The sequence below is a fragment of the Ylistrum balloti genome, unplaced genomic scaffold, assembly GCF_031769215.1.
Source record: "Ylistrum balloti isolate Yb309-2 unplaced genomic scaffold, AGI_CSIRO_Ybal_v1 Utg371310, whole genome shotgun sequence".
NCBI classification, from domain to species: Eukaryota; Metazoa; Mollusca; class Bivalvia; order Pectinida; family Pectinidae; genus Ylistrum; species Ylistrum balloti.
In genome coordinates, this window is record NW_026782700.1 from 494,274 (window position 1) to 550,047 (window position 55,774).

General features: G+C 36.0%; 4 protein-coding genes across 4 annotated transcripts; all 4 read right to left on the bottom strand.

Moving 5' to 3' along the window:
* Positions 1–23,817: 23,817 nt before the first annotated feature.
* Positions 23,818–25,713, bottom strand: LOC132561938 (uncharacterized). Its single transcript, XM_060226655.1, has 4 exons — positions 25,270–25,713; positions 24,673–24,709; positions 24,424–24,552; positions 23,818–24,230 (listed from the first exon to the last, which is right to left on the bottom strand). Exons 1-4 carry the CDS (start codon positions 25,711–25,713, stop codon positions 23,818–23,820), a joined length of 1,023 nt encoding a protein of 340 aa, XP_060082638.1.
* Positions 25,714–37,121: 11,408 nt separating this feature from the next.
* On the bottom strand, positions 37,122–39,270 carry LOC132561933 (uncharacterized). Its single transcript, XM_060226650.1, has 4 exons — positions 38,803–39,270; positions 38,518–38,554; positions 38,207–38,320; positions 37,122–37,537 (listed from the first exon to the last, which is right to left on the bottom strand). Exons 1-4 carry the CDS (start codon positions 39,268–39,270, stop codon positions 37,122–37,124), a joined length of 1,035 nt encoding a protein of 344 aa, XP_060082633.1.
* A 5,518-nt stretch (positions 39,271–44,788) lies between these two features.
* Positions 44,789–47,779, bottom strand: LOC132561934 (uncharacterized). The gene is made up of 4 exons (XM_060226651.1): positions 47,312–47,779; positions 47,024–47,060; positions 46,713–46,826; positions 44,789–45,204 (listed from the first exon to the last, which is right to left on the bottom strand). Exons 1-4 carry the CDS (start codon positions 47,777–47,779, stop codon positions 44,789–44,791), a joined length of 1,035 nt encoding a protein of 344 aa, XP_060082634.1.
* A 5,484-nt stretch (positions 47,780–53,263) lies between these two features.
* Positions 53,264–54,425, bottom strand: LOC132561940 (tumor necrosis factor ligand superfamily member 6-like). The gene is made up of 2 exons (XM_060226656.1): positions 54,368–54,425; positions 53,264–53,679 (listed from the first exon to the last, which is right to left on the bottom strand). The coding sequence occupies exons 1-2, from the start codon at positions 54,423–54,425 to the stop codon at positions 53,264–53,266; spliced, it is 474 nt and encodes a 157-aa protein (XP_060082639.1).
* Positions 54,426–55,774: the final 1,349 nt, after the last annotated feature.

The following is a 55,774-nucleotide window of genomic DNA, read 5'->3' on the forward strand; positions in this document are numbered from 1 at the left end:
TGTCCTGGAAGTGATCATGATGCGAAGATTACATGATTGGTCCCTCCTGGCTCGAGAAAGATGACAACGTCGTTGTTGATTGAGGGTCTAGGCAAGTTTTTTTTTCGTATTTGAAACCGCGTGGATTGGCAACAAAAATGCCGTCTTATCTAAAACCTGTACAGATTCAACATGACGACCTACAAGCTAACCTTGATAAATCCATCACTAAATCCTATCATAGACGATTTGAACAACGGCTGTTTTTTCGAAACATAACTTGCCTGTAACTATTTCATTGATGTCATCGAGGCACTCGTTAGAATAGCAACAGCCTGTCTCAGTGGAATCCTAGGACCCATATATGTTAGAACACAAGAGCGAGACGCAACGGAAAGGGCGCTAACTGCCGAAATGAAAGCGTAGTGTTCACATCGACTTAGTTCAGCATGTTAAAAATGAGCCAGGTCTTATCAGAAAGGCCAAATCACTATTTGTTAACTAGATGATACTGCGGATAATTCTGACTTTTCAAAGTTAGACATTGAATACCTTCAGACAATATCCGTTAGCTGGCTACATACGTGAGCGACTCACTGATGATGGTGACTACGAGATCTGGATATATTGTCACTCACAAGACATTATAAAATATCAGATCCACTGGAGGTATATGATCAGTGTAAATTACAATGTTTGTATCAAGAATAACAGCTCAGACCCATTAACCCCGTAAAGGATTATTGATACCAGTGTCCTACTAGACAGAAAACCATGAGGTATGTGTCCACGTAGTCAGTATTCTGTACTTTTCAGGATACTACATGTATTTGGAAATTAGTAAGCCTTTGTATCCAAAAGTCAAAACAGTTTTACACAAAAATGATGCAGATTTCACTACCAAATGTCATTTTCAAGGCATTAGGTATGGTTGACGTTGACAATTAGAAGTACATTACTGTACGATGTAGACCAACACTGACATGACCAATCAGATTCTAGGACGAAGAAACCGTATTGGATTCCAGATTAGGTGGTTTAATTTGTAAGCCAACTTAAATTTATCGTTTAGCAATCTTGTTAGAATATTGATTCAGGAGTTATAAGGACGTTGATTTTTTACGGTTATCAGGGAACGGCCATTGTGAAAGTTAAAATTTCACTTTAGTGGGTATTTAGTGTAGATGACAGTCCCTTTGTGCCAATAAAATCAAATGTGAACATTTTATTTCAGTTCAATTGACGATACTTCGAAAACAGGTATTCTCATTTGTTCGTGTTTCCTTAAAAACATGGCAATATTGTCAATCAGTTGTGAATACTTTGTATAAAACTCCTTATTACTATTTTGGGCATTTATGTTTGGAGATGTCTTTAGCACATAATTACAAATGGACTCCAATTGGAAGTTGTATTATTGACAATCAGAAAATTTCGCTTAATGTAAAAAGAATATATTCTTTCTCTAAATTCTATCACATTTTATCTCCAGTTTCCAATGCATTCAAAACTGTGGCTTTCTGTTTTCTATATATGATATCTAACATGTTATTATCAGAATGTTTATGTTTAGATTTAGGTTTAGAAAGGATATTGTACCATTTCGCACCAAAACCATACTTTTCTCAAGTTTTGTACAGAAAGGGCGCTATATTCTTGTGTAAATGTATGTACATATTTAGACTTACATGCCTAATTGTAAGCGTAAGACTACAGAGGCTATTTATAGCACATACAAGCTGTTGTATTTACTTCTTAGGCTATTTCACACTCCGCCTTTTCGCCTTAATTGGTTCTGTTTTTTATCAAACAATACGTATATGCCTGCATGTACAAATGATATATTTTTAACCTATTCTGGCCCAGAATAAGATTTTGGAATAGCTTTTTATGCCTTCCCTGTCATATCATTCAGAAAGCTGGATCACAGCTTTAAGTATGCTTAGAAAACAGTTCCTTATAACCATATCATGCTTGATAACTTATTTTGTTTGGAAAAGGAAAACAAGTAATTAATATTTTGTAAAGGACAAAACAAAGTGATCTGTATGTTCAATGTCATTACATGTTATTTATCGGGTTCGTATAATCGCTAGACAGCGCCGATATTTGTATAAACCTTGATGACTGATTAAGAATACCTTAATTCTTTCGGAAAATTTGAATTTATTCAATTGTTTTTGTTATATATCTAAATAGGATTTTGATCGTTTTTGGCGTCTTGTCTTTCTTCAGTAGCTCGTCAGGATATTTCTAACAAATCTGGACGAAACAGCTGTATGATACAGATGAATACAATATGTGGCTCCTGTGTATGTAATTGTTAACTTACGTTGAAACGTGTGTTTGTCTCTTGTACACGAATCCTTTCCACGGTTTTACGATTTTATGTTTAAATTGCATCTCTGATTTCGTTTATTGTCTTTTCTTTGCGTGTATTTTTCTATCAATATCGAATTAAAGGCAAAATTTTTGATTGGTTTAAAATCCTAATTCCGTTGTAAAATCCTTTCCGTTTTCGCATTACCTTCATAAAATGACAGGAAAACCTACGGCAAAGATTTGATTTGGAGGAAAATAGTAAAGAACATCTCTCTTATGACCTATAATCAATGCCATCAAACTATTCCATTTCAGATTTGACTCGGATATAGAAGGATGATTTAATAAAAAAATCCACAGGGCCCCCGTGTGTGACCTACATGTATATCCCGTCTTAATTCAGTACGAGATGTCAGTATTTCTGACAGGAGGCGTACAATACGTTTCCAATTTCTGTTTGTGTCAGTAATAGACTGTGAGACTGGTGTGAAAATCGGCACGCTTGCCTTTAGTATGGATGTAACAGTTGGACCTTTACAAAAAGCAAGAGTGGTCTTTTTTCTCTCTCTCCCTATCTCTTCTGTTCGTCGGTTCAGTTGGTACATCACGTTAAAAGTACAATATAATGTGGCAATGTACAAAGTGAGAGAAACCTAACAATTTTCCAGTAAAACAGTTTAATGATGAAATGGCTGTGACAGCTTGTAAAAGAAATACACACAGATGGCGCCTACCTTACTTGATTGGGCGATACGGAAAGGCAATACACAAATCCTGATATAGCTGTGGTTTAATGTATCTTTTAAAATGCCACATCATTTGATGTAAAGAAATAAATATCGTGAGACATGATGGCCATTTGAAGTCTGGGGCGTTATGAAATTCCAGATCTTGGTAACAGCATATAATATCACTCGTTTTGTTTAGAACATTGTTTATCTTGAATGTAATACACGTTCAACTTTATAATTCCTTTTGAAATAATTAGACTTTACAATCACTTTATTTTACTGCCGAACCCCATTATGACGCCATTTTTGTAACATATATATATTCATGATAGAACGTTTAGCTCTCCTCGAGTTTATCTTTCTGTTTATGTGGCAACACATTAGATAGGGCTCGTAATTCACATCTAAAGCAAACGATTTAAAATGGACATTGTAGATAATGTGACATACTTGCAATATAATGTGTGTTATTGGCACTCTGAAGTACATTTACTTGAACTAAATAAGTAATTTGTCAAAAAAGAAAAAATACCAAAGAGTTATTCATAGTCTCCATAACCAATTCTCCGACCTGGTGCGTTGTTTTTGTATAAAGGCAAATCTTATTCTTAGTTAAATATTAGCGGTCTGGAATAGGTAGCACTCTCCTTATTAAGTGAATTCTAATAACAAAGCAAGTAGTGAGTGGAAAAAATCGATGATAAAATATAGATAAAATGATAAGAAAAAAAAATCGAAAAAGAAAAACAACAAAATAACTTAATATCACAAAATGGAACCGACGTGTACAGCCGAACCTCGAAAAAATCAAAGTCAACATCACACACTGGAACAAGCGTATACTGCCGAAACTCGAAAAAAAAAAGAAACTTAATATCACACAACGGAACCACCATGCATACTACCGAGACTCGAGAAAATCAAACTTCACGTCACACAACGGAACCACCATGCATACTACCGAGACTCGAGAAAATCAAACTTCACGTCACACAGTGGGACCACCAGACATGGTAATGACCCTCGAGATAAAAATCAAACTTAATATCACACAACGGAACCACCATGCATACTACCGAGACTCGAGAAAATCAAACTTCACGTCACACAGTGGGACCACCAGACATGGTAATGACCCTCGAGATAAAAATCAAACTTAATATCACACAACGGAACCACCATGCATACTACCGAGACTCGAGAAAATCAAACTTCACGTCACACAGTGGGACCACCAGAGATGGTAATGACCCTCAAGATAAAAATCAAACTTGATATCATACAACGGAACCACCATGCATACTACCGAGACTCGAGAAAATCAAACTTCACGTCACACAGTGGGACCACCAGACATGGTAATGAACCTCGAGATAAAAATCAAACTTAATATCACACAACGGAACCACCATGCATACTACCGAGACTCGAGAAAATCAAACTTCACGTCACACAGTGGGACCACCAGAGATGGTAATGACCCTCGAGATAAAAATCAAACTTAATATCATACAATGTGACCACCAGACATGGTAATGACCCTCGAGATAAAAATCAAACTTAATATCACACAACGGGACCACCAGACATGGTAATGAACTTCGAGATAAAAATCAAACTTAATATCACACAATGGGACCACCAGAGATGGAAATGAACCTCGAGATAAAAATCAAACTTAATATCACACAACGGGACCACCAGACATGGTAATGAACTTCGAGATAAAAATCAAACTTAATATCACACAATGGGACCACCAGAGATGGAAATGAACCACAATGGGACCACCAGAGATGGTAATGACCCTCGAGATAAAAATCAAACTTAATATCACACAACGGGACCACCAGACATGGTAATGAACTTCGAGATAAAAATCAAACTTAATAACACACAATGGGACCACCATGCATACTACCGAGACTCGAGAAAATCAAACTTAACGTCACACAACGGGACCACCAGAGATGGTAATGAACCTCGAGATAAAAATCAAATTTAATATCACACAATGGGACCACCAGAGATGGTAATGGACCTCGAGATAAAAATCAAACTTAACGTCACACAACGGAACCACCAGAGATGGTGTTGAACCTCGAGATAAAAATCAAATTTAATGTCACACAACGGGACCACCAGACATGGTAATGAACCTCGAGATAAAAATCAAACTTAATATCACACAATGGGACCACCAGAGATGGTAATGACCCTCGAGATAAAAATCAAACTTAATATCACACAACGGGACCACCAGACATGGTAATGAACTTCGAGATAAAAATCAAACTTAATATCACACAATGGGACCACCAGAGATGGAAATGAACCTCGAGATAATAATCAATCTTAACGTCACACAACGGAACCACCAGAGATGGTGTTGAACCTCGAGATAAAAATCAAATTTAATGTCACACAACGGGACCACCAGACATGGTAATGAACCTCGAGATAAAAATCAAACTTAATATCACACAATGGGACCACCAGACATGGTAATGAACCTCGAGATAAAAATCAAACTTAACGTCACACAACGGAACCACCAAAGATGGTAATGAACCTCGAGATAAAAAATCAAACTTGATATCACACAACGGAACCACCAGATTATAAACTTATATCGACTTAGTGCTTCACACAAACAAATTGTCCTTTAGTAAAATATTCTTGGTTATCGACAAAAAAAATATGTATATATATTTATTTATATGTTTGTCACTGGCAATTAATAGCGTATGATAAAGATTCTACCACTAGTAATTGGTTTTCACTATGTTATATGTATGACAATTATAACAGTATGGTGAAGTGTTAAGCTGTATCATTTTTATCAAAGTAGGCATGGAAATATTCCCGACAGTATTCACAAACAGTTGGGCGGAAAACGTCAAATATATGCCGTACATTTCGCGACTGGTGCGTAATTCAATTGACATTGTAGTAACATGTGTTTAATTAAATTGGCAAATGAACTTAAACTGAATAATTCTTCATTTACATTTTTGATGTGGAAGATTTACGAAAAGTAATGCTTGTCACAGGTTGCTACTGATAGAATCCTTTCAGCACGCTAATGGTCTAGACAAAGTGAAAATGAGGTGAGCAAACTCAAGAGTAGTCATGGCAACAGTGTTGTGTAATCTACAAAATAATTTTGTTTGAAGTTCAAAATAAAACCATTCTAAGAGAAATATATCGCTGCCAGTAAATAGTCTTTTATGAAATTTAACGTACATGTAATTGATTGAGGAGTTCCTGTGTGTGATCTGAGATATGCCCGAAGACTACGCGTTAAAAATTGTTATTTTGTTGAGTCCCTTTATTTGGCGATATTTAATAAACTAGAAATAGATTGTCGCATGCTTCCATCACAAACTATAAATAGGAATGACAAACGATTTTGTACTTTAATCTTTACATGGAATATCCGCTGGGATTAATGTCGGAAACAAAGCGTTGGGTAATGTTGATATAGTTGGTATGATATCAATTCATTACAAAGGTTTGGTTGTCTGATGTAACTAATCTACCTTCCGTTTTCTCTTCTTTTCTTTTTTTTTCTTTTAGTTTGCAAATGCACGACATTACATCATGGTACAAAACAAACAATGAAAACACCGAAACGCTCATGATATTAAACATTTGTTCAAAAAGAAATGTTTGGGTATCTTATAGTCAAATTTTTACAATATTAATTAAACTGTTTAGTGTTTCAGTGCAGCGGATTTTGGTTTAAACTATCTCATAACTAGCAACACTCTACTTACGTTTTCATATCGATCCCGCCAAGTTGGTATCTCTTTGATAAGAAAAAATCGCAGACACCAGTGTAAAGGGAGACAACACCCGGTAGAGAGATTGTCATATAGTTCTAGTATTACTCTTACCGTTGATGATATTATATATCTACCTTTGCACAACCTATGAAGGTCAGTAAAAATTATGTTATTTTCAATAACAGACATTGATGATATGGCTTAGGATTATTAAACAATTTGAAATTCGTACGAGAACAGAAAAAAGGAACGACGTATTTTGGTACGTCGTTGTTGTATCGGTTACCAAGGACAACAGCAGGAAATTACACGAGAAAAATAACTGCTTCTGTCCCTGTATAAGTGCATAAGATTATTTCATGTGGGTTGGTTGTCATATCCTTTCTTACATTCATTTGTGTGTAACATACACTGGTAAGACATTTTGAAACATACAAGACAATGTACAATTTATATGGTTTCACTCCAATCAAAGTAAAAAGAAAAACACATGCCTGCTTAAATCTTCAATCTTTATTGATTATTTTTTGTTTCTTAAGCTAGAATATTTATACCGAATGATACAATATACATTTTTGTTCATGTGACGTAAAACAAACATTACAACATAATTTATCTCCGACAAACATAAACCTACTCACAGTAGGATTAGAAATAGAGAAAAAAAATATATAATTTATCTCCGACAAACATAAACCTACTCACAGGAGGATGAGAAATAGAGAAAAAATGTATAATTTATCTCCGACAAACATAAACCTACTCACAGGAGGATGAGAAATAGAGAAAAAAATGTATAATTCATCTCCGGCAAACATAAACCTACTCACAGGAGGATGAGAAATAGAGAAAAAAAATGTATAATTTATCTCCGACACACATAGATATAATCACAAGATGAGAAATAGAGAAAAAATGTATAATTTATCTCCGACAAACATAAACCTACTCACAGGAGGATGAGAAATGGAGAAAAATGTATAATTCATCTCCGACAAACATAAACCTACTCACAGGAGGATGAAAAATGGAGAAAAATGTATAATTTATCTCCGACAAACATAAACCTACTCACAGGAGGATGAGAAATGGAGAAAAATGTATAATTCATCTCCGACAAACATAAACCTACTCACAGGAGGATGAGAAATGGAGAAAAATGTATAATTTATCTCCGGCAAACATAAACCTACTCACAGGAGGATGAGAAATAGAGAAAAAAATGTATAATATATCTCCGACAAACATAGATATAATCACAAGATGAGAAATAGAGAAAAAAATGTATAATTGATCTCCGGCAAACATAAATATACTCACAGGAGGATGAGAAATGGAGAAAAATGTATAATTTATCTCCGGCAAACATAAACCTACTCACAGGAGGATGAGAAATGGAGAAAAATGTATAATTTATCTCCGACAAACATAAACCTACTCACAGGAGGATGAGAAATGGAGAAAAATGTATAATTTATCTCCGGCAAACATAAACCTACTCACAGGAGGATGAGAAATAGAGAAAAAAATGTATAATATATCTCCGACAAACATAGATATAATCACAAGATGAGAAATAGAGAAAAAAATGTATAATTGATCTCCGGCAAACATAAATATACTCACAGGAGGATGAGAAATGGAGAAAAATGTATAATTCATCTCCGACAAACATAAACCTACTCACAGGAGGATGAGAAATGGAGAAAAATGTATAATTTATCTCCGGCAAACATAAACCTACTCACAGGAGGATGAGAAATGGAGAAAAATGTATAATTTATCTCCGGCAAACATAAACCTACTCACAGGAGGATGAGAAATAGAGAAAAAAATGTATAATATATCTCCGACAAACATAGATATAATCACAAGATGAGAAATAGAGAAAAAAATGTATAATTGATCTCCGACAAACATAAACCTACTCACAGGAGGATGAGAAATGGAGAAAAATGTATAATTCATCTCCGACAAACATAAACCTACTCACAGGAGGATGAGAAATAGAGAAAAAAATGTATAATTTATCTCCGGCAAACATAAACCTACTCACAGGAGGATGAGAAATAGAGAAAAAAATGTATAATATATCTCCGACAAACATAAATATACTCACAGGAGGATGGGAAATAGAGAAAAAAATGTATAATTGATCTCCGACAAACATAAACCTACTCACAGGAGGATGGGAAATAGAGAAAAAAATGTATAATTCATCTCCGGCAAACATAAATATACTCACAGGAGGATGAGAAATGGAGAAAAAAATGTATAATATATCTCCGACAAACATAGATATAATCACAAGATGAGAAATAGAGAAAAAAATGTATAATTGATCTCCGACAAACATAAACCTACTCACAGGAGGATGAGAAATGGAGAAAAATGTATAATTTATCTCCGACAAACATAAGTATACCCATCGGAGAAAGAGAAACGGAGAAAAAAATGTATAATTTACCTCCGACAAACATAGCTATATACTCACAGGATGAGAAATGTAGACAAATGAAGACGGAGATAATGACAGGAATTCTATCTCGGTGAATTGACCCTTCCCCCTCCTCAATACCTCCTAAACCACGCCCTCTATGATGAGAACCAACACTATGTGGATGTGACGTTTAGCTATTATCTGATTTTACGAAACTAACTTCCGTCATTGCTACACTTACCGGAAGCAATCGTTTCGAGAAAACTATTAAATAAGACGATGGAAACAGTGTTTCTTACTGTTCAGAAACATATACATTTATTGTTCAGAAATAGACAAAGGGAATATAGATACAGTGCAAGCTATGTGTACTTTACTGATCATCACAGAACAAGAATACGACATTCAAACAGTATATAATCCTGTATTTTATGATTTTGTGGCTAACTTTCATGACTTTATGACTATAATTGCCTAATTGTGTGAGCAGAGTACACTTGTATGTTTCAATGAGAGTGCCAACATGCAGTATTATTAAATTGTTTCCGACAAAAGTGGGCTGTTACAATACAAATAACAGCACCCAAACCTTAAAAGACATCTATTGATCACAATAACATAATGCTAACCTTGTATAGACTTTGACTCTCATCAAATTACTCTTCACACTGAAGGGATAATATTCATACCGGTTGCTATTTATAAAACACTTTTCTATATTTAGAAATAGAATATTGATGTCTTCAATTAATATGATCTTTAGTACACAGCTGGACGAAGCATTACAGATGCGATAGGAGCGGCTTAATGCTCCAAACCGATAATGTGCAAATGTACAACGATGTTGTTAAGAACGACCAGCGAAGGCCCAATAGTGCTGAATATTGACAACGACAGTACTGGATGGTGACAACGACAAACCAGTAACCAGTAGGGTTATAAGTACAGGATGATGACAAAGACAATCCAGTAACCAGTAAGGTTATCAGTACAGGATGATGACAAAGACATACCAGTAACCAGTAGGGTTATTAGTACTTGTTGATGGCAACAACATACCAGTAACCAGTAGGATTATTAGGACTAGGTGATGACAACGACATACCATTAACCAGTAGGGTTATTAGGACTAGGTGATGGCAACGACATATCAGTAACCAGTAGGGTTATTAGGACTAGGTGATGGCAACGACATACCATTAACCAGTAGGGTTATTAAGACTAGGTGATGGCAACGACATATCAGTAACCAGTAGGGTTATTAGGACTAGGTGATGGCAACGACAGATCAGTAACCAGTAGGGTTATTAGTACTGGGTGATGGCAACAACATACCAGTAACCAGTAGGGTTATCAGGACTAGGTGATGAAAAGACATACCAGTAACCAGTAGGGTTATTAGTACTGAGTGATGGCAACGACAGACCAGTAACCAGTAGGGTTATTAGGACTAGATGATGACAACGACATACCAGTAATCAGTAGGGTTATTAGTACTGGGTGATGGCAACGACATACCAGTAACCAGTAGGGTTATTAGGATTAGGTGATGGCAACGACATATCAGTAACCAGTAGGGTTATTAGGACTAGGTGATGGCAACGACAGACCAGTAACCAGAAGGGTTATTAGGACTAGATGATGACAACGACATATCAGTAACCAGTAGGGTTATTAGGACTAGATGATGACAACGACATATCAGTAACCAGTAGGGTTATTAGGACTAGGTGATGGCAACGACATACCATTAACCAGTAGGGTTATTAAGACTAGGTGATGGCAACGACAGATCAGTAACCAGTAGGGTTATTAGTACTGGGTGATGACAACGACATACCAGTAATCAGTAGGGTTATTAGTACTGGGTGATGGCAACGACATACCAGTAACCAGTAGGGTTATTAGGACTAGGTGATGGCAACGACATATCAGTAACCAGTAGGGTTATTAGGACTAGGTGATGGCAACGACATATCAGTAACCAGTAGGGTTATTAGGACTAGGTGATGACAACATAAACCAGTAAACGATAGGATTATTACTTATGTAGTACAGGGTGGTTACAACGATAGACCAGTAAACATTAGGTTTATTACATATGTGGTACAGGGTGTTGACTACAGATCAGTAACCAGTGGGGTTATTAGGACTGGTAGATGACAACGACAGACCAGAAAGCAGAAGGGTTATTACATATGTAATACAAGGTGATGACACCGACAGAACAGTAAACAGTAGGGTTGTTGCATATGTAGTACAGGGTGATGACAACGACAGAACAGTAAACAGTAGGGTTATTACATTTGTAGTGCAGGATGACGACGACAGAACAGTAAACCAGTAGGGTTATTGTATATGTATTACAAGGTGGTTACAACGGCAGACAGTAAACAGTAGGGTTATTACATATGTAGCTCAGGGTGGTTACAACGGCAGACCTGTAAACAGGAGGGTTACTACATATATAGTGCATGGTGATTCAACGGCAGACACTTACTAGTAGGGTTATTACATTTGTATTACAAGGTGATGACAACGACAGAACAGTAAACAGTAGGGTTATTGCAGATGTAGTACAGGGTGATGACAACGACAGAACAATAAACAGTAGGGTTATTACATATTTGGTACAGGGTGATTACGACGACAGAACAGTAAACAGTTGGGTTATTGCATATGTAGTGCAGAGTGGTTACAACGGCAGACAGTAACAGTTGGGTTAATAAATATGTAGTACAGGGTGGTGACAACAAACAGTAAACAGTAGGGTTATTACATATGTAGTACAGGGTGATGACAACGACAGAACAGTAAACAGTAGGGTTATTGCATATGTAGTACAGGGTGGTTACACCGGCAGACAGTAACCAGTAGGGTTATGACATATGTAGCATAGGGTGATGTCAACGACAGAACAGTAAACAGTAGGGTTATTGCATATGTAATACAAGGTGATGACAACGGCAGACAGTAAGCAGTAGGGTTATTACATATGAAGTACAGGGTAGTGACAACAAACAGTAAACAGTAGGGTTATTACATATGTAGTGCAGGGTGATGACGACGACAAAACAGTAACCAGTTGAGTTATTACATATGTAGTACAGGGTTTTGATAACGATAGACCAGTAAACAGTAGGGTTATTACATATGTGGTACAGGGTGGTGACAACAGATCAGTAACCAGTAGGGTTATTAGGACTGGTAGATGACAACGACAGACCAGAAACCAGAAGGGTTATTACATATGTAGCTCAGGGTGGTTACAACGGCAGACCAGTAAACAGTAGGGTTTTTACATATATAGTGCATGGTGGTTACAACGGCAGACACTAACCAGTAGGGTTATTACATATGTAATACAAGGTGATGACAACGACAGAACAGTAAACAGTAGGGTTATTGCAGATGTAGTACAGGGTGATGACAACGACAGAACAGTAAATAGTAGGGTTATTACATATTTGGTAAAGGGTGATTACGACGACAGACAGTAACAGTTGGGTTATTAAATATGTAGTACAGGGTGGTGACAACAAACAGTAAACAGTAGGGTTATTACATATGTAGTACAGGGTGATGAAAACGACAGAACAGTAACCAGTTGGGTTATTACATATGTAGTACAGGGTGGTGACAACAAACAGTAAACAATAGGGTTATTATATATTTGGTACAAGGTGATGACGACGGTAAACCAGTAAACAGTAGAGTTATTATATATTTGGTACAGGGTGATGACGACGACAGACCAGTAACAAGTTGGGTTATTACATATGTGGTACAGGGTGATGACGACGATAGACTAGTTTAGCCTTGGTACTGGTACTGAGAAAGGAAAATATGTCCGATATTTGCTGTCGTTCTCTTCATCTCCATAATCGTGTTGCTGTGAAGTGCAATATTATTTTTATACGTGGTTCTTATCTCGTCATGTTGGCTTTCGCCGATCAAGACAGCCATGACGTCACTTATACGTCCGCGTGCGAGTCAGATATATCGATTTACCTCTGTTTGACCCTGATGGTCATATTATGGTATAATTGCCTCGTGTAGCTATTTATAACTGGCATCTGCTATACATAGCAACTGCTGTTCAAAAATACAAACGCTATCACAGCGAAAAGAGGAGGGGGCACATGGCACATTATTTCCTTTTTGTGATGTTGAAGTAGATCTCAATTTTAAAGCGGCTACCAGATGATACAGAAATACAGTTTAAGTAGCTGAAACGAAGGATATAGACTTCATTTTGCACAATAGAGTATATTCCAAGTGTGTCAGTGTGTACAGGATGGTATGACTGGATGATATAATTCGTTTGTACAAGAAAGTTGGGACTCATATAGTCCTCTTATATCTTATACCCGTCCCTTACATAAAAATCAGAAAACTGCAGAGTCGCACAAAATTGGATATGATAATAGGTTAATATAGTATTTCAAATTTAACACTGAAGACTGATGTTTTATTGCGATAAGACCGAACAAACTGTTAGCCTATATCAATCAAAAAGGTAAAAAAAAAAAAAACGGCCCGTTAAAATTAGGAAATATATTCCAGCTTGCTATTTCAGGATATTCCGTATGCGTTGACCTACATTGAAATTATGTCAGTTTTAAACAATACTGGTGTAAAGCCACCCTCATATTGAAATAGTGTTAGACAAATTAGATTGAGAAATTCTAGAATCTAATTCTGTAGATGTTTGGGGAAAAAACAAGACGAGTTCATCCAGCTTCTTAATCAGATCTAGCAATTGCATTGCATGATTATATATATATATATAGTGGATAAGTAAAAAAGACAAAGCAAAAAGCCTTGTGATCTTGTATCGCGCACCTGTCGTTTTCTCAACAAAATACTCTGCTGAAAAATCATATTTATACTCATGTTATGTTTTCCTAAATTTTCCTTCGTTCGAACATATTAAAAGTTCAATATCAAAACCTTGTTCATGATAGGTGTTCAGAGGTCAGAGGTTACGATCCTAGTGACGTTGGAATTAAGTCAATATTTTCTATAAAATTGACAGTCTGTCGATCTAGCATGGTACTATCTTAATATCATGAAAACGGCACTCTTGTTTACTCTTGTCGAGACGAATTAACAGCGTGATACATTTGACTCCAATGGCGTTGAAATGATTCGCTCTCATCAAATCGCTTATGAGAGCTTTCTATCAAATATCATTACCCTGGGTACACTACGTACATGTATATCTGTATATCGAAGGTGACGTCTTCGGATTTTATCCATAGGACTTGGGGGATTACTCAAAGAATTTCACTGTAACTTATTCCATATGTGTTGATTCCAGCATAGTATTGGCTGTATATCATACCATGGCGGATTTGGTGATTCGGAAGTTTAAATTACTTTAACTTAATTGCGCTTTCTTCTTGTCTGCTGTTAGCATAGTATATAGATAATAGGCCTACTGTTTACTGCATGAAGTACCAGAAATGATATTTGTTACCAATTATTGTAAACAAAATCCGAGAGAACTTGGTGATTATGTGACTGTACGGTACGGATATCACAACCACTCATCAGGTATGAGTTTTACTCTAAAATCTGATACAGATGTAACTTTTGTTGAAACATTTATTTATCAAATTTAGGTGTATGCAAATCCTTTTTAAAAATATATAAACGCTGTTATAGATTAACACTTTGCAATAAATTCTAAATTTTTACTTTTTTTTCCCCAACCTCACAAACAGATCCACATTGTAGGATTAGCAAAATTGACCTGCTTCAGGGTGATTAACTCACCCGATCTCGTCAGGTCAACCTGAAGGTGGCAATATTATTACCTGCTTAAATCACGAAAAATACTATAATCACATGATATTTCTTCATATTTGAGTGGTTTTATTTTAAAATTAGCAATCATTTTTTTAATCTACTAGAGTCAAACAGACATAACGTAGAACATCATCAAAATATACAGACGTAAGAACTGAGAGTAGATCTGATTAAGTCTTTTTTCCTTGGTGATACTTTAACGTACTTTTCCTAAGTTCTTAAAAAGAGTAATGGAAGTCTATATTTAACCATATACTATCTTATTTCTTAATGAAATATTACGTTACAAAGTCCTCATTTTAAATGATGCCAATTCGTAGTGTTAATTGATGCCTACCTTTAAATAAAAGACTTCTGCAAATTAATTACGCTGATATATTGTCACTCTGTTTAACACAAGTTTCATTGATAAAACAAAAAAAAATTATCATCATATCTAGATTTACATTATTGCATGCATGCTGGTGATTTTTTGTTTGGCGTAATGTTTAAGAGCAATATCTATGCTAAATTTAATGAAATGCTTAAGCGCCACCTCCTGAATATCCTGTATAATCCTACTGATATTCACAATAACCAGGAATATCAAATATTTTAATACCAATACATACGGGATCTTTTTTCTTGTGGTTGTATAAGGGGAAGCAACCTCTATTCCGATAAATCAAACTCCGCGCGGTTCATTTAAGTTCTCTCCAACGGATCGTCCGACAGGTGGCGCGCCTTTATTGGCAACAGGTGCAGCACGTGCAGATTGATACAGCAAGTATATACAGGGATTGTTTCTGATTTTAGTAATTCTATATTAGGAAATTCTGTACCAGATCACTCCATGTGTTAACTAGCCATTAAGAAGGACCATCAGCCTTGTCGTAATATGCAATATGTAATTTGATTATTGAATGAAGAATAAAACGACGTTACTCGTTCGTCCTTAGACAGGTGCGTTGTGAACAGCCAATAAGTGCTTGTGTTGTTGCAACCTGGTGGTGGGTTATTGGCGAAAGGAACTGAATTCAGTTGTTGTCCTGAACTAGGTCACAACTACTTTCGGGACTCAAGAAACACACAATACATTGTGATAATGTAATTTACAATGTAATAACGCTATACTAAAATATCTTGAATCTTATTTATCATTAATAGAATAAGTGGATTTAACAAAATACTTGCTATAATACACGATAAATCGATAATACTGACATTCAAAAAATTTTATTTCGACCTTGAATTATATAGTTTCGTCTTTGATTCCATATCACTTTTATTACAAATAAACGTATTAAGAAAAAATTCATCAATAAACACAACAGCCATCTTATATTTTAATATCTAATACACATGTAAATGGATTCTTGAAAAAAGTAACTTGAATGTTTATCTTATGAATACATTAGATTTATTTAAACATTACCCATTTATTACTATTTCGTAAAATCCTCCATTATATTGGCTGTGAAAAACGCTGGAGCCGAAAATACTTTGATATATGTATATAGACGATAAAATTATCTTATGTTGCAGCTTTTAATGGTAAACCTAGATCCTATCTGCTAGACATGGACTGGCAGATTCCAACGATGCAGAAAGTGAAAGTAATATTCTGTAGAAAATATGGTGGACATATTTTACCACAGGTTGTACATTAGGGGTCAAACCTATTTATTTCTCAAAATGGGCTGTAACAGACATTTTTGTTTATTGTTTGTATCACTTAAACGTATTGAAAGAAATTCTCTAGTACTTGTACTTGTTTAAATGGCCTATGGAAATTTATAATGTTTTATATGCAATAACATACAAAGAACTCAAATGGTTTGCAAATATCAATAATAAATCATGAAACCCTATCATACGTGCTTATTTGAACCCCAAATTAATCAGAATTTGTTGGCCGTGGAGCTCAAAAGTTACCCGAGTACATTGTATAGTGAGCTTTGTACTCTTGAGCTACACCGTCTTGCTTAATTCGCATGGTGCAATATTTTCCCATTTAAATAACTTAGCATGGGGTTATTGGTTGGTGTTTATAACCATGTTATCGATTTATTATTTTTTCTTGTCGTCATTGTTAGCCTGACGACGAACTAATCTCACTTACTTGTTCTCTACCTTGGACTCAAGGTAAAACAGTTTGTGACAAGGTAATGTTTGCACGCACGCAGAATACAGTGTCTATTAACATATACTTAACCGACTTCACATACCAGGAAGTGATCAAATGCTGTTTCTTTTGAAATGCACTATATTACGTAGGTTTCTTCAAATAAACTTCAGAGTTTTTATGTTGACTGTATTCAAGTGCCTGACACACACATACAAATTTTCACACCTTGTATCCTGGTACACCTTTCTATGCTACATAAAGATGTGAAATTTCATATCTTTATTTATTATGTAAAAGTGTACCACAGTACCGAAAAGAAAAACAAATAGGAAAAGTTCTATTTTTTATCAAGCCATCGAATCAGTATGTACACAAAATGAATAAGATCCCTGTGAATCTTAAATGATGTCTTTTTCTTCATTATCGGTCCTGGTTATATACCTGACTTCATAATGCGAAAAAGAAAGTCCTGTGGGTTTTTTTTTTTTTTTTTTTAATAAAGGAATGATATTTTCCCCCAATAAACATGTCAAAGTAATACCGATGGAGATGTTGTAACACGTGTACACATATCTATATAATGACAATTAATTCGCAGTTTCCAAAACTGTTGAACATTTTACAACGCGATCACCAGTATAACATATGTGTATTTCAATCACCATTTTGTCTGTTGGCGTTATTTTTCTGTTGTTGATTCACTACGTCATGTGATTAACTTTACTGAGAGAAGAACATTAATTACAAATATAATCTAAATCTATGCAGAAGGGGAACATTGTAGTCAAAAACACTCTTATAGCTGTAAAGTCGTTAACACAGGTGAGTTAGATATGTTTAAAGCGCTAATTTGACATTCGGGAAGCTCCTGTGACAAAACTGTCATTGTTGTAAACAACAAGGTAACTAACACCAGATTTTCGATATTAAATGTCCCTCTGGCGACGTGAAGGCTATCAACTGAATAGTCTTAAAATACATCAAGGTTATGTACGAACCTGAATGTAGGACGACTGCTAAAACGTAAACAAGTCTTAGATAAATTTACTTTTCGTTTAAATGTAAAGGCCATTCGACTATTCGTTTCGATTTCTGGACGAATTTCAAACCAATAATCACGACGATCATATAATTAGTGTGATTTCTACCTTGGCTTGTTAAACAAAGGTATTCAAACGTAAGGCATTATTATGGTTGGTTTGTGATATGTTCTACAATGTTTTGTCTAATAGATACATTGTACAGAGGGACGGTTCTCAATGACTTTCACTTCAAACTTTCAGTATTATTTTTAACTGCATTCGGGTGATGTTTTGTAACGACAAAATTTCAAGATTTCAAGAGATTCCACGAGAAAAATTCACATGACGGAAAACAGCCAAATAAAGTCCTTATCTGTAATTTTCTGATTCATCTGATATAGCATTAAAACATTCAAATCTGCATTGAAAGGAAGGTTTTTTAAAATGACGCAAACTCGAACTGTTTTTGACCCCATCCATCATCCCCTGGGGTGAGCCAGGATCAATATGGACATACCATCAAGCTGTCATCCTTCGTTCCTAATTCTAAACAGGTTTGAAATATTTCTAATGAAAATCAAACAAATTGTGCTAAAACATCTACTGCTCTTATATGAACTACAATAAATTTTACTCCTTACCCATGGGGATATGCGAGACCCTGGGGTCATGAAAGTTTTGTAAAGCACATTAAGGCGTTTCCATCCATGAAGAGCATTGGATTCTACCATATTTGGATGTTGAGAAGAACTGTTTCGTAATTGAGTCAATTTGACCCCATTTTGGCCCCCCTCCTTGAGGCCCCTGAGGCGTGGGGACCGTATAATTGTTTTGGTCTATCTTAGCTTCCTTAACATTTTATTTCAATCAATTCGGGTTTTTTGAGAAGTCGAAAATGTTAAAAGTTTACGTATACACGACGTAAGGCACCGGACAAAAGGCGATCGCAATAGGTCACCATGAGACTTTGTCTCAAGTGAGTTAAAACGAGATAATCAAACCAGCACCATGTGCATTTCAATATATTATATAAAGAAGTGAATTGTATGTTTGTTTACTCTGACCACATACATGTCCTTCATTTTATCTTTAACAACACGAAACTATCCAATGAATATCAAATAGATTATATATCTAAAATATAGCGACCACACAAATCGCAATCTATAGATAATATCAATGATCATGTTATCAAAAATGTAAGTAGTGATATGAATATATAGGACACTGATTACGATGATACCTTTTCATTCAATCTAATCAACATGGTCCTATTTTTAGAAATCGAGTGGACATAACCTAACATACATGTAAACAGAAGTAGGTACATACATTCACCCCTGTATCAACGCCATGAAGTGCTTGTCATTGCTAATGATATATCGTGCAAATAGAATCTGATACCAGTGTATTATTTGTACTTTCAGGTATAGATATATATATATATATATAAACAACACGATGCGAACACATGGGTGTTTGCTTTGGTTTATCAAATAACCCAAGTAACATGATTGTACTCAGCGTCCTCCCTTCATACAGCATTTACAAAAAAAAAAAAAAATCATGTATGATCAGCTGTGTCATACTGATACAGAACGCATGTAGTTGGCCAATGTATAGTTCTAAAGTATATATGTTTGAAAAATATCACTAAAGAAAGTCTATTTGGCGTTTTATTTCTATTATCTAATGTAAAACAACAAGAAAATACATTGTACAAGGATGTGAACATCCGAATTCAGTTCAATAACACTAAGGCAAAAGACGAGGAAGAAATAGATGGAGACAACAGAAAAAAGCGCAAAGAAAATAAGATAGGGTTATCCGGAAAAGTAAGCACCTTCTCCTTCATCGATATTTCCTGCTATGTAAATATTGGTCAATCTAAGTAAGTCATGTCTTGTTCTCAAATGAGGTTAAAGTAAAAAAAACACCAGAACAACTCCGCAAATCAACCAACGTCAAACATGTTTCACTTCATATCACACAGAGAAATAGAATATTTCTCAATGAGATCACTTTAACGACCGTAAAATTTCTCCATGGTTTTTATACATCTGTATCTTTTGAAACGAAGTGTTATGAGTTTGTCAGTTGACATTTCACGAAAACAAATCGAATCAATTACACCATGTCAACCCTATACATATATGTGTAGGATGGGGATGCAGGGTTACTGCTATACAGAAAAGGAAAATTAAAAATAGGAGAATTGAACTCATCACCTTTATCATAAAACGTGACGGAAACCTTTCCATATTGATTTCATTGTAGGAAGAGATTGAGATAAACAACGATGAAGAAAGTCTGCCGTGTCCTTGATTTCCTATTCAGGTGAATATATGACATGGACACTGACAGTAGAGTTTTGATGAATTCAGTTGATTGTTTTGACATGTTGCTATTTTCTTGTTGTTGTTTTTACCGGGCAGCAAATTGTTCTGTACATTATATTATAAAGATACTCATAAACACTGCGAAATATTTGGCATATTGTGTAAAAACAGACAGCAAAATGATTTGTACATTTTAAATTATGTTACTAGTCAAAACGAAGACCCCAAGCTATTTATTATGAGTTGTACTAATTGTCAATTGTTCTATGTGCTTTCAGGGTATTATAAAGAAAATAAAAGTATCATCAAAATTGCGACATATTTGGCATATTTTGTAAAAACGAATTATATTGTGGGATAAAAAAGAGCGCTGCCTCAGAAAAAAGAGTTACTGAATGAATGACATGCTAACACCGCTATGCATGATGAGCATAGTTCTCAAAACGGAAAGAGTGCCATCTTCGGTCCAATATTGTTTCACATACATGTACATATTAAAAAGAATAGCCCTTTTAATGGAATGAAATTGATAATGAGACTGCTTTAAATCCAGGCTGTTCAGAAGAGGACTAAAGTCTTCCATCATGAAGTTCACGGGAAAAATGTATTTTTTGTAGGAAATTAAGACAAAGTATGCTTATTAGGACGAGCGTTTATTTGTTAGGATCAGTGTCAAGTATGTGATATCACTTTGATAAATCTAGATCCACTTACAGAAGCTGGAGACGCTTACCCTTCAGGAAGACCTGTAAAATTAATTCGGCCTCTCAATCATAAAAGAACTAGCACTTGAAATTCAAAATGAAATCAAAACGCATGTCTGTATACCTTCATCCTGGTGTTGTTCGTCACTGATTAAGACGAAAATATGTTATTGTGCCTGCAATCCAATAACTCGATCATGTCCTGCCCTGTCCCCAATATCACGATTTCTTGTGTAAGATGTCTTACAATCACAACACATTGTTGCGAGAGATGCAGGTTAATGAAGATAATGGGAAAGTTCTATGGTTGTCATAATAATTCTATTGAGAAACATACTATTCGGTATGGAACGGGATGTGTTTGATACTCTTTTGTATGCTTTACTTGGCGGTTATCGTGGACGAAGCAGAAGACGCATATGAGTCCGGAGCACTTGGTCTTATTCTTCTTGTTACTTTTCATGAATTACCACGTTAATCGTTCTTTCGTTCTAAATTTGCCAGAGCTGCGTCGAACACGTTTTTGAATTAAGATTATGTTAACAAGTAGGTATTTTGTTAGTAATTTTTCGTGCTTTGTTTTAATATCTACCCGTGCATTTTTCACGGAAGCGAGACAATCCTGGCCTTTTGTCGACGATGGGATTTGGGTTAATTTATAGTTTTGCCTTTAGATCCGTTGACTGTTGAGTTGATCGCAATTTGATGATATAAAGTGTGTAGTACAAGAAATATAATACACTTTTAACATACTGTCTATATAAATATTAATTAATATACCCAACGAACTTATAATTTATACTATTTTTGGGTGTTGCTTAGTACGAATACAATGATAGGTCTATTTCTTCACCTGATCCCCGGCTTACTTAACAAATAGAATACCTATATCATTTGCACTTTATTACTTCAATAAAAAAAGTCCATTTAAACTTGAAAGGTCTTTCTGTCTATGTGCATTTGAATGATTTAAGTACCGAAAACAAACTTTTGAATCACGTAAAGCCTGCACATGAATATCACTTTGACATGGCAGGGACAATAATAACGGGTATGTGAGCTTATAACAGAAATTTGTAGCTCATATAAGGCTATGATTTGATTAGTTAAAACTAAAAATAATGATTATTGAAACAAATGGTAAATACAGATGTAAAAAATATTCATATTATCATTGAAATTTCTGATTTTTTATATCACTGATCAACTTAGTTAAATACAGAACATATGAAGTATAAATTTGTTTTGTAAAATAGCATTCAATTAAGCTATGAATACAGGTTGAACATTTTAAAAATATAATTCAATGGCTATTGATAGCGTTCTATCAGTCGTATTAGGTTCAATTAGTATGTATGAACACTGTCTGTTAGCGAGGGCAGTGAGACTCATAAGATGCACACTTAGGTGTTATTATATGCTCAAATGTTATCATGATATGTGATAACATTTGATGTACGTAGCATATTGACAACGAGAGAGAAGAAAAAAAAACAAACGCTGGTTGATGCCGATATTTGACAATCAATGAAGGTACTGGTGTTTCGATTAGCTCGAACTAAGAATGTGAAAAAGTAATGATAGAATAATGTGTTTTCAACAATTCTTCAATTCTTCTTTGCACATTATGATCTTACTGCTGACAATTAACTAAAATATTGACAGTTTTAATGTTCTTAAACAATGCATCAGACAAAAAGATTGTAAACATAACATCAGGAGTGCTTTATCCCGACAACAAGCTATGGATGTTGGTTTTTTTTTTTCTTTTTTATAATGTATGAGACTTAAGCTATTTTTTACATTTACAATTTAGTTTTGTTTGGTCCTTCTTTTAAGCACTATTGCGTATAGTTTAAGGAATGTGTCTCTAAGAAACGGATAACACAACAATAAATCGATATTAAAATATCAATTTTCGAACACAAAATATTTTAATGTTTTATTAAAGAAAAAGTATATATATAAATCAACACTGAGATCATTCTGGGAAAAAAAGAAAAAGAAAAATTATTTTGCATTGACAGAGTTAATCGGTCTGGGTTTTTCATCTGTAGTATTTCCAAAGTCTTTCGCTATCGTATAACATAGATGTACTATATATCACATATATTTATATCATATAAATGCAACTTATCCGATAGGAATCTATTGATCATATGAGACAAACAAGTCAAGAAACAAAGGAAGACAAAGAACGTTCGTCGTGAAGAATATAGTACCTAGGATTAATCTTCCTCGTCTATTTAGCACAATCAACTGACCTTAAATGTCAGAAGATGACAGGCAATGCTAATATCTTTATTCCCTATCCATGATTCCATAAGGTGCCGATTGATTAATATCAAACTAAAACAAATAATACTTTAACAGGGTGTAATTCGCCAAGGAGAACAGCCAATTAAATACTAACCATTCCTTTGCCCACAGCACTGCAGTGATAATGTCCACCTGTTGGATGAAATTTATTGTATCTGTTCGCACATCTTGTTCACTTATTCAAAAGGCAATATTTTTAAAAAAAAGTAAATAAAAGGTTATCGATCACTGACACACCTATATTTTCAATTGTCAATTTAATTTGACAATGCCGAAGAAGCTTGCCTTTGGATCACGTGATACAAACGAAGTATTAGAGACTTGGACGTACACCTGATCACCTTTTTCAAATATCAGTGCTGCAGACGTGTAGCTCGTGAGGTCACCAAATTCCCAGGATGGTTGAATCTTCTCGGCGTTGACACTTCTTAACAAGAGTTGTGTCCCGCCATTAGGATAGATGACGTTGAAGCGATACACGTAATGATACAGAACGGGGATATTACCGTGTATAAAATCACCAGTATCACGTACAGAAAAACAAATCTGACTGTAAATCAAGTATAGACCTTTCTGAGGAATCACCAGTTTGTCTTTGATAAGTCTTAAACCTTCGACGTGGGCGGATGGGTCCCGTGTCTGCCAATTCCGAATAGGTTGTTGTCCTTTTGAAAAATCATTTAACACATTAGTTATACACACCAATCATAAAAATGACAAATTGCTATATAGTTAATATAAACAGTTTTCTTTAAAATGATAAGCAAGTTATTTTTCCATTAATTGAAAAATACACCAATGTTCATGTAGGTTTGTTAATATTTACTAATACCACTGGGTTACAATACCATAACATACCGTTCCGAGTTGTTTTCAGACGTTGTAAACCAACAAGCAGATGGGCAGATACGCCGCCAGAGGTCGCCATGTTAGCAGATGAAGGAGTCGTGTGATTGCAGCATTCGGATTGGTTGGATTTTTTATCATCTGTATACAGTAATTAGTATAAGTTTATACCGTATTGAATTAAATGTACATTGTTTCAAGAAAGGCATTCGTATTCTCACTGTGCTTTTCACATTTAACGATTATTTCAATCAAACTTACCGGCGATGTCAGAAATCATTTTCTGTCTTTGATACATCTGCAATTGATTTACAAACCTATTAAGTAAGTTTGGACACAAATGTTGCACAAAATGAATGACATGGTATTGGAAATAAAGTATGCAGTTCTCTATATACCATCTTGAATCGGTTTAATCTGACTTTAAAACGGTTAATGTCCGTTCCTTCTGATTATTGGAGATGCCTGATCTACAGTCCTGCATTTCCTGTGACATTTTAAAATACTCTTAAAAGAATTAAAATCAATTCTTTTTGGAGACTCCATATGACACATATAGAAGCATGTTTTAAAGCTGCATGATGCATGCTGGATATAGATATAGTGCACAATCACAATGTCTGATTAGTTCTTAATTCATTTGCTCTCGTTATTGCTAGAAACGATAACAAGAAAATGCCTTAATATGGCATTATGCTGCACATCACATCTCAATGATATTTTAGTGAAAAAATTAATGCAGATTTTCAACAGAAAATGCAATGTGTGAACCCAACTGAGAGTAAAGAAAGAGAAAAACAAGACTAATGAAAAGTATGGGAATGTTTTGATATTCTATAATGTGAATATTATCTTTACCATTTCCACGATTATTCGAATTTGTTTTGGCGATGATGCACAGCAGATGTCTCCTTTTCTGTCAAGCTCAAGGAGATTAGGGTCGTCATCATCTAGTGGACCAGTTTTTAGTTCATTACATTGCTGACAAATAGTCTCTTTGACTTCGTTTTTCTTTCCGAATCTTTCAATCTTTCCATCGATATCTGCTACTTCTGAGAAGAGAAATGCAACGCATGCCGATAGTACAATGCAGATAGCTATACATGTGATAACCATATATAAAATCACGTGATCAATCCTACAACAGCATGTTCGACCATTTTTCCTGCTAACTTGAGGAAGGAGTTCCGTCTCCGAACTCTCACTTATGGACCTAACAGCATGGTGTGTCGAATGCTGAACTGATGCATAGCTGTGTTGAACACTTTTCTGTTCGGAATCCATCGGACTGTTTCTATACATCTCTTGCCTCTTTACTCTGGAAAGAAATCGCAGTCATTGCAGTAGACAATACGTTTTCTGTTGTACTTTCGATACGGATTTTACACATGTTGTGATTTAGTCCATGGTTGTTTATATTGAGGAAGTAAATATTTGGATATATTTTTGTAACGAGTATTTATATTACTGCAATGACATCGGTTTTATTTAATCTAGTATTACAAAAGTTTTTGTTCTAAAATTGCACATGGTATATACATGTAGTAGACACTATTATAAACGTCGATACACATACCTCAATACATCGTCTACCTAACTCCTATGTTCCGGTGTAGGTACTACGATACGAGATGTTTACAGTCAGCTGTTCGGGTAGGACGTTTAAGTTTGTTATGGTGTGTATCGGCCTTTATACCCGGCTTTTATAATACAACCGGCAACCCGCCGACTAACCTATAAATACAACGTTGTCGGTTTACCTATCTGTATTTACTTACCTAGAGTATTTTTCTGTTCTACAACTTTACTTCACAACAATGCATACAAGTCACTACTGTTGGTTCTTATGGAAATGCGCAAGAGGTCGCACTTTAAGCAGAAACTGAAATACCAGAGGAAACTCACTTAGACGTGCAGGTACCTTTGTACCTTATACATGTACGTCCTATCATGGTTCGCTAAAATGATCGGGAGTGTGTTACAATTATGCAAGTGCTCATCTTTAACTCATAGCACAGGTAAATCATGCGTTCAACTAAGTTGAGTTTGAGTGACTGTTTTATCTATTTAGAATTACTTTCCCATGTGAGATCAACGAGATCAAGATGGAAAACAAGGGAACCACCCAGCTCCATGTCACAAGATATTTCCCATTGATATTGTGATGGTGATCATTGTCATCCTCAATATGCTTCTGTCTAAACTCCATGTTGTAAATAGGAAGCAAGATTGTTTCTATATGTAAAATGGAAAATTCAAAATTGGGAAATCGAAGATGTTTTGCTTATCATACTGCCAAAAGAGGTTCAGTTGCTTCTTTCATTTGTCGGAAAAGATCGAGACAAAAAAAAAACTGGTGACCAGTAGAAAAGTCAGTCGTGGCTTTATTTTCAGTTTCGATGGGAACAGATATGCAATGGACGTGATAAAGATATTTTTCCATATTTAAAGAGAGTTTATCATTAAAATGTAAATCTGAAATTGAGAAGGAATTTGGCTTTGTTGTGAATTGTATCAATAAGCACTAAGATAGATTCAGTTTCGACAAAAAACACAAAACAAAATAAAAACAAACCAATTGCAGATAGAGAACAGAAATCAAAAATAAAAAGTAAAGTAATCTGATGAAAAGTAGGGATGGTGATATATCCAAATATCACGCCTGGTCTTATAAACAAAGTACCGATAAAAACTTTTATGATTGAAATGTTTAATAATTCGAAAATAATTAAGCAAACATCATAGGGAGAGAGTTTCCACTGAATCACGAGAAGAACAACAATCAGACCAGGATTGCAATATAAAACACAAGTGATAGGCAATGATCAGCCACTTTTGACGAGCGAAACCCTCACAAAAGATATTTTAACAAATCTTTGTCTAACTTTGTCATCACTATAAACGTTCATATGATTTGTAAACCTTCATCTTATGAATACCCTAAGTATCACTGGAGCAATACGTTCAGAAGAGATTAAGGAGGAAACAACAGAAGCAATTTGACAGGTAAGGTAAAGCAATCTGAGAAGCATTAAAATGATAGCAAGGCAACGTAAAATGTCCAAAGAGTCTCTTAGGAGGACGGTCCTAAATATTTCTCTTTCTCCTAGACTACACTGAATTGTTGGAGAAATACTAGATCCAGACATAAGCACGTTTATCGCACAGCTGTAGGAGTCGATTATGTTTCGGAGTATTACGTAAGTGATTTCATCATAAGACAATTAATTAAGGTTTTCGTCTTGTAGCACAGAAAGTATGTATTGCAGTTGTAGTATGTAGTGTGTGCGGAGAAAATATTGGTGCCAGGGAGGAAGTCCATTATGTACCTACAATATATAGTATATATCTGTATGTGTTACAGGTTTGCTCCATTTCTCCAGTACCGAGAAGAATGTATTTCATAACTTGTCTGCTTTGTCTTTTTAGTTATCACCATCTGGATCTGGTCCTGTGTTTTCAAACTGCATTATGTGGCGACATTTTCAATTCTTCTGATATCAAATACATCTCTAGGTTCATTTCGTCAGGATCTGATAGTCCCAAGAGAGTCTCCGTTCTGATGATCTGGGGTTCTATTTTCAACAAGCAATTAAAAAACAAATTGAGTGTTTAGGACGGTATATTGCACAAAAAAATATACAAACATAATTAAACAAACCCGGGTATCATGAAACAGCATCGATCACAAAGTGAAATGGCGGTGCTAACATCAACACCAAGAAAATAGGCATAGATGCGTATGTACAATGCATTACAATTGTATGAGTTTTATTTGGTAAAATAGGTTAGGTTAAAAGACAACTATAAAATTTTGATGAAATCTTCACACAAAAGCTTGAGTAGATATCAAAATATTTTAAATGTTTTATATTGCAGCATATAAAAAGTCACCGTTTAAAATTTTCCTGAATAGCCAGAAAGAAGGCGACAATTTGATTAATTTTTAAAAAAATGAGAAAATACCAACATTGCAGAATAATCACAATCCAAACTCAAATTCCACAAAAAACTAGGGCGAAATATGAACAAAAGGAAGATTTTCACGGATACTCCTGCAAAATTACAAGGAGAATAAGGCCAGGTGTTCCGATAGAGTAAGCGTTTTCTGTTTCATCGGCGACACACACCATGTAAACCTTGGTCAATCCAAGTATGCAATGTCACATTCTCAAATGAGAACAAGGTATAACACAACAGAACCAACAGGCAAACTAACGAGCATCAAATACGTCCAGCTACATTTCACACAAAGACATGGAATACTAAACACATATGTCAGTGATAAATGGCCACTTCTTTGTATCTTCATGTAAAGATATAGGAAGTAATATGAGAGATCTGATTTTAATAATACTGAAAGAGTTTTGATATGTTGGTAAAATAGCTGATCACTAAAATTAGATCGACCTCCTAGTTTCCAAATTGGTCACATGCCAGCTTAAGTTACTTAAGATTTATTGTACAAACAATAGTGTATTGATCTCTTTAATTGATTGATTTGATATAAGAAAACCTGGGGGAAGATAATAACTGCACGTAGTGACAAATTCCTTTTGTGACATTAGGTATATATGCTAGTATATCATACCCAATGTTTATAACAGTATCATTCTGTTTATATAATCACGTATTTATAATTCCTAAAACATGGCATTCAAATTCCTATTCCCATCGACGTCTTAAACCTAGAAAATTAAAAATTGTTGGTCACATTGTCATCTTGACACGAAAGTTCGAAATGATATGTAAAAGAATTTAAACGATTGGCATTGCAGCATTCGAGAGTCACTTTTTTAATTTCCGAAAAGTCGGAGAAAGGATCAGTTTAATTGGTTAATGATAAATCGCATACGTTAGCGATAAATGGTCAATAGCAATGCAATTCTAACGGCACTTTGTTAGATGTTAAGTTACATGGTAGTAAGTGATAGAGATGATTTTAATTGGGTTGGCAGAGCTTTAATATTGAGGACATGTGGGTGAAATAAAGGTGACCGCTGAAGTGATATTTACCTCCTGGTTTCGAAATATTTCTCGTGGCAGCTTAAGTTACGTAAGGTTTATTGTACAACATGACGAATCAAAAATGTATTGAACGCTTTAAGTGATTGATTTCATATCAGTAAACCTAGGGGAGAGAATAACTGCACGTAGTACAGACTCGTTTTGTGACATTATGTATATATGCCAGACACTTTGTCATATCCAGCCATGTCTTACACCTAGATAATTCATAGCTATTGGACACTTTGTCATATCCAGTCATGTCTTAAACCGAGAAAACGCATAGTTGTTGGACACGTTGTCATATCCAGCCTTGTCTTAAACTGAGAAAACGCATAGTTGTTGGATAATTTGTCATATCCAGTCATGTCTAAATTCTTGTTGAATCCAGCAAATTTATTTGCAATGGCGACAAAAACATTTTGACATATTGGATACGGTGGGCCTGTCACCTTTTCGGTGGTAATATTTTTTTTCATACACGAGTTTTTCTCGTACTTATTATATCATTCCACATTCGGTGGGAGACTGTTACCCGACTTGTTTTGTTAAATATTATTAATTCTTTGTAGAATTTAAATCATCTATCAGATTATGATATTCCATATAAAATGTGAACAGTAAACTTCGTTCAGGTGTCATTATTAAATTACACTTAATTCAACGTGAAGGAACAAACCCAATTTATAGCATTTATCTATCCTGAATGACAGTTCTACTGCCAATGAATACCAACCAACACTATATCTAAAATGTACCAAGTGATAAAGGAGTATTTGTTGTTAAATTACTAATAGAAATAAAAACAAAACAAAAATCATATAATATATTTGATATGATACAAAAATGGTCGCTATCTGTTAATAATATCATCTGTTGATAATATCTAAATACGGCTATGTACGATGGCCGAAAACGGCCTGACAAAACACATTTTGTGTCAAAAAAATCTACTACTATAGTAATTAATATATTTGTACACAGAATGGGTACGTTCACATTTCGTGTCAAAGATGTGTAGTTAGTACGTACATATTTTGTTAACGAAAGCATGCTACTAGTTACACTGTTTTGTCAGTCCGTTTTCGGCCATCTTAGTTATCTCATGGGATTTCCATATGCGATATTGTGTTTACTTAACACCTGTCTGCGATAAAAGATTGAGCCAGATAATATTTCCACTTAACTACTGCATTATCAGTTATCATAATACCTAGACGGGATGATATGTGTGGTCACGAATCATATCAAGGACATGACCATTACTGTATATTGTTACGATAAGCTTATCATCTTGCAAACCACGTAACACAAATACAAATAAGTTTGACCCCAGCTGTACCAGGTAGATCAGTAATTCGACTAATTCAGTGAAATTGGCGGGAATTCCTTCTCAGTTATCAAGCTATTAAGTCTCTTTTTTCATATTTATTGCAGAAACAATAAAAACAAAGCACATAATCTAAGTCAAGTTATCATTTCAGATTTAATGAAGTTTGAATTATGTAAGCGTTACCAGTTTCCCCGATTTCTCGATTTGTTCTTGTTAGTACACGGAAGACTGGATACAGAGGGTACCATGTTAGTGCATGCTTGTAACGGAACGATATGACGTATGTAGAAAGTCGGATCAACTAAAACATAGCAAAGCGGAAAATACCTATCGAACGTAAATGGAAACTGTTGACGATTATCACGTGGCCTGGGTAAATCATGATTACCAGACAAAATAAACACAAGTGTATCAAACAGCAGGAACATTTTCCTCGAGTTCTTTAAAAAGAGGCAGAACTATTTAAACATGGACAGAGCTTTGAGAGACTTCACAAAGCTTTATCATAATGTTGGGTAACAGAAAATAGATTTGGGCTGTACATAGGTGGAATATCCAAAGCTATACCGTAGCGTAGGTCAACAGAAAAATGTACATTGTATCTAGAAAAACCAAGAAAGAATCCCCCAAGTTGTGTCATACATGGATTTGGCATGAAGTATAGCGTGGTGAAAAGCATTTTTAGTTTAAAATAAGGAAATCCACATAATGATTTCATAAGAACGGGGAAATTACATATATGTTGATGTAAGTCGAGATATTCTCCCCATATCATAAAATTTACTGGGGAAATCCCTACATTAATGACTGCACGATAACGATAGATAAGATATACGTAAACTTGTGCTATATAGATAACATTGTTTACATAATAAATCACAGTTCACATGTGGTTACATGGGCAATGCGTGTTTGTATCAGACCGTACACACGTAGTTCGTATTTTGCATGGTACTTATCAGTCTGGCCTCTAAACTTACGTTTGAAACTGTTATTATTACTAATTTTTCAAATCCCTGTCACTGAAGTATATAAGAAAGAATATAAGACTATAAGTCCCACGGTAGTGTCTGAATGGCGCATGAATATCACCATTCACGTTTCATGACGTCACTGTTTGCATGTAAATCATTACGCAACATAATATAGATCGTGAAAAAATCAATGATATTTATTAATTATTCATCTAGAATATAGTGTTTCTGATATTATATATCAATAGATCGATCAACATATGCTATATATACCACATTCATATATAAACAGTTGTTTTTCTCCCTGTCACTTCAAAGCGTACGTTACAGGTCGTGATCAGTGTAGCCGACCGCGACCGGTGCACATGGCGGGGAATTTCGAGTCTTTCATCGCCAGGTAGATGCGTGACATATTCACACTAGCGAGACAACAAGTTGAAGTTTGGTCCGAAGAATTATTCGTCACTATCGCTGTCGTAAATAACGCGAGGCCGTCGACGTGTCAAATTTATTTCAGGAGCCTGTGGCACGGTAGTGGTGGGAAACATGTGTGTTCCGTTACATCTTTTTAGAATTTTTGTTGCAGGAGTAGTTATCTCCCTTTTATTGGGGACTTATCTCCCCTGGATAGAAATCTTTCTTTTCGCTACTAATGAACCGCCATGACGGCGTTCCATCGTTTGCCGCCTACAAAAAAAATGTCATAAATTGTGGAAGAGCCATAATTGTAAGTGTCCAGACATTGCCAAAATAAGGCATTTCATGTAGCTATTCAGATTGTCAGGTTACGCTAGGTATCTATACTGATATTTGTATTATACGAATCGAGTCAGTGAAAAGCACATGGTTGTCCGAGTTGGCCATTTCGTCCCACCCAAGAGTAGTGTGATAATTTGGTCCGTATTTTTTGGTTATGAGTTTGCAATTTTATTAATTAATTCTATAAAATAGAATTATTTCAATGTTTTGCTTAGCTCTATAAGTATAATAATTAAGCTCAGAAATAAGAGTTAAGATACCCATGATAGTTTATGTATTGTTATATATAGATTCCGTCCTATGTCTCATTTTACAATTCGAGTTATCTCCCTTGGACTGTATAAACTAGAACTCCTGTACATTGTCACCTCTGTAAGTCGTTGTAACTTCAAGTTTCCTTCTTTAATAGTTGCAGAGGTCGGCCTTACTTGTAATTTCCAGTATTTTTTGGAATATTTTCGGTCTGTTCAGAAGTTTTCAAGTATTTATACTAGTCATATAGTAACAGATATCAACAAACAACTGTAATAATGTATGTCATTACATATGTAGTTAAATTCTATGTACAGTCTCAGTTCAATGTCTATTTCTTGTCATATTTTCTGTAATTTCATAATGTAACAATGTTGTATTTTGTATGTTTCAGTCTTCACGTTTACATGGAATAAAATCAATCAACCAACACGTACATCTTTGTGTCGTACAGTTACAATGTGGTTGTGGATTTGAATGTTAAAGTTTCCTCCACTAATTGTGGATCCATAGTATATGGACCGTGTAACATCAGTTGGATCAGAACACATGGATATGCTGTTGTGTTGTTGTGTTTGGGAATTATTATTCTTTTGCGAAGAGGTTAGTGTTTTGAAATCTCTCAGCCATTTTGATTTTTGAGCAGACGATCGCGGGATTTGTCTCCCTTTGTACAAAAGAAAAATAGTCCCTCGAGCGAGGTCACCGAGTGCAGTCATGTGGGATTATAAGACTCTTTTCTATATGGGTTTCCTCCTGTCTGTGTGGCGCGAAATGTGTGACGTAAGTGACGTCATCTCACAAGCAAACCAAGAATTCCATTCATAAATGTGTAAGATTTGTAAGATTACTATTGACAGTGAAGTAGTATTAATAACTTGACCAACATGTTCAAAGATGTAAAAAATGTTTATGATACATTATAAATTGAGCAATAGTACATATTAAAAAGAAAAGTGTTGTTTTATTGCGTGTTTTAAGGCACTATATTTGAACGCGTACGCATGTCTCTGGGTGACATATTTGACAGGGTATTTGACCCAGCCCGCTTGAACAGTTAAACACTGACGTTGGATGTTTACATTCAAAGTCCACATTATGTTTTCGACCGCAAACGTAGTTTGCAAAATTCGGAGATGGAGAATCTATTTCAGCATTTTTTAAAATGTATATGGCCCAAGGAAAAAAAAATAGAAATCTGCAAAATGGCGGCGTCCAGTGATGGCTACCGCGAGGTGAGTGCAAATATTTAATAATATGAGATTAGAAATGAGAGAAAAAAAACTCTATTCTATATGGGTATGTAGGATAGGGATATTCCACCCATCACTGGACGCCGCCATTTTGCAGATTTCTATTTTTTTGTTCAGTCTATAAGTTAATAAAGTTTGCAGGAGGACATTGTAGATACAATAAATCTTCATTTCTCATGTTATTACAGGATACGATGTTATATTAACGTTCATATGCGAAAGCTACTTGTAATGAAATAAGGTTTGGTTATGTAATAATGATAGTAATCAACAAAAGGATAATTCATTATAATATATTTTGCTATTGATATAAAGGGAAGAGAAAATCAATATCTACAACGTACGTAGATCTCTAGGTAACTACATCGTAAGTACGGGTGTATACAGACACAGCGGGAATAAGATTTGTTTATTATAATGCAAATTAGATTGTGAGTGCGTTTATGGTGGGAGATAAATGTATCCCACAGATAAAGAATGTAAGATGTGAAAATACCTAATCATTATTAAATTTATTTCTTCATGGTGTTGTTTTATCTTAATATACATTCTCCAAAAGGTATCTACATTTTTATCTACCTTATTTAGGTCACATGTATTCGTCGATATTGTTTTATATAATACGACTCGTAAGTGACCCCATATCATTGTTAATGTTTCATAATTTCATATGCTGATTCTATGTTGTCACTTGCTATTCAATCTACCTTTTCCAGTGATTTTTTGTTCAGTATAATTATATTTCATGATATGAAGATATCAGGGTACCATAGTAGACGTCTTCGCGCGTTTTAGACCAAAAATATTCATCAAATGAAATCCAATTACAGATCTGGTACATTTAATGTCCTCGGCGTTTGATGATGTTAGGATGGTACTAAGATCTGTCCTTGATATCTAGTTGTCTTTTCAGTCTTTATTTAAATAAATGTTAGTAGGCGTTCCTTAAAACTGCAACATTTTCCCGAAGAGAGTTCATGCTGAAAAGCATAATGAATTTGGATAGCACAGTTCAACATTACATATATACCCCTCTAGTGTGTCCCCTGAGGTCTAAACGTCATGGACTATGACTAAAACCCTTTATATTGATCACTACTAAAACACAACTAAAAGATGATGAACCATGATGTTCTGTGACTATGAAGACTTTTTAAACGATTTTACAAAAAACCTGAATCTCAAATAAACACGCGTTTGGTGCATTTGACAACTACGATAGCAGAGCTACCACTGGCTTTTGAGTGTCAATTCCAACATCGCGTTCCCAGCGATTTTGAGGTCATGAAAACACAGCATCTACCATGTAGTTTATTGTGTCTAAACTGCAGTAAGACTTGAGTTAATTCATTAACCAATTTCTGAGAGACAGATACACGTTGTCATCACTCATGGTCATCAGGTGTGTCCTCGGGGTCATCAAGTGTGTCATCGGGGTCATCAAGTGTATCCTCGTGATCGTTAGATATGCCTAAAGAACGATAAGGGATCGATTGTGCCCAGACAATGCCAACGGGTAAGAACAAATGTGAATTTGTTTTGGTCCGATATGTTATGTACCGTACCATTACGGAGGATAGAACAGATACCTATGTATAACCATGAGTGTACGGGTCATATGAAATAGTCACTGCCTAAAAACGAGCAATGCGAGCAAAAAGATGCACATTTTAAACGACGAATTGATGAATTCACTAAAGCTTTTTTGTTTGTATGTTTTTTTTAAATTTTATCAATTTTCCTTAAATTGTGCGAGATTTTAACAAGACACACAGCGACTTATTCACATATAGCAATGTTTGACGTCATCAAGTTCTTTTCCTTATAGACACCGTTGCATCATCATCACAGCCACCATCCTCATTATCATCACAAGGTTGGTCGGATGGCGCATTGGTTACATACTATCTTTTACTTGGATTGTTTGAATGGATATGGGTTTTCTGTTAGTACCTTCGATATTAAGAACACCCGCATGCCTATGAAGTGTGAGTAGTATTACTTATAAGATATCATGCCACGCACCTTTTCAGTTTCACTCGTGGAGCGATAAGCTTCACAGCCGATGGGAACCAAGAATGTACAAAGTTGGTTATATTGTGATGCGGGCAAACTCTATCCTAAGGAATAACTCTCCCACCGTCCACCCTTTGGTGTGTTTATTATATTTGTTTCTTGAAGTCGCCTATGTGGGTGTAGATTCATTTGCATACAAGGTGCTTGTAATTATAACTGTGGGAGTTATCGTCCTTAGTATGAGCTGACGTGACGTGAGTTAGGAGCTGGAAGAAATCCTAGAAGGTCCAGTATGTAAACCGAATACCACCATTCTCTATGTTTGGTGTCAGAGTTCGGCGAAACTGACTTGTATGTTTATATTTTTCTTTTTTTTTTCAGGTGTGTTGTGCTCGTGCACGTGGTCGCTATTTTGGCAGCTCGTGGGAACACGTGAACAATACAACGTGCTAGTAAATAAGTATGACTAATTTTGTGATACCAGAAAATTCAGTTATTTACATACTTTTTGTCGATCAAAAAGTCTTTCGCTATCAGTCTTACCGACCCTCTATACCACCGACAGACAGACAGACAGACAGAGAGAGAGACAGAGAGAGAGAGAGAGAGAGAGAGAGAGAGAGAGAGAGAGAGAGAGAGAGAGAGAGAGAGAGAGAGAGAGAGAAACAAACACACTAAGTTTATAAGTTCATATAGCAAATCACATTATTATTTTCTTGTTTTTTATTTAAGATTGCTTTGAGTTTTGCTCAGTTCCAATAGACACACTCATTTAAAGGCATAGGTGTATAAAACATTATTTTATTACATACTGTACATACACACACTCACAGTCATCCTCCCATATATATTGTACATATCACAGTTAAAGATTTCGTAATGTTTATCTGTACATGAGGAAATACGTAATATACGAAGCTGCCTTTCAAAATTTGTATGCATACATCTACACTTATTTATGTCATTCACTAGAGCCTCTTCTGGTAACTTCTGGTTACTATATCTGAGAAGTTCCGAATACACACTTGGTCGAGCTGCTAAATCTACATGCATCGCTGCAACCATGATTCAAACACAGATCGTCTGCGTGAAACGCTTGTGACGTCACCAGATTACTTACGCTATCTGTACTACGCCTAGGAAACTTGCCTTTTCTGCTCGCGACACCATAGATAGGTTAGACACTTTGACGTAAATTTCGTCACCAACCGTCAGACGAAGTGTCGCTGACGTGTAACTCGTGTGGTCACTGTGTGACGCCACGGGGTCAAGGTTCAATGTTCTGACACTCTTCATGAGAAGCTGATTGCCTGAGTTAGGGTAGATGACGTTGTATCGGTACACATAGTGGTACAACACACTACTGGATTTGGGGGCGTTCGCACTGATGTACTTAGAGAAATAAATCTGGCTGTACACGACATACAGTCCTGTTGTGTTGATAACAAGTCGGTCCTTTGTCAAACTGATTCCCTCCATGTGAGATGTAGGATCGTCGGATCGCCAGTTCCGAACAGGTTCGTCCCCGATACCTATAAGATGATAAAATTCAAATTATACTGTTTTATTTTCTGTATGGTTTCCTTTCTTAAACAGACAGATACAATATGTACACTGTTTTAAGTGAGTAATGTTTTAGCATTGTTCTGCTGTTTTATAAACCACAGGAATGATATATACTATTACTAGAGATGTTTTCCCCTACGGAATTTACATCAATATATATTTGTATTTGTGTCAAACTTTTCTTATAAAATGAAATAGAGTATGAACAAACAATTTACAAAATACGGATGTAAAATGATTCTTCAACGCTATAAAATATTGCTAATTGTTTCAACTAGGATTCAAATTCCTCAAGAAATGAAGCCAGTGGAGTGTTGACAATTTTCTAAATGGAGCATGAACACCAAAACAAACAAATTCTAGACTGAATTTTAAAACGACACCAAAGCAACTTAAATTAGTCAACAGATGATGAATGCTGTTCAAACTTGACAGTTGGAATTTACCCAGATTTTTCCGTTTTTGGGGATGCAGGCTTTCTGCTCTCATGACGTCTTTTCTACTCGTCTGGTATACTTTCATATATACTTATACAAAGGTACATCTGATATAAGTTTTGTTTAAATGTTAACGTAAGTTATGTTAACATGTGTAAGTACTGACCCTTACAGAACTAATAGTTCAACTTGACTTACCGTTGTTTGGACCTGTGTTTTGTATGCCTATATGAAGATGTGCGGATGATCTTCCGGTCAAAAAGCCTGTGTTAGGTAATGTCCGATTACAAGATGTTTGGGCGGCGTTGGTCTCTGTAAGATAGATCAGTGAGGTTTGAAAGCAAAATGACAGGACCAAGAACGTGTAAACCAGCTAACAAATTACCTTTATTTCATTGTTTTAGCGCAAGAGAATAAATTTAGTTACTAGAAAAAAACATTTATTGGGGAGCATTATCAGTGTTTGTGTACATCATCGTGATGTACATGCTGCATAAAATTTGCCTTACCTTCAATGCATGTAATCTTGTTCTTTTTCTTGAAAAGCTAAAACGAAATATCAATGGGTAATCAGAGAGATTATTTCGTGTGAAACGTATACTTAGGTTAATTGTACAATAATATAATATACAATGTCGTTACACATACATGACAATTAAATTGTTCGTGGTTATCGAATGAGACAGAATAGTGTAGAACGTAATCATATTGGTCTGATTTCTCTAAACTTAACTTTCATCAGTATGACTGCTTCTTTAGAAGGTCTATGTTTGATTAATATCTATAAGTCTTACCAAGTCAAACATGATCTTAGACTGCCTGGCATCGTTCGCGCAGCACACCCTATCACCGTTAAAATCTGACTTCACGTCCAGTTCTCTTGTAGCCTCATTTTCTTCGTCAAATGGGGACAAGGTCAGTTCGTCGCAAAGCAGACAGATCTTCCTGTCAAACAAATTGTTTGTTTCTTTCTGAAGTTGTGCTCGAACTTGTTCCAGATTGAAGAACAAAACTGCAACGCATGCGCTAAGGACGACGCAGAAGAGTGAAAGAATAATGGCAACGATGATTAAGATGCAAGAATACCGATCGGAAGATTTCTTTGCGGTAAGAGGGCGAAAGTCACAACCAGCACTACAGGGAAGAATGCTGGTACGTGAATCAGTTGTGGAGATACTCGCCGACCGCTCGCTGTTCTGGTATTTGGCGTTCGACAAATCGCAAGGAATGTCGTAATGGCTGTATGATGGATTGGAAGACATCTTTCTACCAAACAGGCAGTCTGAAACAACAAATACTATTATTAGGAAACGAGAGAAGTACATGATAGGAAGAAGATAATGAAAACAAATTTACATTGAAATGTATTTTATAACAAATATATTTTGATAGATAAAAAGTACTAAGAAAAGTAAAATGCATAAGCAAGGAAGAAATTAGGGAAAACAACCACAAAATTGAAAAGGATATGCATTATCATGATAAACGATATTGATCTACCTTGTGATTTTGAAACATACAGCATATTTGTCTGTCTGTGTCCGTCTGTCTGTGTGTCTGTCTGTCTGTATCTTTATCTGTTCGTCTGTATTCTTCAGTATGCGTGTTATTTATATTTCTGTGTTGATGTTCGACGTAAAAGGTTGGACCTGCCACGCATTCCACTTAAAAGTTGTATTTCACCGTTCACCAACCGTCACAGAATAATTAAACATTGATTTCAGTTTTAAACAGACTGCCATCTGTTTCATCAGAAAATTAAATTTCCACATTCATTTGATATCAATATCGATAACATTACATATATTGATTCTATGCGCTCAGCTTCATGTTGTACCTGTGCAATACTAAAACACAGACTTTAATATCATTGACATTAAATTTGTTGCTAACATATCTTTCAGATATAACGAGGTACGCTGACATAGTCATTTGACACAAAATAATACAAGCAGAACCTGTGGTAATAAGTCGAAAGGATTTTGTTTATCTGTTTTTGTTTTTTTTTTTTTTTTTTTTTTTTTTTTTTATTTTATTTTGTTTTTTTTTTTTTTTTTTTTTGTGTTTTTTTTTTGTTTTTTTAGAAACGACAACAATAAGAGCACATGTACTTAATGATAAAAACGCTTTTTGTCCTCTATTCCATATGCCAACATGACCCAGAATGTCTTCTACTGATCAAGGAAGTGTATATTTAGGCCACAGAGGCGTATACATACAAAGGTCCTTTTATTATAGTGTACACTAAATCTGACGAGAATAGCATTAGTATTGCATGATATAGATATACATATGAAAAAAAAAAGAAAAGGAACAACTTTTTCCAAAAAATCATCTAGTAAGATAATCGCAAGTTGATACGAAATATATATACAGAATCAGACTGAATATTTGTTTCCTTGCTGATAATATACTTAACATGCAGAGGATATACATTTGACCTTAAATCAAAAAGATTTCCGTATATCCTGATTTCATTTATAGGTATCTTGTTCCGTTGAACGATATCTATATTTTACTTACATGTGTAAATATACAATGTATATCGCCAAATCAATAAAGATATCCCTACATAAATCAAGGATATCTCTGTTTTATTTTTATAAATTATTAATTAACCAGGTACTACATATCATTAAATAATGGACTTATGAAATAAATTATTTATGTACTCTTTTTGTTAGAATTCAGAAATAAGATTATATATAATAAACATGGTCCTAATAACTCAGATCAGTTCAGGTAAGGCTTAAATCGACATGTACATATTGATTTAAAAAAAAAACCCAAATAAGTAGTGTTTGAATCGATACTTCAGGAGTCACTGTCGCTCTCTGAACAAACGATAGTGAGTGTAATACCTTGAATATTGAGGACGTGTCTCAATGCCTATCAATAAAACTATGAATGATGTATTACTACAAATATTCCCTATGCTTATTTGTGAAGTGACTAATTATTGAAAAAGAAAAGATATCTTTTTATTCTATGGACTTTCAAATTTCGAATTATCGGATGCCTCGGTTCCAATCAGATTTAAGTATAATTCGAACTTATACTGTATTTCACGGAGAAGTTTATATTTCGTATACAGTCCGCTCTTACCATGGTACTCACCTCTGCTTTATCGGAGTTCTCTTCTGGCCAAGCCAATACCGGTTAAAGGCATTTTGATATACATAGACATACCCGGAACAAACAGAGTTATGACTCTGGAATACCCAAGTCACGGGTAATGAACATATAGGACAGGTTTATCCTACACATATGTGGAATTGACCTCATTGTACTAGAAAATACAGGTTATATTTGAGACAGGAGATCGTTATACTGTGGAGTTGTTGACCTATGCGAACATAGGTTTGTATTATCTTTAAAATGTCCATACTGTTCTTCAAATCTGAAACTGAAGGGGACTTTCTCATTTGCCCCCTCCTTTTACATACCATCTCTACCCACCTAATCTCCCATTAAAATTCATTCAATCAATGCATAGTTCAATTTGTTTTAAGTCATTTTGTGTAGATAGTTAGGTTTTGTATAATTATTTTTTGAGAAGGGAGTGATATATGTTGAAAAAAAAACTTGTACCGGTTACCCATTTACTGCAGTCAGATATTTTTTATTTAAACCAAATAGAATCTTAGCATCGGAAAAAAGGTTGAAATTGTTGATCGAATCATGACGTGAACTTTGCCGTTACAGAATGGTGACCATTGAGGAAAGTGTACACAACCATTGATAATAAAGTACATTAAAACGCAAATGTATGTGATACATGTACTAAACATGTACTTTGGAATTTATAGTGAATCATGCCTTCCGTCCGGTTCAACGAGTCCTTCATATATCCTTAAACTGTACAGAATTAATAGGAGTCATGATTTAGAATTAGCATTAGGGTTTTCTTTCAGATGGATTTCAATCATGTCCGGTTACAAACTTTCGAGTCCGAAATCATGTTACAGAATGTAGGCTGGTACCGATTTGTAAATCCTTCTTAGCTCAAACTCACTTTGATGACCGAATCTATTGCTTATGTTCGAAAATTTGAACTTTAATGTACATTACAAACAAACCATCAAACGCAAACCAGTGTTAGGATGCGACAATTCCAGAAATGTATTGACATACATGATATTGATCAATTACGGTGGCCTATTTCAAACTGAACAATACATTAAACATCCCCTGTATTCCCTGTAAACACGTATCCCTCCATCGTGGTAGTTTATGTCGAAGAGGTAGCACTCTAAAGTGCAAGTGACTGTAACGTGCACCCTTATGGTAGCGTGCGTGCACGCCGGGCTCTCAATTTATACGGAGCTACCTGCTCCAGAGGCGATCGGGATACCTCGGCTACCTGGCCGAACAGTTGAACAAAATAACACAAACAATATATCAATATACACTACAATAGAATGGACAGTACCCTTGTCCTCCCTACACCGTCGCCTGGACGTAGATCACACCACAAGACTATAACACACCACAACACTCAACAGCCTGCCAGCACCATGACACTGTCACTACTACAGGCACGTCGCCGAGCTGACCACCGTACAGCTCCGACGTCGCCTGTCAGTGTCCTGCTGTTACAAAATACTAAGATAAGGTGTCAGTTTTTGTATCAGCAGTCAGGCGTACCAGAGCAGCCTTTGCAGGCGACTCCTTATCCAGAAGCTTCTGGCGTACCTGACTCGTCAACTTACTGGCACCAACCACACGTACACTGTTACCCGAGTAGCCTTATTCAGGCAACCCCTTATACAGGAGCTTCTGGTAACAGTATGCAGCCAATGCTTACCTTATTGTTACGCTGCACACTCTGTGTGTCTTCAGAACTTCCAGCCCACAGTACCGGTTTCAATTAGCCTTTACATAAAATTTGGTGTAACATTCTGGGTGTCATTAATTTGCAGATTAACAAAGCACCAAAACTATCTCATAACCCAAAATACGTATATATTTATTCATTATAAAGTATGATGACATATATAGAAAACACCAGTTTCCTTTACAAATTAGTCAATCATCGTTAATTACATTAATTATGTATATTACATGAAGGGAGATAACTCAAACTGAATAAAATCACCACTTGACTTTTGCGAAATAGACAAAATCGCTGAAGAACAGTGATTCAATATTTGCATAAGAAAGGTCTAGACATTACTGATATAGTAGCTACACAACGAAATTATGAACCTTTCTATGCTACAGTAAAAAGGTGGGTGGCGGGATCTAAGCGTGACAGAGCCTTGGGCATGACACCCGTCCTGGAAGGCCGGTCACTGTTGCAACCCCAGAAATGGGCAATAATGTCCAAGATATTGTTAAGACTGACAGGCGAGTTACAGACCAATATATAGCCAGTACAGCTGGGATTTCATTGGAAAGAAGAGTAAATTCCATTCTTACGGACGATCTTGCAATGAGAAAGATGTCAGCCCGTTAGGTATCAAGACTTCTGTCAGTTGATCAGAAACACACCAGGCGGACTTTGTCGCGTGCTAATCTGAACCTTCTATCAATCTGCAGAGGTTTGTGATATGAATGAAATTTAGGTAAATTATGTCACCCCAGAGGCCAAACAACAGTATAAACAAAGAAGGCAACAATACATCCAACAGATTGAAAGTTCATTGTCGTGGTTTTCTAGGATGCTCGTAGTATTCTAATGATAGATTATCTGAAAAAGGGTCAAACAATCATTGACATATATTATGCATCACTTCATAAGCAGCGAAGAGAAAATAGTAAACTCAAGCGCCGCGGAAAACTCAATAAAGGTATGTTTTTTTATTAGGACAATTCCCCTGTTAACAAGTCTGTCATTGTCATGGCTTTCATTACTGATTTTGGCTTTGAACTGATTGAGCACCCGCCTTACTCGCCTGATCTCGCTCCATCAAACTTCCTTTTATTTAAAAAAAAAGGCTATTTCCGGTACCCACTTTCAGTCAGATGAAGACGTTATACATGTAGAGAAGAAATATTTTGAACGGTCAAGAAAAGGACTTCTTTAATAGTGGAATTGTGGCACTTAAACATCGCTGGTAAAAGTGAATAGATAGTGAAGGGGATCACGGTGTAAAATAATGCGTTAAGTCAAACTATTAAATATGAGGCTCACAACTTATGAATCAGCCCTCTTGGTTAAGTGGTTAATTTGTTTCCAATGGCGTTCAATACATCGAGAATTGTCGGGATTTTACAAATTTTCATTCCCGGCTATCAGTCTTACCGACTCTCTATACCAAAGAGAGAGATAGGGGGAGGGGGAAGGGGGCGGGGGGAGAGAGGGGGAAAGGGGGGTTCTAACAAAGGCACCATTGTGGGGAACTAAATTGTTTTTCAGATCAACATTGCGATGTTCGTTGAAAATTGTGGGGAATACACTGATTCTTCACAAATTTGTTTAGAGAGAGAGAGTAACACACTAATAACTTTATAAATTCATATAGCAAATCACACTCTTATTTTCTTGTTTTTTGTTCAAGATTCCTTTGCATTTTGCTCAGTTCTAATGGACACACTCATTTATAGCTAAAGGTGTATAAAACATTACCTTTATCACATACTGTACATACACACACTCACAGTCATTCTCCCATATGCATTGTTCATATCACATTTAAAGAGTTCGTAACGTTGGTTACTATATCTGAGAAGTTCAGAATACACACTTGGTCGAGCTGCTAAACCTGCATGCATCGCTGCAACCATGATTCAAACACAGATCTTCTGCGTGAAACGCTTGTGACGTCACCAGATTACTTACGCTATCTGTACTACGCCTAGGAAACTTGCCTTTCCTGCTCGCGACACCATAGATAGGTTAGACACTTTGACGTAAATTTCGTCACCAACCGTCAGACGAAGTGTCGCTGACGTGTAACTCGTGTGGTCACTGTGTGACGCCACGGGGTCAAGGTTCAATGTTCTGACACTCTTCATGAGAAGCTGATTGCCTGAGTTAGGGTAGATGACGTTGTATCGGTACACATAGTGGTACAACACACTACTGGATTTGGGGGCGTTCGCACTGATGTACTTAGAGAAATAAATCTGGCTGTACACGACATACAGTCCTGTTGTGTTGATAACAAGTCGGTCCTTTGTCAAACTGATTCCCTCCATGTGAGATGTAGGATCGTCGGATCGCAAGTTCCGAACAGGTTCGTCCCCAATACCTATAAGATGATAAAATTCAAATTATACTGCTTTATAGAGCTGTTATATCTCAATATATATTTGCAAATGTGTCAAACTGTTCTGATCAATTGAAGTTAAGTATGAACAATCAATTTACAGAAATGCATATGTCAAATGAAAGTATAATTGTCTAGGTTTGGTTTAATATATATAGTATATGTAACAAGGCAATTCTTCAGCTGAGTTTCCTTAACTTCAGCGTAGGAAAGAAGATGGCTAATTGTTTCAATTAGGATTCAAATTCCTCAAGAAATGAAGCCAGTGGAGTGTTGACAAGGATTTTCTAAATGGAGAATGACCATCAAAAAACCGTTCGAACAAGGAAGATCAGATTGCAATTGCCGTTAAACTGTAAATATGTTAAACATTTTATTTTAATAAGAAAAAAACTTCCCACAAATGATATTGAATAAATCTCTTTTCGAGCAGAACAAATTTTAGATTGAATTTGAAATCAACACCAAAGCATCTTAAATTTTGTCAACAGATGATGAATGCTGTTCAAACTTGACAGTTGGAATTTACCCAGACTTTTGTAACAAAATGAGTAAAAAATGGGTTTAATGGTAATTTTGGAATGGTGTGTATCGTAAAGAGCAGCATCTTAGTTTAAAGTACATCAGGTCAAAAGTCAGTTAATCCCGTGAGTGATAGATAGTGATGTACGCCTGATAACGGGCGGGGTGTGTACCCAAGTGGTGAAGCACCGTGGCAGAATATCGCCAGTATGATTGATCAGGACAGATAGATGCTCTCTTGTATGCCTCGCGCTGGCGAACACATTTGTAAGTAAACAAGATGAGAAACAATGTATAAGGTAGATCAAAGATAGGAAGTTGATAACGGGTACTCCTAGTCGCACGTGCCTTCATAATTAGATGCTCCGGGGGCTGGGTTATTGTTGTCCAATTGGGACTAGGCTTAAATTAAGTATTTGGGTATTATTTATACAAAGATAATAGCCAGCAGAAGTGTAGTCGAGTCTGGGATCGAGTAGCTAGAGAGAGTTGGGAGTCGGACGTGGAGACGGGCAGAGTCCCGTAGGGGACCTGCTCCGCGATGGAGCGGGTCCTGGCCAAGTTGGCCCATGGACATTTGTATGGAACTCTTTGATATGGACGGGCAGGTGTTTAGTTTTTGTCTTCCTTACACAGGTGTTTAGTTTTGGTGCCACTACATGATGCTGTATGTTGATTAGGAACTATCTTTTGTAATGGATATTAACTATGGAAAACTTCTATACGATGAAATAAACGTTTCGGTCAACCCAAGTAAGCACTGTGTTTAGTCATTGTGTTACACTTTTCCGTTTTTGGGGAATGCAGGCTTTCTGCTCTCATGACGTCTTTTCTACTCGTCGGGTATACTTTCATATATACTTATACAAAGGTACATCTGATATCAGTTTTGTTTAAATGTTAACGTAAGTTATGTTAACATGTGTAAGTACTGACCCTTACAGAACTAATAGTTCAACTTGACTTACCGTTGTTTGGACCTGTGTTTTGTATGCCTATATGAAGATGTGCGGATGATCTTCCGGTCAAAAAGCCTGTGTTAGGTAATGTCCGATTACAAGATGTTTGGGCGGCGTTGGTCTCTGTAATTTAGATCAGTGAGGTTTGAAAGAAAAATGACAGGACCAAGAACGTGTAAACCAGCTAACAAATTACCTTTATTTCATTGTTTTAGCGCAAGGGAATAAATTTAGTTACTAGAAAAAAACATTTATTGGGGAGCATTATCAATTTTTGTGTACAACATCGTGATGTACATGCTGCATAACATTTGCCTTACCTTCAATGCATGTAATCTTGTTCTTTTTCTTGAAAAGCTAAAACGAAATATCGATGGGTAATCAGAGATGTTCTTATTTCGTGTGAAACGTATACTTAGGTTAATTGTACAATAATATAATATACAATGTCGTTACACATACATGACAATTAAATTGTTCGTGGTTATCGAATGAGACAGAATAGTGTAGAACGTAATCATATTGGTCTGATTTCTCTAAACTTAACTTTCATCAGTATGACTGCTTCTTTAGAAGGTCTATGTTTGATTAATATCTATAAGTCTTACCAAGTCAAACATGATCTTAGACTGCCTGGCATCGTTCGCGCAGCACACCCTATCACCGTTAAAATCTGACTTCACGTCCAGTTCTCTTGTAGCCTCATTTTCTTCGTCAAATGGGGACAAGGTCAGTTCGTCGCAAAGCAGACAGATCTTCCTGTCAAACAAATTGTTTGTTTCTTTCTGAAGTTGTGCTCGAACTTGTTCCAGATTGAAGAACAAAACTGCAACGCATGCGCTAAGGACGACGCAGAAGAGTGAAAGAATAATGGCAACGATGATTAAGATGCAAGAAAACCGATCGGAAGATTTCTTTGCGGTAAGAGGGCGAAGGTCACAACCAGCACTACCGGAAAGAATGCTGGTACATGAACCAGTTGTGGAGATACTCGCCGACCGCTCGCTGTTCTGGTATTTGGCGTTCGACAAATCGCAAGGAATGTCGTAATGGCTGTATGATGGATTGGAAGACATCTTTCTACCAAACAGGCAGTCTGAAACAACAAATACTATTATTAGGAAACGAGAGAAGTACATGATAGGAAGAAGATAATGAAAACAAATTTACATTGAAATGTATTTTATAACAAATATATTTTGATAGATAAAAACTACTAAGAAAAGTAAAATGCATAAGCAAGGAAGAAATTAGGGAAAACAACCACAAAATTGAAAAGGATATGCATTATCATGATAAACGATATTGATCTACCTTGTGATTTTGAAACATACAGCATATTTGTCTGTCTGTGTGTCCGTCTGTCTGTGTGTCTGTCTGTCTGTATCTTTATCTGTTCGTCTGTATTCTTCAGTATGCGTGTTATTTATATTTCTGTGTTGATGTTCGACGTAAAAGGTTGGACCTGCCACGCATTCCACTTAAAAGTTGTATTTCACCGTTCACCAACCGTCACAGAATAATTAAACATTGATTTCAGTTTTAAACAGACTGCCATCTGTTTCATCAGAAAATTAAATTTCCACATTCATTTGATATCAATATCGATAACATTACATATATTGATTCTATGCGCTCAGCTTCATGTTGTACCTGTGCAATACTAAAACACAGACTTTAATATCATTGACATTAAATTTGTTGCTAACATATCTTTCAGATATAACGAGGTACGCTGACATAGTCATTTGACACAAAATAATACAAGCAGAACCTGTGGTAATAAGTCGAAAGGATTTTGTTTATCTGTTTTTTTTTTTTTTTTTTTTTTTTTTGTATTTTATTCGTCTTTTGGCTTTTTTGTTTTGTGTTTTTTTTTTTTTTGTTTTTTTAGAAACGACAACAATAAGAGCACATGTACTTAATGATAAAAACGCTTTTTGTCCTCTATTCCATATGCCAACATGACCCAGAATGTCTTCTACTGATCAAGGAAGTGTATATTTAGGCCACAGAGGCGTATACATACAAAGGTCCTTTTATTATAGTGTACACTAAATCTGACGAGAATAGCATTAGTATTGCATGATATAGATATACATATGAAAAAAAAAAGAAAAGGAACAACTTTTTCCAAAAAATCATCTAGTAAGATAATCGCAAGTTGATACGAAATATATATACAGAATCAGACTGAATATTTGTTTCCTTGCTGATAATATACTTAACATGCAGAGGATATACATTTGACCTTAAATCAAAAAGATTTCCGTATATCCTGATTTCATTTATAGGTATCTTGTTCCGTTGAACGATATCTATATTTTACTTACATGTGTAAATATACAATGTATATCGCCAAATCAATAAAGATATCCCTACATAAATCAAGGATATCTCTGTTTTATTTTTATAAATTATTAATTAACCAGGTACTACATATCATTAAATAATGGACTTATGAAATAAATTATTTATGTACTCTTTTTGTTAGAATTCAGAAATAAGATTATATATAATAAACATGGTCCTAATAACTCAGATCAGTTCAGGTAAGGCTTAAATCGACATGTACATATTGATTTAAAAAAAACCCAAATGTTTGAATCGATACTTCAGGAGTCACTGTCGCTCTCTGAACAAACGATAGTGAGTGTAATACCTTGAATATTGAGGACGTGTCTCAATGCCTATCAATAAAACTATGAATGATGTATTACTACAAATATTCCCTATGCTTATTTGTGAAGTGACTAATTATTGAAAAAGAAAAAATATCTTTTTATTCTATGGACTTTCAAATTTCGAATTATCGGATGCCTCGGTTCCAATCAGATTTAAGTATAATTCGAACTTATACTGTATTTCACGGAGAAGTTTATATTTCGTATACAGTCCGCTCTTACCATGGTACTCACCTCTGCTTTATCGGAGTTCTCTTCTGGCCAAGCCAATACCGGTTAAAGGCATTTTGATATACATAGACATACCCGGAACAAACAGAGTTATGACTCTGGAATACCCAAGTCACGGGTAATGAACATATAGGACAGGTTTATCCTACACATATGTGGAATTGACCTCATTGTACTAGAAAATACAGGTTATATTTGAGACAGGAGATCGTTATACTGTGGAGTTGTTGACCTATGCGAACATAGGTTTGTATTATCTTTAAATCTGAAACTGAAGGGGACTTTCTCATTTGCCCCCTCCTTTTACATACCTTCTCTACCCACTTAATCTCCCATTAAAATTCATTCAATCAATGCATAGTTCAATTTGTTTTAAGTCATTTTGTGTAGATAGTTAGGTTTTGTATAATTATTTTTTGAGAAGGGAGTGATATATGTTTAAAAAAAAAACTTGTACCGGTTACCCATTTACTGCAGTCAGATATTTTTTATTTAAACCAAATAGAATCTTAGCATCGGAAAAAAGGTTGAAATTGTTGATCGAATCATGACGTGAACTTTGCCGTTACAGAATGGTGACCATTGAGGGAAGTGTACACAACCATTGATAATAAAGTACATTAAAACGCAAATGTATGTGATACATGTACTACACATGTACTTTGGAATTTATAGTGAATCATGCCTTACGTCCGGTTCAACGAGTCCTTCATATATCCTTAAACTGTACAGAATTAATATGAGTCATGATTTAGAATTAGCATTAGGGTTTTCTTTCAGATGGATTTCAATCATGTCCGGTTACAAACTTTCGAGTCCGAAATCATGTTACAGAATGTAGGCTGGTACCGATTTGTAAATCCTTCTTAGCTCAAACTCACTTTGATGACCGAATCTATTGCTTATGTTCGAAAATTTGAACTTTAATGTACATTACAAACAAACCATCAAACGCAAACCAGTGTTACGAAGCGACAATTCCAGAAATGTATTGACATACATGATATTGATCAATTACGGTGGCCTATTTCAAACTGAGCAATACATTTAACATCCCCTGTATTCCCTGTAAACACGTATCCCTCCATCGTGGTAGTTAATGTCGAAGAGGTAGCACTCTAAAGTGCAAGTGACTGTAACGTGCACCCTTATGGTAGCGTGCGTGCACGCCGGGCTCTCAATTTATACGGAGCTACCTGCTCCAGAGGCGATCGGGATACCTCGGCTACCTGGCCGAACAGTTGAACAAAATAACACAAACAATATATCAATATACACTACAATAGAATGGACAGTACCCCTGTCCTCCCTACACCGTCGCCTGGACGTAGATCACACCACAAGACTATAACACACCACAACACTCAACAGCCTGCCAGCACCATGACACTGTCACTACTACAGGCACGTCGCCGAGCTGACCACCGTACAGCTCCGACGTCGCCTGTCAGTGTCCTGCTGTTACAAAGTACTAAGATAAGGTGTCAGTTTTTGTATCAGCAGTCAGGCGTACCAGAGCAGCCTTTGCAGGCGACTCCTTATCCAGAAGCTTCTGGCGTACCTGACTCGTCAACTTACTGGCACCAACCACACGTACACTGTTACCCGAGTAGCCTTATTCAGGCAACCCCTTATACAGGAGCTTCTGGTAACAGTATGCAGCCAATGCTTACCTTATTGTTACGCTGCACACTCTGTGTGTCTTCAGAACTTCCAGCCCACAGTACCGGTTTCAATTAGCCTTTACATAAAATTTGGTGTAACATTCTGGGTGTCATTAATTTGCAGATTAACAAAGCACCAAAACTATCTCATAACCCAAAATACGTATATATTTATTCATTATAAAGTATGATGACATATATAGAAAACACCAGTTTCCTTTACAAATTAGTCAATCATCGTTAATTACATTAATTATGTATATTACATGAAGGGAGATAACTCAAACTGAATAAAATCACCACTTGACTTTTGCGAAATAGACAAAATCGCTGAAGAACAGTGATTCAATATTTGCATAAGAAAGGTCTAGACATTACTGATATAGTAGCTACACAACGAAATTATGAACCTTTCTATGCTACAGTAAAAAGGTGGGTGGCGGGATCTAAGCGTGACAGAGCCTTGGGCATGACACCCGTCCTGGAAGGCCGGTCACTGTTGCAACCCCAGAAATGGGCAATAATGTCCAAGATATTGTTAAGACTGACAGGCGAGTTACAGACCAATATATAGCCAGTACAGCTGGGATTTCATTGGAAAGAAGAGTAAATTCCATTCTTACGGACGATCTTGCAATGAGAAAGATGTCAGCCCGTTAGGTATCAAGACTTCTGTCAGTTGATCAGAAACACACCAGGCGGACTTTGTCGCGTGCTAATCTGAACCTTCTATCAATCTGCAGAGGTTTGTGATATGAATGAAATTTAGGTAAATTATGTCACCCCAGAGGCCAAACAACAGTATAAACAAAGAAGGCAACAACACATCCAACAGATTGAAAGTTCATTGTCGTGGTTTTCTAGGATGCTCGTAGTATTCTAATGATAGATTATCTGAAAAAGGGTCAAACAATCATTGACATATATTATGCATCACTTCATAAGCAGCGAAGAGAAAATAGTAAACTCAAGCGCCGCGGAAAACTCAATAAAGGTATGTTTTTTTATTAGGACAATTCCCCTGTTAACAAGTCTGTCATTGTCATGGCTTTCATTACTGATTTTGGCTTTGAACTGATTGAGCACCCGCCTTACTCGCCTGATCTCGCTCCATCAAACTTCCTTTTATTTAAAAAAAAGGCAATTTCCGGTACCCACTTTCAGTCAGATGAAGACGTTATACATGTAGAGAAGAAATATTTTGAACGGTCAAGAAAAGGACTTCTTTAATAGTGGAATTGTGGCACTTAAACATCGCTGGTAAAAGTGAATAGATAGTGAAGGGGATCACGGTGTAAAATAATGCGTTAAGTCAAACTATTAAATATGAGGCTCACAACTTATGAATCAGCCCTCTTGGTTAAGTGGTTAATTTGTTTCCAATGGCGTTCAATACATCGAGAATTGTCGGGATTTTACAAATTTTCATTCCCGGCTATCAGTCTTACCGACTCTCTATACCAAAGAGAGAGATAGGGGGAGGGGGAAGGGGGCGGGGGGAGAGAGGGGGAAAGGGGGGTTCTAACAAAGGCACCATTGTGGGGAACTAAATTGTTTTTCAGATCAACATTGCGATGTTCGTTGAAAATTGTGGGGAATACACTGATTCTTCACAAATTTGTTTAGAGAGAGAGAGTAACACACTAATAACTTTATAAATTCATATAGCAAATCACACTCTTATTTTCTTGTTTTTTGTTCAAGATTCCTTTGCATTTTGCTCAGTTCTAATGGACACACTCATTTATAGCTAAAGGTGTATAAAACATTACCTTTATCACATACTGTACATACACACACTCACAGTCATTCTCCCATATGCATTGTTCATATCACAGTTAAAGAGTTCGTAACGTTGGTTACTATATCTGAGAAGTTCAGAATACACACTTGGTCGAGCTGCTAAACCTGCATGCATCGCTGCAACCATGATTCAAACACAGATCTTCTGCGTGAAACGCTTGTGACGTCACCAGATTACTTACGCTATCTGTACTACGCCTAGGAAACTTGCCTTTCCTGCTCGCGACACCATAGATAGGTTAGACACTTTGACGTAAATTTCGTCACCAACCGTCAGACGAAGTGTCGCTGACGTGTAACTCGTGTGGTCACTGTGTGACGCCACGGGGTCAAGGTTCAATGTTCTGACACTCTTCATGAGAAGCTGATTGCCTGAGTTAGGGTAGATGACGTTGTATCGGTACACATAGTGGTACAACACACTACTGGATTTGGGGGCGTTCGCACTGATGTACTTAGAGAAATAAATCTGGCTGTACACGACATACAGTCCTGTTGTGTTGATAACAAGTCGGTCCTTTGTCAAACTGATTCCCTCCATGTGAGATGTAGGATCGTCGGATCGCCAGTTCCGAACAGGTTCGTCCCCAATACCTATAAGATGATAAAATTCAAATTATACTGCTTTATAGAGCTGTTATATCTCAATATATATTTGCAAATGTGTCAAACTGTTCTGATCAATTGAAGTTAAGTATGAACAATCAATTTACAGAAATGCATATGTCAAATGAAAGTATAATTGTCTAGGTTTGGTTTAAGATATATAGTATATGTAACAAGGCAATTCTTCAGCTGAGTTTCCTTAACTTCAGCGTAGGAAAGAAGATGGCTAATTGTTTCAATTAGGATTCAAATTCCTCAAGAAATGAAGCCAGTGGAGTGTTGACAAGGATTTTCTAAATGGAGCATGACCATCAAAAAACCGTTCGAACAAGGAAGATCAGATTGCAATTGCCGTTAAACTGTAAATATGTTAAACATTTTATTTTAATAAGAAAAAAACTGCCCACAAATGATATTGAATAAATCTCTTTTCGAGCAGAACAAATTTTAGATTGAATTTGAAATCAACACCAAAGCATCTTAAATTTTGTCAACAGATGATGAATGCTGTTCAGAACTTGACAGTTGGAATTTACCCAGACTTTTGTAACAAAATGAGTAAAAAATGGGTTTAATGGTAATTTTGGAATGTATGATCGTAAGAGCAGCATCTTAGTTTAAAGTACATCAGGTCAAAAGTCAGTTAATCCCGTGAGTGATAGATAGTGATGCACACCTGATAACGGGCGGGGTGTGTACCCAAGTGGTGAAGCACCGTGGCAGAATATCGCCATTATGATTGATCAGGACAGGTAGATGCTTTCTTGTATGCCTCGCGCTGGCGAACACATTTGTAAGTAAACAAGATAAGAAACAATGTATAAGGTAGATCAAAGATGGGAAGTTGATAACGGGTACTCCTAGTCGCACGTGCCTTCATAATTAGATGCTCCGGGGGCTGGGTTATTGTTGTCCAATTGAGACTAGGCTTAAATTAAGTATTTGGGTATTATTTATACAAAGATAATAGCCAGCACTAGGGTAGTCGAGTCTGGGATCGAGTAGCTAGAGAGAGAGTTGGGAGTCGGACGTGGAGACGGGCAGAGTCCCGTAGGGGACCTGCTCCGCGATGGAGCGGGTCCTGGCCAAGTTGGCCCATGGACATTTGTATGGAACTCTTTGATATGGACGGGCAGGTTTTTAGTTTTTTGTCTGCCTTACACAGGTGTTTAGTTTTGGTGCCACGACATGATGCTGTATGTTGATTAGGAACTATCTTTTGTAATGCATGCTAACGCGAAGTACTAACTATGGAAAACCACTATACGATGAAATAAACGTTTCGGTCAACCCAAGTAAACACTGTGTTTAGTCATTGTGTTACACTTTTTCTTAAAAGCTAAAACGAAATATCGATGGGTAATCAGAGATGTTCTTATTTCGTGTGAAACGTATACTTAGGTTAATTGTACAATAATATAATATACAATGTCGTTACACACACATGACAATTAAATTGTTCGTGGTTATCGAATGAGACAGAATAGTGTAGAACGTAATCATATTGGTCTGATTTCTCTAAACTTAACTTTCATCAGTATGACTGCTTCTTTAGAAGGTCTTTGGTTTGATTAATATCTATAAGTCTTACCAAGTCAAACATGATCTTAGACTGCCTGGCATCGTTCGCGCAGCACACCCTATCACCGTTAAAATCTGACTTCACGTCCAGTTCTCTTGTAGCCTCATTTTCTTCGTCAAATGGGACAAGGTCAGTTCGTCGCAAAGCAGACAGATCTTCCTGCTAAACAAATTGTTTGTTTCTTTTGAAGTTGTGCTCGAACTTGTTCCAGATTGAAGAACAAAACGAAACGCATGCGTGAAGGACGACGCAGAAGAGTGAAAGAATAATGGCAACGATGATTAAGATGCAAGAATACCGATCGGAAGATTTCTTTGCGGTAAGAGGGCGAAAGTCACAACCAGCACTACAGGGAAGAATGCTGGTACGTGAATCAGTTGTGGATACTTGCCGACCGCTCGCTGTTCTGGTATTTGGCGTTCGACAAATCGCAAGGAATGTCGTAATGGTTGGAAGACAATTATATCTCAGAGTCTGAAACAACAAAAACTATTGATAAGA

Coding starts and splice junctions, on each gene's coding strand:
- LOC132561933 (XM_060226650.1), bottom strand. CDS start 39,270: ATGTCTTCCAATCCATCATACAGCCATTACGACATTCCTTGCGATTTG. Junction 38,321..38,517: donor CAAGATTACATGCATTGAAG/GTAAGGCAAATT, acceptor TCTATCTTACAG/AGACCAACGCCGCCCAAACA. Junction 37,538..38,206: donor AAACACAGGTCCAAACAACG/GTAAGTCAAGTT, acceptor ATCATCTTATAG/GTATCGGGGACGAACCTGTT.
- LOC132561938 (XM_060226655.1), bottom strand. CDS start 25,713: ATGTATAGAAACAGTCCGATGGATTCCGAACAGAAAAGTGTTCAACAC. Junction 24,710..25,269: donor TTCGAATAATCGTGGAAATG/GTAAAGATAATA, acceptor AATCAATTGCAG/ATGTATCAAAGACAGAAAAT. Junction 24,553..24,672: donor AATGATTTCTGACATCGCCG/GTAAGTTTGATT, acceptor TACTGTATACAG/ATGATAAAAAATCCAACCAA.
- LOC132561934 (XM_060226651.1), bottom strand. CDS start 47,779: ATGTCTTCCAATCCATCATACAGCCATTACGACATTCCTTGCGATTTG. Junction 46,827..47,023: donor CAAGATTACATGCATTGAAG/GTAAGGCAAATG, acceptor TCTAAATTACAG/AGACCAACGCCGCCCAAACA. Junction 45,205..46,712: donor AAACACAGGTCCAAACAACG/GTAAGTCAAGTT, acceptor ATCATCTTATAG/GTATTGGGGACGAACCTGTT.
- LOC132561940 (XM_060226656.1), bottom strand. CDS start 54,425: ATGGCGATATTCTGCCACGGTGCTTCACCACTTGGGTACACACCCCGC. Junction 53,680..54,367: donor CACACCCCGCCCGTTATCAG/GTGTGCATCACT, acceptor ATCATCTTATAG/GTATTGGGGACGAACCTGTT.